This window comes from Psammomys obesus, unplaced genomic scaffold, assembly GCF_907164565.1.
Source record: "Psammomys obesus unplaced genomic scaffold, mPsaObe1.curated_primary_1811, whole genome shotgun sequence".
NCBI classification, from domain to species: domain Eukaryota; kingdom Metazoa; phylum Chordata; class Mammalia; order Rodentia; family Muridae; genus Psammomys; species Psammomys obesus.
This window is the reverse complement of record NW_026596117.1, coordinates 22,617,717-22,688,698: the sequence shown is the minus strand read 5'-3', so window position 1 is coordinate 22,688,698 and position 70,982 is coordinate 22,617,717. Positions and strand designations below refer to the sequence as shown.

General features: G+C 44.6%; 1 protein-coding gene and 1 long non-coding RNA gene across 3 annotated transcripts in view; one reads left to right on the top strand and one right to left on the bottom strand.

The window, feature by feature from the left end:
• Positions 1–5,229, bottom strand: part of LOC129692908 (uncharacterized) — a 9,764-nt gene extending 4,535 nt beyond the window's left edge. Inside the window, exon 1 of the long non-coding RNA XR_008722784.1 lies at positions 4,819–5,229. This is a non-coding gene — a long non-coding RNA (uncharacterized LOC129692908). The remainder of the gene's footprint in view (positions 1–4,818) is intronic.
• Positions 5,230–25,261: 20,032 nt separating this feature from the next.
• Kif5b (kinesin family member 5B) lies at positions 25,262–68,692 on the top strand. Of its 2 annotated transcripts, none has more exons than XM_055629228.1 (26): positions 25,262–25,772; positions 32,368–32,455; positions 39,646–39,719; positions 40,634–40,738; positions 41,158–41,206; positions 41,754–41,809; positions 41,901–41,988; positions 42,147–42,271; positions 43,753–43,857; positions 44,138–44,283; positions 44,964–45,112; positions 46,763–46,956; positions 48,120–48,188; positions 50,950–51,156; positions 53,707–53,850; positions 55,820–56,005; positions 56,411–56,528; positions 57,038–57,099; positions 57,195–57,304; positions 58,094–58,195; positions 59,398–59,458; positions 59,552–59,623; positions 59,792–59,896; positions 61,156–61,372; positions 61,920–62,066; positions 66,214–68,692. In XM_055629228.1, the coding sequence occupies exons 1-25, from the start codon at positions 25,647–25,649 to the stop codon at positions 62,048–62,050; spliced, it is 2,889 nt and encodes a 962-aa protein (XP_055485203.1). In that variant the 5' UTR covers positions 25,262–25,646; the 3' UTR covers positions 62,051–62,066; positions 66,214–68,692. The 2 variants fall into 2 exon arrangements, with proteins under 2 accessions (XP_055485203.1, XP_055485202.1); XM_055629227.1 differs by having other exon boundaries at positions 55,817–56,005.
• The last annotated feature ends 2,290 nt before the right edge of the window (positions 68,693–70,982 follow it).

The window sequence follows — 70,982 nt, the reverse complement described above, 5'->3', positions numbered from 1 at the left end:
CAACATCTACTGTGTCTTTTTTTAATCCACCTGGTACAATCACCGCTGTCCGTGTGTGCACAGGCTCTGCACGGGAACATGTGGGGTCTGTGGGGGACCACACCCCTAAAGAAAGTGGACTCTCTTCTCCCACCTACCGACTGTGGATAGCACCTCGCGCAGGGGTAGGCCTTGGCACGTCCCTCTCCCGGGCATGCTTGGGCTCTGACTGGCTTGACCTTGTGCAGGCCTCATGCTCACACAGGAAATGTGCACAACCACAGGGACTGTGAATCCATGTGTGCAGCAGTCACGTCACGTCCAAAAAAACAGAATGTTTCTTAATTCGACTTATTCCGTTTTTGTTTGAGTTTCCGGGGCAAGGGCCAAATTATTGCCTTCCTACCAAGTAGGATGCCTACCAAGGTAAGGCATTCCCGCCTCCGCAGGGAGCCCAGAGCTTCCCACAGTGGCCATCCGCCAGCAGGTTTTCCCCGTTACCCAAGACAGTGTGTCAAATATGATCAAAGAGGAAAAGAAGTAGAGATCACAGTTTATCAGTGACTAATGGGATAAAATAATGGTACTGAGTCAGGACAGAGTCCCAGCTCAGCCCGGCTAACCTAGGAGAGGGCACTTGTCTGGGCACTGTGCGCCTCTGCAGCCCTGGGAGAGACCATGGGGCTATGTTGAGAAGACCTGGAGCCAGGACCTGCACGCTCCCCAGCAGTGTGGCTGTCCTGCTTCCGGCTTCCTTCCGCCCTGTCCTTCCTCAACCCGCCAGTCATTCCCCAAGCCAAAGGAGGACCATGTGTTTGTGTCCTCCAAAGATGTGGCAAGGCAGGCAGGGCACTAAGTGCACACTCTCAGGCCTGTGCTCTTCAGGGTCGCTCTGCTTCCCCTCCAGGACACCCTGGCTCTGCCCAGGCCCCAGAAGAATCCAGCTCAGCTTCGGCCCGCTGGGTCCTGTGCTACTCAGGGTCCAGCGGGGCCTTCCAGGAATCCTGCTCCGTGTTGTTATTCTCCTCTCTGTGTGGCACTTTACCTTCACTGCTAAGCACGCTGGGAAGCACATTCCAGATGGGATCCAAGCAGCGCTGTTTCCCCTAGCAAGCCTCACCCAAATTATGTCAACACTGCCGGGCTAGGGGCTGAGAGAGCCTGTGTCTGCATTGTTCAAGTCAGACAAGAAGCCAGCTGTTTCAACATGCACATCTGCCGCTCTAGACAGAGAATGAGTTGAATCAATGACTCAGAGGACAGTAAGAAGACCAGCAGTGTCCACCGCCCTGGTTGCTTCTCGCTTGGGTTGCCCTGAGCCCAGCCCTCGCCTGTCCTGCCGCTTCAAGGCTGCCCGGTCCTACCATGATAAGGAGCTTCCTCCTTTCCTGGGCTTCCAAGAGGAGGAGAAAAATGCCTTTTTTGTCTTCGCAAAACTTCCCCCTTTGAATTTGGTTCTTCTCTGGTGTCTGAAGTACCCGGGGAGGAACGATGCTGAAGATTAGACAATCCGACTTCAGAAACTGCTATCAAAGCCTCTGGTCACTCACTATCTGCAGCTTGTGCCTCACTCCCGACAGGCCCTGCCAGCCTCCATCCCCTTCTCTGCATGTGTTCCTATGCTGCCTGCAGGGTCAGACTCTGCCCACCCCACCCCATCCCCACCCTCATCCCCATCTCCATTCCCCCCATTTTCTCCTCCCCCTACCGGAAAGATTACCAAGGCGCAGGCACCCTCCCTTGTTGGGAGGCAGCAGCGTCACTCTCCCTGGCAAGGCCTCCCCTGGGCATGCTACTGTTCCCTCCGGGGAGCTCCTCCGTCACTGCTGTTGCCTCAGCTGGAGCTGGAGTTTCCCCACCCACAGTCACCGTGCCGGGAGAACCCGCTCTCCCTCACTGCTGGTGCCTCTCGGAGCACTGACATCACGGAGCACAAGGCCCCCTTTGCCTGTGCACACCCTCCCGCTCTGTCTCTGTGACTGACAACTTGGGTTGCGTTTTGGTCTCCTAAACAGCATGTTCAGCCTAAGCCTGGTGGATATTAAATAAGGCGGTGTGGAGCAGGGACCCTTCTCTCAGGATTTTGTCTTTGCTTCTCTGATTGGATCACAGTCCTTGGCTATTTGAGAGAGAGGACACTTTCTTACGATAGCTGATAACATGCAGGCCTCCATTCTCCTCCCCCTAAGTGTGTGGGATCCAGAGTAAAAGCCCACAGACAAACAAACAAACAAACAAACAAAAACACAGGCTTCAGTAGGGAAAGGGTTCACTCAGAAGACACAGGGGCAGACTCCAGTTTTAAGGCCACCCAAGGAAGTCTGCCGTAGTTTTATTCTTTGCTTTTGTTTTGTTTGGAAAAACAGCAGTCTGGTTGCTCTTTAGAACATGAACTTGGAGCCGTTATTAATTGGACTTTGTATTCTCATTCACATCGATAAGCAATTCAGCTTCTCTGCACTTATGACTTATTCATACAGATGGCGTTCTCTGGGGCAAAGCTTGGCTTGCCCAGCATAGTTGGAGAGTGTACTATATTTCTAGAATTATCTTCCTTCTAAGACCTACCTACAAGTACAGCATCTTTCAAGGTCCTTAATATGGCTCATTACCTCAGCCGGAAATAAGATCATGGTGACAGTTGAGGAAAGGGAAAGGACTTTCTATTAAAGGGGTCATTCCAGAGTCTTGATTTAAATTCCCTTATTTCAAAAGTTACAGGGCTTGTTTGTTGGTTTGTTTGGGGTGTAGTACTGGGGTTGATCTGAGTGCTGTAGACATGCAACTCTCATTTTATTTCTAAAGGTACACGGATCTATTAATTTCGTGTGTCGGCCACAGCTCCCTTACGGAGGTCAGAGGAGAGCATGTGGGAGTTACTTCTCTCTGTCCACCGTGGTCCAGGGATCACCCTCGGGTGGTCAGGCTCGGGGTGAGTGCCTTTACCTGTTGAGCCATCTCACCAGGCCTATACATGACAAATTTGCACTCTGCTAGTGAGCCAAGCCCCCAGAAGTTAAATCTCATGGGAACATGGGATTGTGTGTGTATGTATACGTGTGTATGTGTGTATGCATGTGTATGCTATGGCCAGTCTTTCTGTGAACTGGAGTCATATACCTGGGCCGGATCCAATAACACCCTCCTTTGACTTTCCTGAGGAGGCCCTGGGGACACCTTTGTGACAGACATCCTAATGCACCATCACCTCTGTCCTGGCTTGCATGGCCACAGCCCCGTCTCCTAAAGGCTTACCAACTCCAGCAACATGATAGACCCTTAGATGGGCGTCTGGGGACAGTCAACACTTAAATAGCGGGTCCCACACTACCTGGAAGACTCTTTTATCTTTGGGGCAGCAACTCTAACAAGTACTATTTTATTTGATTTTCCTGGCCTGGGCATCGAACTCTCGGCCTTGCGAATGCTAGGCAAGTGCTCTATTTTAAGTTTTATTTACTGTTTGGGTCTCAACTTCCATTGCACTTATCATTATGGCTGACAAGTTGAAAAGGAAAAAGAACCAGGCACAGTGGCTCATAGCTTTAATTCTAGCACTCAGGAGGCAGAGACATGCTGATCTTAGTCTGAGGCCATCCTGGTCTCACGATGGAGAGCCAGCTAGAGCCTACATTAATAGTTGTAAATTTAACTGATTTGAATGTCTCCATCTTGTATTTCATGGGCCTGATGAGGCCATCGGGGCTTGTGACTTTTAGGCTTATATTAATTTTAAACTTATTTTATGTGACTTTAATTATATAATCAATGTATACATATTAAAAAAAAATTACAAGTACAGAGAAGTGAAGTTAGAATTCCCTATCAGCCGACTCTGAATGTGGGACAATGTGGCATAGGTTTTTCATCTAGAAATAGAGAGTTTTGTTTGCTTTCTTTCTTGAGTCAAGGTGTCAGGTAACCTCTGAGCAAGAGATGGAAATTTACCCTCACACAGGTCTTTGTTCCGTGACTGTTGCTTCAGTCACCGTTCAGAGAGGCCTCTTGGCCCTGGATACTCAGCTGACAGATTGCTTCTTTGGTTGCACAAAGCTGACCTTCCCTCCCAAGCCCTTTCCACTGACAGTAGTGAGTACATGTTTGGGGAAGCCCGGCTCTGGACGCTGTAGGAAAGCCCAATGTGCCCCAATACATCTACTTTGTGAAGCAAAGCCAGTCCAGAATGCTGAGTCATAGGTCCAGTGTGCATACAGCTGGGGCTCAGCTGTGCATCCAGGCTGCATACAGCTGTCTCTGAAGGACCAACAGGGTTATCCCTACAGTGGCAGAAGAACATTTTCTTCAGAACTGTGATAAGCCAGAGTGAGAGAGAGTGTGTGTGTGTGTGTGTGTGTGTGTGTGTGTTGTGACAAAACACCATGACCAAAAAGTCCGTTGGGGAGCAAAGGGTTTATTCAGCTCACACTTCCACAGCACTGTTCATCACTGAAGGAAGTCAGGACTGGAACTCAAAGGGGGCAGGATCCTGGAGCAGGAGCTGATGCAGAGGCCATGGAGGCCAGTATTAAGCCACACTTTTCTTATTTGTCTCCAAATTCTTTTCTAATTTGTCTCACATTAACAGCATAACTTTAAAACTCCCACAGTCTTTAGAAAGTCAAACACATTAAAATTTCAGTCTCCTTGAATAAATAAATATCCAACCTCTCCAAAAATCCAAACTCTCTTTTAGAAGTTCGGGGTTTTTTTCCGCTATAGGCTCCCTCCAATATCAAAATTAAAATAAATACCTTCTTCAAGAGGGAAGAACCAGGGCACAGTCATAATGTGAACCCAGCGAAATAAAACTCCAGCAGTGTAAATAACTCAGGGTCTCACCTGGGATTTCCTCACGCTCTCTGGGCTCCTCTGGGGAGCTTGAGTCATGTCTCCGGCTCTGCTCTCTGCAGCACACAGCTTGCCTTCCACGCTCCTGCTGCCTCCACGCCACTGCTGCTGCTCTTGGAGGTCAGCCCACGGTGCTGGCATCTCCAAAAGGCTGAGGCCTTCCACTACCACTGCATTTCAGGTTCACTGGTGGCCTCTCACAGGCTCTCTTCCTGGTGCCTAATTAAAGGTTTAAAAATGGTAAAAATAGCCCTATGTAGAACCAAGAGCGTTCTGAATGATCAAGAAAAATACAGTAGAAGAAATTAAGGGCCGTTAAAACGGCTCAGTGGGTGAAGACACTTGCTGCCAAGCCTGATGATGTAGGTTTGATCCCCAGGGCTCATGAGGTAGAAGCAGAGACTTGACTTCTGAACACTGTCCTCTGACCTCTACATGCGTGCCTTGGCATGCGCACACCCACCACACCCCACCCTACAAATCAATGATTGAACAAATACAATAAACATTTTAAAGAATTAAAAAAATATGCATTCAGTGAAAGAAAAATTTAAAGAAACAAAGTTTTCAGACATTTCCTAAATACTCATTTACATTTTAAAATTATCTATTTAACAAATAGTATAAGAACTAAATATACTGAAAAAAAATATATAAAAGGGATCTGCTTCTAGTTATTTTTGCCTAAGTGTATTATAAAATGAGCCTGGGACCGACCTCATCAGAGGTCAAGCTTTTGCAAAGATATACAAACTGAACTAGTGCTGGCAGGGCCATATGTGGAGAAGTCGGAAACACTCGTAGCTGTGAGTCAGTGCCTCTGGCATGCTGGGGAAGACAGAATGGCAACAGTCAACCCGGGCACCCAAAGGCATGCGCTTGGAGAGCTGGTCCAGGCCTATTTTAGCAAGTGCACATGTCTCCAAAACGAAAGATATTCTCCAAATGCTCAAATGGCATCTGGACCTCACAGGGTTATGGCTCTTATTCACAAGTATTTAAAAAGTATTCAAACATTAATAGACTCCCAGGATCTTCAAAATGATAGAATAGATGTCAAATGTTTTAAAAGCTTGTGCTTTGACCTACAGTCATTGCAGGCTTTAGCATTAAGCGACACAGGTACCTATCCCAACAGAACGTACCTTAGCACTGAAACTCGGAAAGGGGCACAGGAGCTTTTTGTTTTTTATGTTTTGTGCATTTATTTTTCTTGTTCTGTGATGAGGACAGCACGCAAGACTCACTGTCAGGCTACTAAACTCATGGCTGTCCTTGGCGTGGAAAAGGATTATGAGCTAGAACGGCGAGTGAGCAGAGGCCCATCTGGGACACTGACAAGCTTCCCGAGGAAGGCCACACGGCCTTCTAACATTTGTAGAACAGCTCTGAAGAAAGCCTGTTTGAGTCTCAGTATCTGCAGCCTTTACCGATGCTGGCTCTCCGAGGGGTCTCTACATAACCACCAATGATCCCGCTGGATATCACCGTGCTTGACATTTGTGCAAACACTGTGGTAAGCATGATCCATCACTTCCACTGTATAGGGCAAAACTGTCAGCTGCTGGCATAGGAGTATTTCAGAGAGCACAGTGCCAGGTGTCGTCTGAGGGCCACTCAGGGTGTCACGGAGACAAGGAGTGAACATACAAATCTTTAAAAGCAAGCAAACAAGCACCCAAATCCTCTTTGCCATCAATGTTCTAGAATAGACACAAGGATCCAGCACTGGAGAGCCCGTTACTCCTGAGAGTGAGCATCCCCGGTATGCCCCTCTACCTACATAGTCTGCAGGAGCCAAGACAAAACTGAAAACGCCAGACACCTGGTTTAAACACGGCACATTCAAGACAGCGCCAGAGTTAGCTCACAGGTGAACACCTTCCCGGCACTGGGCCCTGCCCGCCTACTCAGTAGACAGAACCCTAGTGCTGGCTTCAGGTGCAATTCCTGTTTTCCCTCCAGAAAGTTACTGAGAAAAGGGTTGAGCAGGAGCCTGAAGGTGGTCGTGGTGGGCAGGGAAGTGCTAAGCTGTAAGAAGGAAAACTTGGTTCAGACTGACCTCATCAATCTGGATCAAGACATCTGGGAGTCTGAGGCCAGTTTCTTCCCAACAAATCTAAATATGGTAGAGTTTGGAGGGAAAGTTTCCCAGTGTACAAGGACGTGTAATTACATTGACACTCGGGCTGCATGTCATTTCTTCCAAGGACATGAGTTCCAGAGGTAGACCGTCTGGACTAGTTTAAAGGCCTACAGAAGGGTCTGGCCTGGTCTCTGGCACTCAGAGAGCACGGAGGCCATTTGGGCTTTTAGTTGTGCTGGTTGTGGGAGCTTTCGGGAAGCCCTGGCTGTACAGGTAACGTAAGGGTCAGGAAGGTATCTCTGGTCCTGTTGGTGGGGCTTCATAACGGCCCGGTCCTACAGGTAATGCACACCACCAGGCTATCAATCACTTCCAGTTCTCAGCTTTCTAGAGAGAAGAAGGTTTCATATCTTTGCCCTTGGAGAGACAATCTCGGGCACTTCGCATTCTTGATTTCCCTGGAGATCTGTGGGCGCAAGGACCTTTGTGCTGTGCTCCCAACAAAGGGTAACTTGATGAGCCTGGACTTGGAGGAAGGGGAAGAGGCCCTGCTGAGAGGCCCCTGTGTCCACCAACTCAGTGTGCTGGGCTTCCCACTGGGCGTGTGCTAGACTGCCAGGGGGAGGGGAAAGCACACTGGCTCAGTGCTCTCCTCTCACTGACACAGTGACCTTGGACCTCAGGAAGTCACTTCCCCTCCTTGGCTGCATTTCCTCCTCAATAAAACAGGGGTGATAACGCTGCGGCCTTTCCTGGCAGTTGCGGTGCTGGAGGAGATAGCATGTAGGAGTGTTCAGGGAGTTACCACCTGTGCAGAAGTTGGCTTCTCTCCGGGGACAGCAGACACGAGGCTGTTCTCTCCTTCCCTCTGGGCAGCACTGGAGGCACAATAACAGATACCTTCAAGTCTCCCATCCCCCCAACCCCGACATCGCCACTTCTGTAATTTGAGTACAGCTTTGCACCACAACCCCATGTTATAATGTGGGGGGAAAAGGTCACAAATCACGATACAGCTGGAGTTCCGGAGGGTTCTTAGGCGTGTCTTCTTGCCTGGGGAGCCCCTACGAAAGAGAATGATCTTCTCCTGTCGTGGTTCATTCCAACCACCTCTAATTTCAGAGACAATTGCTTTGACGGCCTGCTCCTGAGCTCTGAGTCTCTCACTCGCTAGTCTGGAGGTGACAGAAGGCAAAGAAACAAACAGCTGCTGTCGTCTCTCTGCAAGTATGTTTTACTCTTGGTAGGCCCTGCGTTTCTTTGCTGTTGATAACTATGTATAAAGATCTTGATACATGTTCCTTAGACGTGTGAATTAGTAAATGAGCAAATGGAAGCTAGGGTCCTAGCTGGAAATACCAAAGGAATAACTGCTAACGTGGCTTACCAAGGTCAAGCATAATTTCCTTCATGTTAGCAATATTAATCTTGCTAGTGGCCACCTAAAGAATTCAAGCTCAGAGTAGCACACGTTAATCCCACTGGTCGAGACTAAGACCGCTACCACAATTAAAGCCAAAACTGAAGCAAGCATTAATTAAATACTGGCCAGGAGGATGGGCCTTGGCCCTCCCTGGTCCATCCATGGGTTCCCAGGAAAATGGCCACAAGGCATGTTTTGCAGCGGCTTAAAAAGCGAAACCATGGGGGGCCCATATTTCCCATGATGTCAGAGGCCAGCATACATCCTGACATACTTCCTGCCTGTATAACTCCCTGGGACGTCCAATCAGGACAAGCGTATATCCTGGTGCGTTTCCTGCCTATGTAACACCCCCATGCCCTCCATCCAAGCGTGCACATTCTATGCAAACCAACTTGTTTAGGGGAGCAAAATCATGTGGTTTGTTATCTCCACAAACTATAGCTTCCAGCGTCTTCTCAGGAAGTCTCTGTCCTTGGGCAAGAGGTGTTTGCCTCATGGATCAATTAGGACAGTAACTAAAACTTAAAATATAATTTGTGCTCTCACACATACACCAGGTCAGCCCTGGCTTCAGGAAAGGCAGAGACCGAGGGCAGCTGGGTAGAAATGAAAACAGAATGGAGCAAGGCTAGCCAATGGTGAGTGCACATCCATTGTAATCCCTGGGTAGGAACAGAACTTCAGCCCTGGGCCTCTGGTCTACTTCAGGGTGATCAAAGGTGCCATCTCGAGGCCATCCTGAGTGTGTAAGACTACTTGTGGAAGCGAAGTCTGGAGTACTGAGTCTCCTCTTTACAACTCTCCCTCCTCATCCCTTCACGGTTTAACCACCAGGATCGCCGACCACCCTAGACCAGCTCACATACCCTCCTTCCTCTTATTGACGTCATTCCTGTAGAACCCTGCAGAAGTCTGAATGAGAGCTGTTCCCACAGTCCCTGGCACCTGAGCGCTTGCTCTCTGTTCGGTGGCACTGTTTGGGAGCGTCAGGGTGGTGCAGCTTTGCCGGAAGAAGGGCATCACCGGGGGCTGCCGCTCCGGATGCCGGCGCTCAGCTTCCCCCGTTCCTTCCACTGTGTCTGCTGCTTGCTTCCATATTTCCGCTCCACCATCATGGAGTCTCTTGGTTTTTTTGTTTGTTTGTTTGATCATTTGTCTTTTTTTGGGGAGGGTGCAGATGGCTCTTTGTAGCCCTGGCTGTCTTGGACACACTTTGTAGACCAGACTGGCCTCGAACTCACAGAGATCCTCCTGCCTCTGCCTCCAGAGTGCTGGGATTATAGGTGTGTGCCACCTTGCCCAGCTCATCGTGAATTCTTAACCTTTTAGAATTCTGAGCCCATAGGAACTCTTCCTTTTAAAAGTTGCCTCAGTCACAATATTTTATAAAAAAAAATGGTGATGTTTTAGCTAATACGGACCCAGGTGGCTAAATTGTATCTCTTGTCTCCCTGGTCCTGAAAAGCCAAGGGAGTTCTGGGAGGCGGCTGAAAGGGAAGAAACAGTTTTCACTCTAAACTTTGTAATGTACCGTCAGGTGTGTCTCACTCATGGACACTCACTGACAATCTGGGAAAAGCCGAGAACATGAACCCTCATCGCCCAGAGCGGACGCTCTCACAGAACAGAACATGGTAACCTCTCGGCCTCCACAGCTGGAACCCACCCAAGAAACTCCATGAAAGTCAATCACTTAGTCTAAAAGCAGAGGTATTCTGTTTATAATTCTAGGAAAGAACTGAATGACTCAGGGCATTCAGTGTTATAATTATTATGCGATCTAAGATTATTGTGACACAGCCCTTCTGGATGAGACCCGAGAGTCCTCTGTGAAATCTCTGAGCAAGTTAACCTTTGTATTCCTGCATCGGAGGGTCCTTAGGTAGGGGACCCTGAACCCCGGCTAAGCAGCTCTGATGGCATCTGAGAACCCTGAGCTGATCTTCGGCCCTGAGGAGCTGCGTCCTGCTCTGGGGCTTGCAGTGACACAGCCACACACCGCTCTGACTAACAGAGCTCTGTTAGTCAGAGCAACACGGCACAGGTGTCACCCCGGGGAAGCTCCTTCTTCGGGAGGTTTGGTTCAGTGACTTGTGTGGCATCTAGAATGATATTTTCCTTCCTATTGGGGACAATGGCTTTTCTTGGTTTGACAATGATAAAACTACCACAGGGCAGGAAGAATGTTGCCATTATGTGCTAAAAGGGGGAAAGTCCGGTGGATTTTTGGCTTTTAAAAAGTTACATGTTGTCGGGCGGTGGTGGCCCACGGGTGGTGTTTAATCTCAGCACTTCCCTTCTGCTCACGTACGTATTAGGAGCAGCACAGGCAGTAGGTGAAGGGCCATGTGGACCTGTGGGGAAGGGTGTGAGGGAACAGCTTGGAGCATCCATGACCTCTTTGGGTAAACCATCCTCCAGACCATTACGTGCTCTGCTGTGCCCTCTGACACCCTTGTCCTTTGTGGATTTTAGGAACGCTTCGTTCTTCGGGTGGGACGGACTGCAGCTTTTACCCCTGGTGACCAAGTCATCCGACATCACGGGTGGGTCAGTTCCACAGGCACCTGCACCCGTGAACAGGATCTACCCAGCACTTTGGTGACCCTGGCCATCTTGATGGGCTGCGTGTGACTTGTGTCTGGGATGACAATGATACAGCCATGAGCACAGGCTTGACTCGTAATCACGCCTTGGTCTTCCTGGGTGCCCTCAGTCACAGACAGCTTATGAAGCAGTGCAGCCAACGGCTCCGGCGGCTCCAAGGTTTTAGGTGTTGCATGCCAGGGAATGAAGATAAGGACGAAAGGGATGTTTTAACACTATTTTGCTGTTGTTCTATAATTCTAAAATGTCAAGGTTTGCTTTAAAAGAACAAGAAGCATTTACATAAAATCAAGACATTTCAGTGAGAGAAATCTGCTCGGTATTTGGTCAGAGACAGCACGAGGAGAAATGATGGGTTGAGGGGCGGATGGAGAAGGTGAGGAAGGCCACTCCACACCTGGGTGGTTACACCATTGTGCAGTTAGCAATGCTGATCAAACTCTTTGCCTTGTGAGGATTTTATTGTGTAAGTAACGCCTTCCTAAGGGGCTTAGGGCATCTCAGGGAGGCACTGAAAGTCTTTTATGCTGTTGTTCAAGCAGATGCTGCAAATTACCGAAGTGGGGCTGGAGAGCTGGCTCAGTGGCTAAGGGCACTGTCTGCTCTTCCAGAGGGCCTGAGTTCAATTCCCAGCACCCATATGGTGGCTCACAACCGTCTATACTGGGATGTGGTGGCCTCCTCTGGCGTGTATGTGACCTGCAGGTAGAGCATTCATATAGGTAAAGTAAATAAATAAATCTTTAGAAACGATTATCTAAGTAGCGGGACAGAGACGGTTCTGAAGATGAGATCAGCGAGGAGGCGACTGCAGGATCTCAGGGCTGCGGTGGCAGTGAGTGCTGAGCTCCAGGCACGGTGCAGCAGGCACATGGCCACTGCCAGGTCCCACCCTTGTTTCACACTCCAACCACAGGAGGCAGAGGGCGGAATCCTGCCTCACAGGCAAGAACTGACGCTCGAACTTGATGGCCTGCTGCTGAAGGGAGGTGATGGCGCTCGGACCTCCGGCCCTTCCTACCTGAGCTCATTCTACAGTTGTCAGACCTCGAGAGCACCCTTGACCGTATTTGCTTACCCTGTGCTATGTCTGCATCCCACAGGGTATTTTTGGATTTGCAGTGTGTGCCCTAAATTTCAGAGATTAATAGCAAACTGATCACCGTCTTCCCGTTGTGTGCCACGTCTAACCCCCGCATGTAGGGGAAACAAAACCTACAGCTCCCCAGGCTGCACACTAATCATCGTTATTCTTTTCAGTCTGATAAGCTGAGGTCCGGGCGGGTTGCAGGCTTCCCTGTCTCCCAGAGTGCGCAGCACGGTTCGATGTTCCTAGCTGAAGTGAAGCGATTATGTCTTGACTTACTGGCCTTGGTGTGGTTTTATTTGTGTGATTTTATTTATTTGTTTATGGCCATTTCTCCAGGAGAAGCAGATTCTTTTTTTAAAACCACAAGGTTGTTAATTTAGAGATTTCCCCGTGAGAACGGGACACCTCAGGGGAAGTGGAGCCTAGCAACCTCGTTCGCATCTGTTGACGAATAATAAACATATCCAGGCACACAGGATTGAGGGCTACTTCCGCACCCCATCTGCTGGACTCTTATTTCAGTGCTCCTTGTCTAATCCCGAAGGCAATGCTACAGGGGCCTCATTAAAGCCAGCCCCCAGGTGAGACGAAACTGTCCCTGAAAGAGGTGACACTTTAAACAGTTTGTAGTGTGTATTTGACTGTGATTATGCCTAAAATCCCGAGGAGAGATTTGAGACATTGAATGAGGATGGGAGGGGAAGCTGGGAGCTGGGATCCTGAGTTCTCCCATGTTCCCACAATCCTTTCTGATTCCTGCATCTCCCGCATCTCCCAGTGTTCTCATTTGGTCATCTGTCTGCTGACCTCTCAGGCAGAGCCTATGACAGGAGTTTCCAATCAGTTAGCATCCGTATTTCTGGAAAATTAGCCACACTAAGCAAAAGGTCCAAGTAATGTTCTGTAGGAGTGTGTGACTCAGACGTGCCTGATGTCTCTACCTTCGCCTCCTGTCACACTGCAGTGTGCTCAGTCAGACCTTCCGGTGTCTGTGAGCAGCAGACGAGAGCAGGATTTTTATTGCAAATAATGTTTAACTTTTATTGGGTACCTATTTTGTGCCAACTACTTTGATCGTAGTTTAAATAGAAATAGACAGATGCACGTATACATTTGCTAGAACAATAAATCATTTTCAAAGACAGGACAGAGCAGAACCACATTTGAGAGAGAAATGCTATCCTCAAGAAATCTCAATCCTCGGAGTTTCCAACAATGTCGAGAAGCATTTAAAATATTATGCAGAAAGTATAGCTTACCATGTTCCTAAAGGTTTCAATTATAAAGTATGTGTTTGTGTGTGTGCACGCACACGTGTGTTTTTTCCCATGAAAGTCTGTTAGTGTGTCTTTCAAAACTGGGAAACAAGGGAACATTATGCCCTCACAGGTAAATTCAGGCCCTGAGTTTGGCAACAGGCACTGAGTTCAGAATCTAAGCTTCCCTGAGTTTAGAGCATCCCAGGCCAGCTGAGCTGAGAGCCCAGCAGATGACCAAATGGAAGGGCCAAAGGCACAACACTCTCCACAAACAAGCCATCCAGTCCCAGCACTGGCAAACTTTCATAGTCATGAAGGGAATTACTTTAAATGCCAAATTTTCTGTAACTTATAACTAAAAAATCCAGGTGTGATGACTGTGTAACTATAAACTTACCATGAAACTATAATTCTAAAAGTAATATATTGTATCTCAGGAAAAGTGTAGTGGTGTCTGCAGTTTAACTGGAGGGCAGGGCCAGGAGGAGATGAGGGATGGGGCTACAATCACGATGTAAAGTGAATAAATAATAAAAACTAAATTAAAGAAAGAAAATACCAAATCCCTTGGTAAACCTAAAGGAAAATACGAAGAATTTTATAAATAGAACTCAACAGTCATGTGTGTGTTTCACTACCAATAAAAGTTTCCTGTTCCACTAAAAAAAAATAGTTTAATTGAAAACACTTCAAAAAAAAGGTATTCAACAGAAGAATGGGAGGATGGATGAATGGGTGGATAGGTGGGTGGGTGGGGGGAGTGGATGGATGGGTGGCTGGGTAGCTGGGTGTAGCTGGGTAGATGTGTGGATGGGTAGATTCACAGAAAAGAAAGAGAGTGAAATAGTGGAGGTTATTAGAAAATTCTTGTGATTTTGCTGTAAGCTTGACAATTGACAAAGTGGGAGAGTGTGTAGTTGGAGCAACAGAATCTTTAGTGAGCATGTGATTGTGTGTTTGTTTGGGGTAAGGTCTGGTTGATCTAGAACTGGCTGATCTGAATGAAACGGTGTCTTCCTTCTAGTAGTTTCCTAATTCACCAATAAATCAGTGCATTCACAGTGGGAACTTAATATCGGCCAGTTGTAGATGTACAAAGCGCTTTCAGAAACGTCAGTCATGTCCATCTAAATGCTGTGAATAAAACATCTGACGCCTAATAGATCCCCCTAGTAAACAAGCTATTGCAATACCATCTTTCTGCCAGCACTGCTCAGTTTTCAGCCATAAATGATATCTTTATAATTTGATGATCTTGAAAAATACAAGCGCCTTATACATTTTCAGTTTAGACATTTGCTACCCCCTTCAATTATCCTTCGGCCAGCTGAAAATCTTGCATGGAAAATTCAGGTAATAAAAATTCATATGTTTGGAATTGCAGGCCATTCTGAGCAGCATGATGAACTCTTCTGCCCTTCTCCTGACTCCCCAGATTATGAGTCACCCCTTTGTCCAGGGCATCCATAGAGCACCACACACATGTACAGGAAAAGCCGGGTGTCGCTAAGGGTAGCACCCTCTGCAATTGGCGGGTCCACTGGAGAGACTAGATCATGCTTCTCTCAGACAGGGAGACTGCGAGCAGCAATCGCTTAGCTTTGTGCGTTTTGTACCTAGCATGAGTGGAGTGGTTCGACTAAGCCTAACTGAGCAGACGCTCCCGTGTGACTACGCTGGGATCAGGGAGGCCCTCCCCTCTTGACTCCTCTTTGGAGTCTATCATTAAGATGTATGTGGTTAAAACATTAGGCTATACTTTTACACACATACCGCAGAGCTCCGTGAGCCACACATCCCATGGCCTTCTGAACAGATTTGTCTCCAATCCTTATCTTGTGGAGCGACAATGACTACTAGAACGGACAGGGAAGTGGGTTCTGGTGACCACACAGCCTTCAAGGTACCAGACAGCCGTTGACATTCAGAAGCACATTCTGAGGCTGTAGAGATGGCCGCTGAGCCAAGGACAGGTACCGCTCTTCCAGAGAACCCAAGTTCCATTTTCGGTACCCGTGCTAGACAGCTCGCAACTGCCTAGCCCAGCTCTCGGGGAATCGGGGCCTCAGGTATCTGACTTGCATGGATATGCTGACATGCACACATACTTGGTTAGAAACAAAATAAATATTAAAAAACAAAAAAAGAGGAAAACCTTGGAGAGAGTCATGACTGTCGCTTGGACGCTCAATGGTCCCTCACTGCAAGCAGTCACAGGAGATGAGGTTCGTGTTCGCTGCCTGTTAGTGGAGCCCACTTGACCCCTCAGTTCGTTTCCAGTTCTTGGTAAAGAAGAGAACGCTGATGGAACAGCACCAGCTGTGTCTTTCCTTTGTGAGGAATCGGATCTTTGCAGAAATGAACACTCAGGGTCTTTCAGTGTTAGTGTGGACAGCGCTGGGATGAGCAGTACACATTCGCACACGTGACGGGAGGAAAGAACTGACTGTCCAAGCACAGCCTATATTTCCGCACACACATCTGAACTGCTCTGCAGTGATGGACTCCTGACCAGGAAAGGTGGCAGTGTGGCATTCACAGGACAAGCAAGAGCTAGGTTGCTGGAATTCCTTGGCAGGAATTTCACCTTGGCATTTTGCTGCTCTGTTTCCTGAAATAACTTGGGAGGTGCTCAGGATCTATCCTTCTGCCTTGCTTCCCTGAAACCCACCTATTCTGTCAGTGGAGAAAAGCAGATCACGCTTGTAAAAGCCCCTATGGTTTGCAGCTGCCCTCTTGTAAGCGTCACGCTTCTCAGATAAAGCAATTTTCCAAAGCCAACAAAACCAAAGCAACAACAGAAATTGTCTTGGACCTGCACACGTGTTCCGTGGTAAGCACCGCGCCCCTTCTCAAATACAGACATTCAAAAATAAAAGGAGGCGGCGCTGAAGTGTTCGGGACCAGTGAGGTGGCAAGGCGGGAAAGGGCCTTGCAGTCTGGGTTCTAGGGGGTCCAGGTGGTAGAAGGGGAAAACAAGCAAGTGTGACTCCACAGAGGGACTGCAGTAAGGAGCAGAGCGCACGCTCTGCACATATGAAAATAGCCGGTTCCCTCAATGTCCACTTCTGTGCTGTGGAGTCATCACTCCTACAGAGCTGGCCCTGGTGGCTTATGGTTAGAATGACGGCACCCTAAAACAGGACTTCCTGAGGAGGGAGCTGTGCGTAGTTCAATACAGATGATTTATTAGCCCATGAGAGAGCGCAGGTATTGAGCTAAAGAAGTATTTTTGGAGAATGAGCAGCATTTTTCAGAAAGGTTATATTCTTCGGGTGATAACTAGAAACTCAGGCATAAACTACAGCAAGTTAAATACAGCAAGTTGGGGATGGAGACACAGCTTAGAGTGGTAGGGAGCTTTCCTGACAGGGGTCTTGAGTTCAGTCCCCAGTACTGCAAAAACGAAAAGAAAGCAGACCGAATAATCACATTTATCTTCAGTCTTCTGACTTTCCATACAAAATACACACAAAACTTTGTACGTAAATACATACAAAAGTCCTAACCCACAAATGTAAAGAACTGGGAAGGGAATCATAACCAACAAGACAGCACCGTCATTTTGGAGATGTCCTCTTCCCAAATGTAAAGAATGTCAGGTTGTACGCTGGCAGAGTTGAAAGCCAAGAATGCCATCCGTGTTCCACACACAGCACCCGAAAGCCTAAGGGATTGTAGGAACCAGGAGAAACGGGGCAGGGCAGAGCAGAAATAGGAAAGCTTAGTTGAAGTTTCTATACAGACCTTCTGATACATTCTCCCTCACACAGAGATGCCAAAAGTTTGCACAATTGAAGGAAGGAAGCTTCTTGTCTGGGTTTGCTGAGCCAGAGAGGCGAGGGCGGCGGACACAGCAGCAGAGAAGGTCGGTGGGCCGCCCTGAACACCAGAAAACAAAGCACAAAGCACCCAGCCCAGCTCAATCAAAACAAAACAAGGAGAAAAGAACATTAAAAACCCGGCAGCGGGCTGTAGATTAACCTAACGATAAATGAGAGCTCATCTCTGTGGAACTGAAGAATGTCATTGTGACATTTAGATCAGCACAATCGACAGACTCAGGGCAGTCCAGCGAAATACTAGTTAGTTCACAAAATAGACAGTTGGAAAGTCCTTACATGAGCATGAAGCTCAAAAGGCCTTCAACGGTGTGGCGTTCTTGAGCAGACGGAGCACACACAGCTGGGGAGCAGACACCTGCACAACAATACAGAGTCCAGAGCACCATGGCACAAGGATCAATGGGCCAACAGGTGACCCCCAAATAAGCCCACATATCCAACTGATTTTTCACGATGCCAGGAACACACAACTGATAATAGGAAAAACTGAATATTAACATGCAGAAGAATGAAATGAAATCTTATAACATATACAAAAATAAAATAAAAATGGAACAAACACTTAAATGTCAAACTCAAACTGTGAACCTGTCGGAAAACATAGAAGAAAGGTAGGAGGCAGTGAGGGTGCACGCCTTTAATCCCAGCAGAGGCAGAGGCAGGTGGACCTCTGAGGTCAAGGTCATCCTGGTGTCCAGGGCAGTCAGGGATACACAGAGAAACCCTGTCTCAAAACAACTAATAATAATAATAATAATAATAATAATAATAATAATAATAATAATACATAAGGAATCAAAGAAGTACTCCATAATAGTGACCAGGACCAGGATGTTTGTGGATGTAATCCTGGAAGCATGGGAACAAAGCCAGAACTGACTAATGAGTTTACATCAAGCTAAGAGGCTTATGCATAGCAAAAGGGACAATTAACAGAGAAAACAAAAGCCTATAGAAGGAATGGGAGAACTCATCTGCAAAGTATGTATCTAATGGGGGCAGTGAATATCCAAATGATAAACACCTCAATCACAAAAAAAAAAAAAAAAACAAGTTGAACAATTTTAAATGAGTGAAGGACTTAAGTAGACATACAGTGGCCAACAGCTAGACTGAAAAAATGCCCGGCATTACCAATCATTAGAAAACATGCAAGTCAAAGCCAACATCAGATATCACACCATACATGATAAAATAGCTATTAAAAACACAAAAGATTATAAGTGCTGGTGAGGATGTGGGGAAAGAACCCTCACCCACTGCTGGTATGAACAAACAGCACAGTCATTGAGGAACAAACGCAGTTTCCTTAGAAAGTAAACAATGGGACCACTCTCCCGTCCAGCTATCGCAAGGAAACGCAGTCAGCGTGTCAAAGAGGCATCTGTGCTCCCATGTTGTTACATCATTACTCAACAGCTAAGCCACAGACACAGTGCATGCGTCCAACAGCAAATGGAAGGAGAAAGAGAACATGACGCACTCACCGTGGATACTCTTCAGCTGAGCAAAGGAAATCTCGCCATCTGTGTGACCCGGATGGACGTGGAGGACGCTGTGTGGAGTGAAATGAGCATCCTGAGGATGCTGCTTCATTGGTCTAGTCCTGGCCCGGCCTGGCCTGGTTTTGACTTCCGCGATGGTGCACACCTGTGATCCCAGCACTGCTGTGGTGAGACGGGAGGCAGAGACAGGGGGATTGCCTGTCGGGTGGCTAGCCTGCTCAGCAGCAAGACAGAGCTAGCCTCGACAAGGCGGGAGGGCACTGGCCCCTGAAAGTGTCCTTTGTCCTCCACACATGAACCCACGCTCCTACCATCCTAAACAACAACAACAACAACGATACTTTTGAAACGTTTAAAGCTCATCATCAGCTGCATCGCAAGTCAAAACCAGTCTGGGCTACGTGATACTCCAGCTTTAAAAAAAAAGTAAAATATAAAACTTGTACTGAAATAAAATATCTCATGTTCTCAGCCACACGTGAAATCTAAAACACTGATTGACCAGGGTAGAGAATGACGGCCATGGGGAGCTGAGAGAGAGAGACTGGCCAAGACAGAAAGATTTCACTGACATGGGAAGAATAATTTGAAGACCTGTGTTGTGAACATGGTAGTTTAACTGAGTGGCGTACTCTCGAGCTGTTTTAAGAGAGTCCACGTAGAGTGTCCTACTGCAAAATGGCAATTATGTGTGGCAATGCCTACGTTAATTAGCCAGATATAATCATTCCACAACACATACACACACTTCAAAGCCTCATGCTGTAGGCTTTAAACACAACCTTACTTGTTATGTTTAATTAAATAAATAATTTTAAAGATTTATTTTTATGTATGTGTGTATCTGTCTATGCCACGTGTGATCAGGTGTTCTCTGAGTCCTAGGAGGTGGTAGCAGAGCCACCTGGCATGGGTCCTGGGAACCAAGCTCTGTCCTCTGCAGGAGCAGCCAGTGTTCCTAACCACTGAGCCATCTCTCCAGGCTCTAAAAATAGACATTAAAAAAAAAAAATAGCTGCTAGGGTTCTGGGTTGGTGGCACACACCCTTAATCCTAGCATTCAGGAGGCAGAGGTATGTGGATCTCTGTGAGCTCAAGGCTACCCTGGTCTACCCAGTGAGTTCCAGGACAGCCAGGGTTATTTAGAGACCCTGTTTATAATAATAATAATAAAATAATAATAATAATAATAATAATAATAATGCTTTTAAGGATTGAAAAGATGGCTATTAACTTAAAAGCCATTTCACATGAAATATAAAACACATTTTTTAGAGTAATACTATTCTATGTAATGATGTTAGCTCCTCTCCAGCTTTCTCATGGTGTTTTGCCTGCATGTATATCTGTGCACTGTGTGCAAGCAGTGTTTGGGGAGGCCAGAAGAGGGTGTTGGATTCCCTAGAGCAAGAGTTGTAGATGGGGCTGGAGAGATGGCTTGGTGGTTAAGAGCACTGGCTGTTCTTCCATAGACCCGGGTACAATATCCAGCACCCACATAGTTACAACTGTCTGTAACTCCAGTTCCAGGGGATCTGACGTCCTCACACAGACCTGAATGCAAACAAAACACCAATGCTCATAAAATAAACTACAAGAGTTGCAGATGGCCGGGAAACTCCATGTTGGTGGCAGGAATCAAACCTGGGTCCTCTGGAGGAACTCCAGGTCTCTTAACCACTAAGCTATTTCTCCAACTTTGAAATTTATAATCTAGAAAAAAGTCCAATTTAAGTGCATTCATTACACATAAGTTATGTTTTGCAAACTTATTTCTGGGAGACAAAATTAAGTTCCAAGTTGCAGGAGCAGTTTGAAACAATAAGTGTATTATTGTATTTCGTGATTTTACGTGCCAAGAATTTAGGCAGGCCTCAGCTGGTTGACTTTTCTGCGCTGAAAGTGTTGACTGAGACTACTTACAGGTAGGTATTCACCTAGTGGGTCCCTCTGGCCTGTGTGTCCAAAAGGGCTTCCCTAACAAGTCTGGTCCCTAGGAAGGCAGAGCTGGAAGGCTGGGATCGTCTGAGACCACTGCCTGGATAGCCTACACAGAACCTTGCTAGCATGGTGCTTTCAGGGGGGCTGGACTTGCTGTGCCATCCAGAGCCACAACAGGAGCATTCCAAGAGATGAGAGCTGATGGCGTGAGCCTTCTTCACAGGCATCTTCAGACGTCATGAAATGTGACGCGCCCTCCGTGCTGAACAAGGGCCGCAGGTGCAGCTTTGATCCTCGGAACGAGATCACACAGAGCCTGGCTTGTTGGAGGGCCAGCCATGAAGACTAAGTTAATCTGTGTAGAGAAAGGCTCCACTCACGTATTCTTCAGGATGTTATGTTGACAAATCACGAACTCAAAGAAACCCATTGTTTCACTTCAGACGCTGTGTTAGGGGAGCAGAGCGAGCCCTCAGTGAGTGTTTAGGCAGGGACGAAGTCCTGAGTGAATGGATACTGACAAGGGCACCCATGTCTCACACCCACAGGGACTGGCCAAGCCTTCCCTGGGTCGGGCTCCTGTGGTCTGTGTGCAAATGTTTACAGGGCTTTCCTCCCCTAGCGTTAACAGCTTGAAACTGTTCCCACACAGAGATCTCCCACAGAGTCCAGCTGACCCCCTTCTCCTGCTGTACACGATAAGGGCATTGTCAGAGAGACACAGCCCAATCACTTCCAGCTTTTCTGTGCATCCTTTCTTCATTCACTACACACCCTAGTCAGGTTTCCAGGACCAAGACACAGGGCTTGGCAACTGTGTAATTGTCATATTTATCTATGGAAGAAGAACGGATTAGAAAGTTTTAAAAGCCAATCTTTTGAGAACTGGAAAGATGTTTCCATGACCAGGAGCATCTGCCACCATTCCAGAGGATGCCGGTTTGGTCCCAGCACCCATGTCAGTTGGCTCACAATCACTTGCAACTCCAACTCCAGGGAATCCTCTGCCCTCAACTCAAATATGCCACGACTTTACTAGCATAATTGTTAATTATCACAAAAGGTTGAGAGAGATCATGGTTTTTTGGTTTTGTTTTGTTTGTTTTTGTTTTTCCAAGACAGGGTTTCTCTGTATAACCACACAGGCTGTCCTGGAACGCACTCTGTAGACAGGCTAGCCTAGAATGCACAGAGATCCGCCTGCCTCGGCATCACTGCTTCTGGCCCCTGACCCCAAACCAGAGGGACAGAGCATTCTTCTCCTTGATTCTGTAAATGACAGGATGTGTCATTTACAGAAAGCAGGCTCCTGCAGGACATTTCCCTTTATGCCTCCTGTGTGTATGAAGCCTGAACTTCCAAAATCTGCTATCCAGGAAGAAGCAGCAAAGTGGGCTGGCTAGTTTCATGTCAACTTGACACGAAAAGTAGAGTTATCTGAAAGGAGGGAAATTTAATCGAGAAAAATGCCTCTGTAAGATCCAAGAGCATTTGGCCCTGCCACAGTGAGTGGAGCCATCTCTGGGTTGGTGGTCCCGGGTTCTGTAAGAAAACAGGCTGGGTAAGCCATGGGAAGCAAGGCAGGAAGCAGCACCCTCCATGGTCTCTGCATCAGCTCCTGCCTCCAGGAACCTGCCCTGACTTCCCAAATAAACTCTTCCGTCCCCAACTTGCTTTCTAGTCATAGTGCCTCATTGCAGCAACAGCAGCCATAACTAAGAACAAGGGTTGACAGGCCAAGGACAGCCTGAGGTCCTTTGCTCCGAGCAGTTCCCCAGAACGTTCCCCCAGGCCCACATCTACCATCTTTGATTCCCACGAAGCCTTCTGAGTCGCTTCGTGGGAATGCTCTTCTGTTTTTTCCTAAAAACACCCTATTACCTTAGTGTAAACCAGAGTTCAGTTCAATGTGGCGTCTTTCCCAACTGTAGCGGCATATGGCTGCTGAAACTCTGCTCAGCACTTTAGGGCTCGGCTTTGCTTACCTGTGATGGAAGGCTAACAGTCAAAGAAACCAATGACGGTATTAGATTTACTCTTGACTTTCTCTTTTGTTTGGTTTATAGCTTGTTTGTTTGTATGTTTAGGATGGGGCATCCCTAGCTGTCTTAGGTGTCCTGGAACTCATCATGTATGACAGGCTGGCCTTGAACTTGCAATCCTTCTAGTACAGCTTTTAAAGCTCTGGATTACAGAAGGGCACACATTTATCTCCTTTTTTTCCTTCAGGGAAGCTGAAAAAAAAGGAGGAGGAGGAAGAGACAATGATACAATGATATATGGTAGGAACCAGGTACTGGAGAATTTGGAATGTAAATAAAAAACTCCCCTTTCATAAGGAGAATTAGGGTGGCTGAAGAGATGGCTCAGAGGTTAAGAGCACTGTCTGCTTTTCCAAAGGTCCTAAGTTCAGTATCCAGTAACCACGCGATGGCTCACAACCATCTATAATGAGATCTGGTGCCCCCTTCTGGTGTGCAGGTGTACCTGCAGATAAAGCACTCATACATAAAATAAATCCCCCAAAAAAAGTTGTCTCAAAAGGAGAACTAGTTCCTTTTGAAATTAGAGATAAAGATGAATGACAGGATATAGATAAGATGAAGAAATCAGGGGCTAGAGAGATGGCTCAGTGATTAAGAGCACTGCCTGCCCTTTCAAAGGACCCAGGTTCAATTCCCAGCACCCACATGGCAGTTCACAACTGTCTGTAATGCCAATTCCAAGGGATCTGACCCTTCACAGTAAATAAATAAAATAAAAGTAAAAAAAAAAAGATGAAGAAATCAGATGAAAAATAATAGGACTGAAGAGGCAAGAAAGTAAAAATCTTAGTAGGCTGGAAAATAATAGACATACAAACAGAGCAGTAAGGCATCTCTCAAGGACATAAAGTGTATGTCCATATGTCCATGATCCATAAACCATTATGGCAATTCCTGCTTACACTAACTCTCGACTTATTGAAAAGCTTTGCTCTCGAAAATCATAGACCACGGAAACCATGGCTCCAAATATCAGTCAAAAGAACACCTTCCACTCACCGTGAGAGGACGACATAAAGTCCATTTTGTCTGCATTTTAGGACCAGTCCTGACTTTAAAAGAAAAGTCTTCAGGCGCAGGAACTAGGCCATAGGTCACCAATTCCAGGAACAAGACCATAAAATCCCTTACCCAAGGAACAGCTTGGGGATAACCACAGGATTGGGAAAATATCTTGTCTCGGGATGGAGTATCTGTGCCCACAGCCTTACCTCATCCTGTAGTTAAACATTCATGGCACAGGAATGCAGCCCACCGACCACCTGGAAGCAAGCCAATTAGGAATTGACCCTTGTAACTTCCCGCACCCACCAATGAGGTTTTAGATTACCTACCCTTGCTAGAATTCCCCTAGTTTCCTATAAAAAGGCCTGTGTGCCTTTGTCTGGGGTCGACATTTTGTGAAATGGTTTGACCCCTGTATGCAGGTTTTCCTGAGATAAAACACCCTTGCCAAGTGAGTATGTGAGCGGCGCTCTCCGTGCGGTGACTTCGGACTTAACAAGGTCTGGAGGATAGAAACAGCCAGTGTGGAAAACAGAAGAAAGGAGTCTTAACGTCACTGAAGGTTTCCTGTGCAGCACCTCAGAGGCTTTTCCAAGTAGAGTTTTTGCGGTATTCATCTTCTGAAAAGGGAATGCTAAGTCATTTGCTTGTTTTTTTGCAGTGCAAGGAGTGGTCCAAGCCACAGCCCTTCTAAGCAAGCTACAACTCCCGCCCCCGGAGCGGTTTCCTTAAGATACGTAATCCACTCCACTCGTTACACTAGGTCAGTGGTTCTCAACCTTCCTAAAGCTGAAACACTGTAATACAGCACCTCATGTTGTGGTGATCCCCAAGCATAAAAATACTATGCTGCCGCTTCATGACTGTAACGTTGCTACTCCCAAAGAGGTTGTAACCACAGGTCTTCAGCTACAGGTTTCTTTGCGGTAGTGTGGCAGCTGAGTTGTTACCCGGTGGCTGGGGAAGGGGGACCTCAGATTCATCAAATTCCTTTGGGATGCTGCTGCGTCACCTGTCACCTGTGTGACTGCCAAGCCCTGGGCAGCTGAAGGTGGGTGTGTATGGGGGTGGGGAAGGTATCCTTCCATTCTTCCACCCCACCCATCTGTTCCACATCTTCTGGGAAACTTTTTTCATTACTTGAAAGAATCTTCCTCTTATTGTGTCTTTCCAACCAATTCTGAACAAAGCTCGCAAGCGCGGGGCGGGGCGGGGCGGGGCGCTGCTGAACCCCGGCCATGCCCCTCCCTTAATTCAAATCTCCCCCATTTTGGCAAAGCGATCTAAAAAAGAAACCAAATCAAACCAACGGTACATCAGTAATCACTTTTCTTCTAAGGCCAAAACGCAAGCAAACTGTTCCTTTTGGGCACCTGATGTTATACTAAACTGAACACCACCATTACTGGCTCTAACAAACGTCTCCAAAGAAGACCAGCGGGCCTGAGTTCCAGGGAACTCCGCAGGGGCCTGGGCGCTCCCCAACTCGCAAGCAAACTCCGTCTGAGCCCGAAACCGGCAGCGGGGTGGAGCCTGCGGCCCGGCGCGGGCGGTGATTGGCTGCTCGGCGTCGCCCCGCGCCTGCGCATGCCCCTCCCGCCCGCCCATCCCGCCGCCGATCTGGGGACTCCGGCCTTCGGAGCGTTCGCGCGTCGGCGGGTCCGGAGGCCGGCGAGCGGCCGCGGCGGGCGAGTGGCCGGACGGTCGGCCCGGCTGCCCCTCCCGGGAAGGCGCGAAGGAGTCGCTCTCCGGTCCCCGCAGCCCGCGGCGGCCGGTGGGGGAGACGCCGGGGAGCTCCGAGGCGCCGCGGCCGCCATGATGGGGCGGAAGTGACCGCGGGCTGCCGGCGAGAGCGCTTCGGTCTCGCTGCCCGGCGCTGCCCGGGGCGCGCGGCGCGGCGGAGCCCGGCCCGCCCGGCCCTCGCCAGCCCTGCCCGTCGGCCCCCGCCGCTTCCCCCGAGACTGAGCGGCGGGGAGTGGCCCCGGGCCTGCCGTCGCGGCTGCCGGAAAGATGGCGGACCCGGCGGAGTGCAACATCAAAGTGATGTGTCGCTTCAGACCTCTCAACGAGTCCGAGGTGAACCGAGGCGACAAGTACATCGCCAAGTTCCAGGGAGAGGACACGGTGATGATCGCGGTGAGTGGTCACGCGGGCGCGGCCGTTCGCGGGGCAGCGCCTGCTCTTCCGAGCCGGCCCTGCGGGGTCAAAGGCCAGGGAGGACCGAACGCTGTGCGGGCGACTTCCGAAGGTTCGAGGCTCGCCTCCCTCGCCAACCCCGAGCTCCGGCGGCGGGGAGGTGCCTGCTCTGGCCGCCTGGACACTCCCCTACCTGGGGCTCTGGAGGCTTCGTCCCAGGAGCTGGTTCAGTGCGCTGTGTGCGTGTGTGTGTGTGTGTGTGTGTGTGTGTGTGTGTGTGTGTGCGTGCGCGCGCGCGTCTGTCTGTCCGTGTTTATTGTTCCTGATGCAGTTGGTGTCGTGGACTATCTTCAGATTGTGCACAGTTGAGAGTTCATCCAGAACGCTGAGCTGTACAGTACGGGAAATAATGGCTACTTTTTTTAAAGAGGAACATTCTGCTGGAAGTGAATCCCGGGGGAAGAGGAAAAGCAACTACAGTATGCTTGTTCCTCAAGTGTTCACCCTCTTGACTTTTCATGTTAACAGTTATAAGTGGGGAACTAGGGCCCGTAAAAAGAATTACTGGCTTTTCTGTGAAATTAGAGTAATCATGTCTAATGTTGTAGTAGATAGAAGTGGGTTCAGATTGGGCCAAAAAAGTGTCAGAAAGATCGAGAATGTCACCCTCGCTGGGTTTTGATAGTGCAGGAAAGAAAGCTATCAGTGAGACAGGGTGTCGTGGTAAGGACCTTAGGGGAGGATCGCTGTTATTAGGTTCGTATTAATACAGATACAGTCTTTTGAAGAAAATTGATCGTGGTAATCTGAGAGTTAGTAAATACTCCTTTGTACTGTACAGTGTAACTGAGTTGATTGATTGTTAGAGAGACCCAGAGTGAGGATATTTTTATATATATTTAGCCCAACAGGTTCTCAGGAAACAGCATTTTGAGTTCAAGAAGATTAAAAGTGAATAAGATTGCCCTGCAAGCTAAACTGAAAAGTAAACTCTTCATTACCCATGATGCTGTGTGCCTTGCTACTGTGATTTAATGTTTCTTTTTGAGACAGAACTTCACTGTGTAACTGCTCTGGCTGTGCAGCAACCCACTCTGTAGAACAGGCTGGCCTTGCACTCATGAAGATCTGCCTGTCTCTGCCTCCCAAGTTCTGGGACTAAAGGCGTGCACCACCACAGTCAGGCCTAGGATTCCATTTTTATGTCAGCTTTTACTCGAAATTGTTTATTCTTGATTGAAGGTCTATATTTAGTATATTGTTTGGGCTACTTAATTTAGAAATAGGGCAGAGAGGTCATAGGAGACCAGCCATTGATGGTTGAAAGCACTGGCCTGAAGATAGTGGTAAAGTTCTCTGGTGGCTGTGCAAATGTGAAGGTCTCCAAAGTCCAGTTTTGGAGATTGAATATGTTAATACCACATCCTCTTGGTAGGCTTTTGGCAGAAAAGAAAAACAGAAACCCGTCAGGTCACTAACAGATTCCAACAACTGCTGTGTGGAGACTGTGGGGTCGGTTCTTTGTTAGTAAGTCTGCAGGGTGCTCTTGCTATAGATGATGTCATAGGACAGAAGGGAAGTTAGGCAGAGGAAGAGGGTGGGGCGGAGGGGCGGGTTAGTGTTGTGCCTGCAGTCAATAGCAGCTTTACTTCCAGGATTAGTTAGCAAACCTGAGGCTGCAGGTTCCTTAGGAGCTGTGTTGGCAGCTTCAGCAGTGATTTATACAGTAGAGATGTAGTTCATTTTCCACTTGTATTAAGACGGTCTTAATTCTCTTGAGTTTTTTGCGCGTTCAAACAAATCTACAAATATCACAAAGATTATTTTGCTTGGAACACCAAAATTTAGAATTTAAAAATGTATTAAGTTCTGGTGCCTTACACAGCTGTAATCACATACTCGTGTGTGAAACAGGATTGTGGCCAGCTGCATTTTGAGAAACTGGGGATTTTTGTTTAAACTGTTTGCTTTTTTAAAAGCCGTATGTGGTAGCTCACGGCCTTAATCCCAGCACTCTAGAATCTGATGCAGGAGGATCACTAGTTTATCCTAGGCTATAAATCATGACCCGGCTTTTCTCTACCCCCAAAGAAGAGAAAGAGAGAGAAATTAAGTTAGAAAGTGATTTTCTAGTGTAGGACAAATATGACATATATACATGTAACAAAAGATAGCTATCATTACAAAAAAAGATATTCTAGTCTTTCTTTCCTCTGGGAAAAGTTGTTCATAATTTCTGTTTCATAGTTTCTTTACGTAAAACAGATAAGTCTAAGTGATGACTAGAAACCTTGGATAAATGGTGAATAAAAGTATTGGGAAAAGTACACTGTAAAACCAAGGAAACATTAAGGACACAGAGAGGATATTTTAAAATGTTTTATTCATTGTTTAGGAACTGATTTCTTATATAGAGTAACTATGTTAATATGCTGGGGTCTTTGTATTCAATTTCTTAGTGAATTGTATTTTTAAAGCCTATTTGGGAAATCAGTACAGGATTTAAGGAATGAAATGGAGGCCTCTATGCCAAAGAACCAGATTGAAAAATAATTATAAAATATCTTTTATTTCATTCATTTTATTGGCTCCTGAACCTCATAAATTAGAAAAATAGTTTAGGAGAGAACTGTAGTAGCATGACATGTAAAACTAAATTATTTAAAATAGGCTGTTTAAGTATTTTGTTCTGTCTTAAATCAAAATCTAAAACCTAAATGTGTTCATTTATAATGTCAACTGATGGTAATCATAATCACTATTCATATAGGAAATAATTAAGAATTCTGCTTTCTTTTAAGCTTAACTTTTAATATTTGATCCAAAATTTTTCTTGTTATCTTCAGAATCAATAATTTTAATATGACATTTTAAACTCACACACAAGTATGTGATTACAGCAGTGTAAGGCACTAGAACTTAATACATTTTTAAATTCTAAATTTTGGTATTCCAAGCAAAACAATCTTTGTGATATTTGTAGATTTGTTTGAGTGTGCACAAAAACTCAAGCAACCCTTTTGATTTTATAGTGTTGTATATGGTTTGTGTAGCTTTTAGTTTTGTTACATAAATGCTTGGTAAAGCGCCATAAATACCACACTGAGTGAAACAAATTATTCCCTGAAAATCTTTAAACAATACAAAATAGCCTATTTGAGTTAGCTTACAAAAGAGAGAGAGAGAGAGAGAGAGAGAGAGATCCATTTGTTCCACTGCACTTGCTGAAAACCCCAAAGCTAAAAAACCTGTAGAAGTTATATCTTCATCTGGGTGTGCAGGGTTGAATGTCTCTAATCGTAACTCCTTATATGGTATATTGTTCAGGCTGCCAGAATCTCAGCCAGCCTGCTGTAATTCATTGACATCAGAAGAGAATTAAAACTAATTAGATTATCTCTCCTGTTTCCTTGCCTCAAGCAAAACACAACGTGCACTTACAAGTCAATACTGGTTTGATGTACTTGATTGCTTTGAATGAAAGTTGAAAGAGAGGAAGGAGCCACCCTCCCCTCAGTGTCTAAGGAAAATCCAGTGCACCCTGCAGTCTGAAAGATCTCTGCTCAGAATTCCTGTCAGTAGCCTATCCCTGCCTCATGACCAAATTTGGTTTGATCTGTGTAATTGCATATGGCAGTCATTCAAGAACTCTAAGGTACAATGTAGTTCAGTTACAATCATTCCTTGGATTTATCCCCTTAAAGGCTAAGTCAGTTATGGATGCAGCTTATGACTTAGAATTTGTAAAATAGAGTAATTTGAAAAACAACATAAAATAATAGGTTGTGTAATGAATATTTGAAGTCAAAGCAGTGAATTGAAAAACAATTAAGACCAGAGGTATAAGTTTCCTTTGTTTATATATTCATAAGATTGGGATGTATCTTAATTACAAATTGTTCACTTGCAAGGTCTTGATTTCCAAGGAAGGCAGATTCCGTTAGTGACTTGAGACGGTATCTTTAATGGCAACATTTGCCTTACATAGTAAAATTGATGGTTTATTATTTTACTGTGTGTGTGTGCATGTATGCAGGTACCCACTGAGGCCAGGAGAGGGCATCAGTTCCCCAGGAGTTAGAGTCTGACGTGGGTGTTAGGAACAGAACTTAGGTCCTCTAGAAGAACAGTGGGAGTTCTTAACTCCTGATTGATCTCTCCAGTCCCAGAACTAACGCCGTTGAGCTGCAATCCAAAAAGAATGTTTTGTCAAACGAGTGAAATAACAAATGGTCTTTTAAAAAACCTGCACCTATGGGATTGAATTAAGTGCCAGTAGCATCTTAGCAAAGGATACTTTCAGAATAAAAGTGTACCAGTTTCAAAATTGACAACCTTTTGAAATTGATGTCCAGGGGAAGTCATTCTTGCTACACTTCTAGCTGCTGAGGGAAAACAACTGGGGCTTAAGTAAAGAAAGGGTTATTTTTCTCATAACATAGAGACTTTAGAAACAGGCTTGTATTGCTGCTGCTTCCAAGACCCCGACTGTTACAGTCTGTCATGCTTAGTTACTTACCATTGATTATAATACATTTGCAAGATGGATGCTACAGGTCCAGATTTTATTCCAAGAAGAAGAAAGCAGATCCAACTGGGTGCTCCTTATCAGTGAAGTGCGACCTTCCCAGAGGCCTACCACCTGATAACCACTTGGTATGGTGCAGAACTAGCTCATCTGCCCCCCACAGTGGCAAGGGCACTAGACTTGAAGGAAGGAGCAGGAAAGAGAAGGTTTGGGATAGTAGCCCTAAGAACAGGGCTTCTTCAACTTTAACACTTGCCTAAGAGAGTCTTACACTACTTATGGTATGCTGGTTTATAAAACAGAGGAAATATTGGACATTTACTGATAATCATAAAGTGATTGTAAGATATTCCCTTGATACCACTTATTAAAAATGATGACAGTTTTACATGTTAGGAGACGGGTGTGCTTGTTTACTTTTAGTAAGGAATTAAGTCAGGCGACTACTTGACACTGAAGAGTTAGAGCATCTTCAGTGGTTGGAAGACTCAGCTCCTTCACGTTGGCCTGATTGTGTGTGTGTGTGTGTGTGTGTGTGTGTGTGTGTGTGTATGCACAGATAAAAAATGTAATTTAATTTTTTAATCAAAAGAATCAGAATATAAAATGTATGTACCTCAAGGAAAGGTAGCTATGAACTGAAAAATAGCCAGTTAACAAAGGTCAGGTTAGTGTCAGGGGTGTGGGTCAGTGATAGAGCATCGGCTTCAAAGGTTGGGTTGTAATAGGTTGAAAAGAATGAGAAGCAGTCAAGTCGAGCACAAAGCTTGTCAGTGGGTCTAAGAAGATTTGGTTTTTAAGATGGCTTGAACACTGTAGAAGCAGTGTAGAGGTCCTCTAAAGACCAGGAAAAGAGGAGCGGAACATCTGACCATACGTCTGCCTGCGCCTCTTTCTCTAAAGGACAATGTTGGATGCCAAAATGTACAGTGCTCACGACTCTAGGGGAAAATGATCTTAACATTCTAGAGTGCTCACTAGGCCTCCTACCTCACGTGAGTACCAGGGGTTGGACTTGTGTCACCAGGCTTAGCGGCTTTTACTCACTGAGCCATCTCACTAGCCCCCATATTCCAAGCTTTAAAATCTTCTGTGCCTCTGGCTCTTAGACTGTCAAGTGTTTTTCCAGGTTTAGTTTCTGTGGTCTCTATGTTCTCTAAGGAATCCATAGAGTTCAAAGGACTGTCAAAATACAATGCCATTTTCACTGTATTAGCATTGCTCCCGCCCATTGGACCTGACTTCTTTTGTTTCTTGACTGGTCAAGCTTTTTTGACCGCAAGCTCTAGCATCTTGTTATCAGTGCCTGCAGCCCTTTCCTCAGCCCAACCCCAATGGCTTTGTGGCCGGTACTGAAGAGTCAGGTACTTTCTTGGACTGTCTGAAGGTCTTCTCCTTTCTATACTCTTTCAGGGCTCAGTTAAGCTGTAGTCACTAAATTATGTCATGTGTTATTTAAGCTCCACTAAAACAGAATCTGTCTTGGTCAACACAGCATCTGCATTCCATAAATATTTATTAAATGACTGAATGGAGTTATTGAAAGAGGACCGAATTTTAATTGACAGAAGTGCCTGTTTTAATTTTGTCATTAACAACAGTTTTTGTGCCTGTCATTATATTTTTCTTATTTATAAAGTAATATTAGTATTGAAAGTGGACGCTGGTCCTGGTGGCAAAGGCCTGAAATCCAAGCTACTTTGGGAGTTGGAGCCAAAAGAATCTCATGTTCAGGGACAACTTGGACAATTTAGTGAAACCCAAAACAAAAATGCTTTTAAAAAAGTTGAGGAAGGCTGGGCTAGAAAAGGTTGAGCGATATGGACAGCAGGTGAGGTTGAAGGGATAGAGAAAGAAAACAATCTCAGCTTGTCAGAATAGACCTGGGGGTACAACAGGAGCAAGAGCAGAAGTCCTTCTTTTCCTGGAGCTGGTGTTCGGAGGTCTCCTACCCTCAAGACGCACAGAAGCTGTACTGGTTTAACGTTAAAGAAGGCCATGCTATTTTTCAGTGTCAAAATGTCCACTCATCTCTGATTTGTGTAACACTTTGTTTTCATTTTCCAGTCCAAGCCTTATGCATTTGATCGTGTGTTCCAGTCAAGCACATCTCAAGAACAAGTATACAATGATTGTGCAAAAAAGATTGTTAAAGGTAAATATACTTAACTTGTAAACTCAGTTTGCTTTCTGTCTCAGCAATAAGTGAGATTTGGTTTGTGGTCTTTCTCAGTTAGCCAGCATTGTTTTTTTTTCTTTTTAATGCCCCCTCTCTCTTACGTTAATGAGAAGAAAGTTAAAGGAACAAAAATATGAGTATAAATAGTGAACATTTTTCAGTTACCATGATCTTATAGATTGTGCCTAGTGAAGGCTGTTACCGGGAATATATTACAAGCATGTTCTTGAAAAGTGAGCTTCTGTCCACTGTTCATGGGAGAGTTTCCAAGGTAGTATTGTAGAAGTGGAATGGTGTGAGAATGGAGTGACTAGATACATTTCTAAAAGTAGAAAATGTCTCCCCCTCCCCCCCACTCCATTGTTCCTTCCTCAGAGGCTTAACTTACATTAGAAAAGCCCTGGAGGAATTAGGGATTGCCAAGGAATAAAAAAACGTGACACTTGCTGGAATATTTTTTAGTTTTATATTTTCTAAAACCTTACTCTGATAGCAGAGAGGGTGCTAAATGGTTAGCTGGAATTCATGTTTACTGGAAAAATGCCTTTTAATCAAAGGGCTCTTATAGTTCAGTAGCTGTTTGTGATTATTATATTTGCTGACAGTTCTAAAAATGCTCCTTAGTTTGAAGCACAAATCTTAGGATATTTACTAGACATGTTGGGCTTCACTATGAAAATGACTGAGTAAGGGCAGGCATGGTGGCGCAGGTCCTTAAACCCAGGACTTGGAAAGCAGAGGCAGGCCAATCTCTGTGAGCTCAAGGCTGGCCTGGTCTACATAGTAAGTTCCAGTCCAGACCACGTCTACACAGTGAGACCCTGTCTCAAAAAAAGCAGATGAGTCAGAATTAAGGAGCAGAGGTAGTACATTTTAATGACAAGATAAAAGCAGGTATATACATGTGAGGGGGAGGACTGTAGACACTGCACACTAATTACATCTTGTGAGTTGAGTGTGAGACATCACTGAGTGAGGAATGGGGAGGTGGTTCTAGCAGTGGGTGTGAAATGGGTAGACGGGGCACATGGAAGCATTGCTAGGCAGCGTGAAGGGCTTAGTTGAAGTTAGCTTCCCAGACCTCCCATTTGGAGTTTCACCAGCAGGTACAAAAGACTGATTAAGGACAAGAGAAATGATGGTATTGTCGATGAGATATTTATAGTGGTGAACCATGGTACCTGCAGGAAGTTAGAGCGTACGAGACCTTGGAAGCCAGTAAAAAAGATGTAGGGTTAGTGGGCCAACTGGATAGGGCTGTAATCTCAGCTCTCCAAAGGAAGAGGCAGGTAGATTACCACAAGTGTGAGGGCAGCCCGGGCTACTGAAGGAGTTCCAGGCCAGCCAGGGCTACATATTAAGACCCTGTCTCTAAAACCAAAACAAACTGATAAAAAGGTTAGTAGTTGATTTCCAGAAGACAAAAAATTCCTGAAGTAATAGTCAGAAGTAATAGAAGGTGGAGATTTTAAGTTAAGATCATGAAGACAGTGTGTAAAGTTAAGATCATGGAGGCGGTGTGGTTAGCTAATAGTGAACACTAAGGGTTACACTGTGGAAGTGGCAGTCACATGAAGTACCTGAGAGGGAAGTCAGGTCTCAGTCAGGCCAGATACTACAGGACTTTCAATCTGCCAGGAGTAGAGCAGGAGCAGTGTTGGTGAGGGACAGTGTTCATTAAATGAGGGAGAGTTAACTTGTCACTCCCTGACTGAAATAGAGAGGAACAGTGGTGTAATTCTGTTAGAAGCGTCAATTATTTGTCCTTAAAGATTCTGTTATGGAGTATGATTATATTACATTCCCGGTGACGACTTGTGTGAGTATGTCTGTCTGTGGAGGTCAGAGGTTAACCTCAGATAGCTTCTCAGTTGCTTTTAAAAGTTTACGTGCATGTTTGTGTCTGTGTCTGTTTGAATATATGCTATGTACAGTGCTCACAGAGGCTGGAAGGGACAGTTAGGTTCTGTAGTGAAGCTTTGCGTTCTTTGTAAACTCAGAGATGTCATGTAAATATGCTTTTGCTTTCAAACCCCAAGCGAGGGCTTTTAGTTGGGCTGTAGTTTGTCCACAGCTGTTAACTGTCACGTTCCTGGGGGTGGTCTTTTCCAGCTGGGAGAGGGGCGTCGTCTAGGACTCAGAGGGTGTAACTCTGAGGCCTAGAAGGAGAAGGGTGGCCTTTGGTGTTGGCATGCGGCGTGAAGCAGTTTGGAGAGACCAGAGAGACAGATGCTGTGGTGGTTTGAGCAGACAAACGGAGAGAAACACTTTGGGGCAGAGCAGCATGGAGGAGCCCGTTGGCTTTGTCTGCGGTTGATGGAGATTGGTACAGAGCCCTCAAAGAACTCCGTGACCATAAACAGCCCGGAGAAGTAAAGGGGTCTGGCCCCTCTCCCCACTAACCTTTTCTCTCTCTTACTTAAGGTTGGGGGATTTGAAGGGAGGTAGCTTCCCCAACACCCTGAATAAAGTAGAGTTTTTAAAAAGAGCGCTATGGGTTCCTTGGAACTGGAGTTACAGGCAGTTGTGAGGCACTGCGCACGGGTGCTGGGGCAAACCTGGTCCTCTGCCCCAGCAAGTGCCCTCACTGAGCCGTCTCCAGCCTCCTGCTTCTTTGAGACGAACTCTCAGAACCTAGAGTATCCCTGGTTAGGCTAGGCTGTCTTGCTTCCTGCTCCCCAGAACTGGCATTATGGGCACAAACACCCTGCCTGCGACAGCATGCCTTTCCCATTGAGCCCTGTCTCCACCCCTACTTAAAAATGAGTGCAGTGTAATATTATGTAGCTTGTTTCCTAAGTGCTGGAGGTGAAGCCCGAGTGCTGTCCACATGATAGGCAACTGCTCCACCATTGACATTCCTGCCTTTTAAATGAGATTGAGCCCATGAACTCATGGTCGGTTTAAATGGACAAGTCTTTTAACATGTGCTAGGCTATGGTTCAGTCGTGTTCATACTTGCACATCAGAGAAAAAAACCTTTTAAGTGCTGATTTCAATTCAGGTCTTAGTCATATTTTAGTTTTGATTTTGTTGGTACCTTTTTAGGGATCTGAGTTGTTTAGGCTGGTTTGAAACTTACTCAGTGGCCCAGGACACACCTTACATTGTACCATCTTGCCTCAGCTTCCATTGTATCTGGGTTTACAGACCTGTCCAATTAAATCTGATAAAAGAAATACTTTCTGTAGCTGTCTTCCTGTTTCTCACAAAACAAGATTACATTATAAAAGGGAAGGGAAACATTTCAGAAAGATGCTGTGTATTAGTAATGGTCATAGTCATTGACCAAGATTGAGTCCTGCACTGTTACTCATAGGAATTACGAGGCTGATGAGAAAATGTACAGTAGAACCCAGTGACGAGTATGAGTGAATGCATACACTGTGAGCATGGGACTTAACCTGGACTTGCTTGCAGTGGTCTGCAACCTACAGTCTTTTACAGGGAGGAGAAGAGCAGGGGTGTCTTTGGGGCAGAGAGCTCACGCCTACCCTTAGGCAAATCCATATGGAAACAGCGCTGCTCATGTGGGAAACTCAATGATGTATTGTGGGCTTGATGGATTTGACTGTTTTCACCAGAGCAGCAAAGTGAGGGAAGGCTGGTAGGGAGGTAAGACAAATAAGAACCAGGGCAGGTCAAATCTCATGTGATTTATACCCAGTTTATGTGATTGCTGGGGTGTGTTTTCCAAGATTTTAAAGCACAGTGTAAGAGATTTGCATTTTACTTACACACCAGCTTTTACCTTAAAAGGAAAATGAAAATGACTGAATTCTAGTTACTATACATCCTGATGATGTTAGGTAGAAAAGCCCTGAAGTGTGTAGACACCTGCAGTTTATCTTGAAATGCATGTGGAGGTAGAGTGAGCAGGTGCGTGACAAACAGTGAAATCATGTTAGTGACAGGATCTTGGTCATAGGAGTATTCACCACAGAGCTCATTGAAGTGTATTGAAAAATGTGAAGAGTGTATTGAAAAATGGTGCCAGTGAAATTATAAAAAGCAAAGTCTTAGATTTGAAGGTAAGAAAAGATTACAGTTAACTATAAGCCTGCCAACCTCAGGTAAAAGTCTTTGAAAAATAAAATTATGTCATATCAAACATATACCCCCCGTGCGCCCACCAAGTCACAGTTCACTAAACAACATGGTGTAATAGGTTGTTACAGCACTGGCCTTGCTTTTGAAGGGAATTGAGAGATGATTTAAGGATTGCAGAGACTGTGTGCAGACATACCATTTTATGTAAGATATTTGAGTGCCTATGCATTTTGGAAGCTGAGGGGTCCTCGTGATACTGCTTCTAGCTGTTAAAAATGCCATATTTACTTTAATACAATTTTAGCATTTGTTGTCTTTTCCTCACCCCAGACAACATGGATGATAGTGGGTGCTTAGTAAATATTTCCACATTGTGTAGTTCAGTCTCTGTAATTATATAAAACTTTAACAGTTATGCTTTGAGTTTCAGGTGTGTTATATGTGTGCATTTATTGCTCCAGTATTAGACAACTGTATGTAGTCTGGCAAATGTACTATACAGACAACTACTTACAAATAGTTAATTAGTACCGATTGTCAAAATTCTATTTTTATTACTTAAAAATGTTTAATGTGTTTGGGTGTATTGCTTGCGTGTATGACTGAACCCTTGTGCGCCAGAAGGCATTGGATCCTCTGTAACTGCAATTAAAATTGTGAGCCACTATGTAGGTGCTGGGAATTGAACTCTAGGTCCTGGAAGAGCAGCCAGTACTCTAACTGCTGAGCCACTTCTCCAGCCCCAGAAAGGACCTTTTTGAAAGATTTCTCAGAACATTGAATTGTATGCTTAGGTCTGTGTGATTGGTTGAAAGCTCTTGAGCAAGGGAGTTTGACATAGACTACTGAGAATGGTTATGTATATGAAGAGAGGTGGCTCCGTCAGGCCCTGTTTGCCTGCTTCTTTAGAATTGCTAGCAATTCTAAAGTTGATGTGATCTCGTGTATTGTAAATGTGACTCAGATTATTTTGTCCCCCTTAAAAACAAAAGATTTTTACAGCCCAGAGTGGCCTTGAACTTGTGGTTCTCTGTGCTGAGATAGATGGATGGGGAGAACAGGAGCTAGGAGCCATCACAGCAGGCTGTAGTGTCTTCTTTCAGTTAATGGTGTTTCTGTGTGCACACTCTTGGTACTTCATTTCCTTTCCAAAGATCAATAGGAATAGCTAGGGGCTCCCAGCATCTCTGTAGCAGAGTGCTTATCTAGCCTGGGCAAGGCCTTGTTTCAGCCCCGTGCCCCCTGCTTTTATTGTCCATTTCCAGAAGACTTTTTTTTTTTTTTTTTTTTTGAAACAGGGTCTCTTCCTCCCCCTCCCCTCTCCCTCCACCTCCTTCTCCCTACTCCTTCCTCCTTTCCCTCCCTCACCTCTCTCTCCTAGACCTGGCTGACCTGGAACTTAGAAGCTAGTCTCAGATTCACAAAGCTCTGCCTTCCTCTGTTCCCTAAGGGGCAGGGTTAAAGATGTGCACTACCTTGCTGGTCAGAGTCTTTTTTATCTTGACTTCTAACGGAACATAATTTTATATTGTCTTTTTTTTTTTTTTTTTTTTTTTGGCACCAAAAATCAACTTAAAATTCATGAAAATTGGATGTCAAAAGGTGACTCTGATAATAAGATTTATTTATTTATTTTAAGTGTATGAATGCTCTATCTGCATGTACACCTGCATACCAGAAGAGGGCACCAGATCTCATTATAGGTGGTTGTGAGCCACCATGTGGTTGCTGGGAATTGAACTCAGGACCTCTTAACCGATGAGCCATCTCTGCAGCCCCATCCCTGATAATTCTTTTTTCCCCTTTAACCCCTCCATCTTTTTTAAGACTCTTGCATATTAACGATCCTGGTGTACCCAAGGACTAGAAGAGGTGCTTTAATAATTACTTAGCAAAACTGAATTTGGGGTAGTATCCTGGTCACTGTTGTATGATACACCACGACCATGGCAACTCATATAAAGCAAGCATTCGATTGGAGGCTTGCTTACAGTGCAGAGGTTAGTCCCTTATCCTTGTGGCTGGGAACATAGCTGCACACAAAGATGGCCTGGTCTGGGAAAGGAGCCGAGAGGTCATTACATCCTGATCTGCAGGCACACGCTGGGCCTGGCTTCAACTTTTGAAACTTCAAAGCCTACCCCTAGTGACAAACCTCCTGCAAGGTCACATGTCCTTCTGATTCTTACCAAGCGACTCAGAAACTGGAGACTAAGCATGCAGATATATGAGCCTATAGGGCCCAGTCTAATTCAAACCATGATTGAGTGTGTAATACTCATGGGTGGGTGGGTGAGATTAGGCAGCATTGATTATACCTTGTTACATGTATATCAATTGACAAGGTTTTTGTATTTTAAGACAAAAACTTTAAAGTATACATTTAATGAAATGTTGAAATTTGTGTGGGTAAGTTGGTAACTTAAAATTTGTTTCTTAATTGACAGCAGGAAGTAATCTAGTCCTGAAAACAATTGCTTTGATGGCTCTTTACTAAGAAAGCTACTACTGACTATGTCTTTTAATTGAAAAAGATTTATGTTATTATTTTAAAGTGTATGTGCAAGTGTGTGCCTGTGCTGTGTGCTGGCGTGCACACACCTGGGAGTGCAGTGGCCCTTGGAGGCCAGAGGCGTTGGATTGTTGGACCTGGAATTACATGTTGCTCTGAGCTGCCCTGTGTGGATGCTGGGAACTAAATTTGGGTCCTAGGAAGAACAGGAAGCAGGCTTAACACTGAGCCATCTCTCTTAGTCATGGTCACTGTTGTTGTGATGAAAACACCATAACCAAAAGCAGCGTGCTGCTCCTCATGGCTTGCTCAGTCAGGACCACCAGCTCAGAGGTGGCCTGGGCCCTCCCATATCAGTCACTAATTAAGAAAAAACTGCCCCACAGGCTTGCCTGTGGCATTTTCTTAATTGAGGTTCCCTCTTTTCTGAGCCTCTAGCTTGTGTCAAAGTGACATAAAACTAAAGTATACCTTTCTGTTCCTTCTTTTGATGACCTTATAAACTCATTACATATTAAACCTGGATCACTTTTACGTACCTTATAGTGAGAGCATTTCTCAAGAAAGTAAGTTCTGGAAGTGTAAGATCTTTGTTTTCTCGCAGATGTTCTTGAGGGCTATAATGGAACAATATTTGCGTATGGGCAGACATCATCTGGGAAGACCCACACGATGGAGGTAACATTCATACTCTGTTCTTGAACATGAGCGAGTCATCCACTCAGTGATGTAGGTGTGGGATTCTGAGTTCCTGAGCTTGATTAGTAAGCTGGGCCTGTGTTTCATAGTATGAAGTCTTCCAACTCAGTATAATGTAAAGGAAGGAACAGTCTAGGATTAAATGGCAGTTTTCTACCACTCTGTGACGTGAGAAAACTTAGATGACATTAAAGGTGTTGTCTCTAGAATATCTTCTGCACTTCTCCGATAAGGTCTGCCCTTCCCTTCTCTTGCTCCTCTAGAATGCCAGACGTGGCTGGCCTCTTTTAACTCTGCCCTTAAAGGCAGCTTGTGTTGGCCCTATCACGGCCATCTGTGTTTACCGTTCACCGGGATGTGCTGTGTAAAGTAACTGACAGCCTGTTCTTTTCAGGAAGTAATAGAAATATAGACATTCCTAGCTTTTGCAGGAATTTGTTTTGGTATAGAAAACAATGTATATTTATATGGAAATGAATTAAATCATATTTTTAATGCAGATTATCTAAATTTAGTACTTAAAAGAATTTAGTTGGTGGCCAGGCTGTGGTGGTGCACGCCTTTAGTTCTAGCACTCGGGAGGCAGAGGTAGGCAGATCTCTGAGTTTGAGGCCAGCCTGATCTACAGAGTGAGATTCAGGACAGCCAGGGCTACATAGAGAAACCCTGTCATGAAAAACCACAAAAAGAAATAACTTAATTGGTATATGCTTATACAATATTACAAGTAATGGTTAAAATTTTTTAATTATTTGTAGAGCTATTTCTAAAAAAAAAAAAAAAGCTACTCCTATTAGTGCTTATCCTATTATATTTTATTAAAGAGTTAAAGTTCTTTGCTTTAATTCATCTTTTGAAATTTGTTAAAAAATTCTGCTTTATTTTCTATGCAGGGTAAACTTCATGATCCAGAAGGCATGGGAATTATTCCAAGAATAGTGCAAGATATTTTTAATTATATTTACTCAATGGATGAAAATTTGGAATTTCATATTAAGGTAAATTCCTGAAAACGTTATATTTGATTTGCCTTAGGATAATTCTTTTCCAAAATAGCTGGTTCCTGAAAGTCAGTTTTAAAAAGTTGTTACAGGTAGATAAGGTCGAAGGACCGTTAGAGGTAGGAACCGATCCTAGTTCATACGCCATTAGATGCTGGGTGAACTAGATTTGTTCTTGCCGCTTAGCACAGAGCTCTAAGGGTCCCACCACACTTAACTTCTTGTCCATTGTGTGTGCTGTTTAACAGAGACTTTTTGTTATTTAAGCAACTTAGTAACTCAGGCTTTCCTCTTGGGGTATGAGTTATGGCTGGTGTAATGTCCTCGTCTGGACATCTGGCATTTCGGCTGCATTGCTTCCCAAGAGAACATGCTGTTGTGATTTAATGGGCTGAGCTCTTTTCTTTGTGCTTCAGGTGTCCTATTTTGAGATATATTTGGATAAGATACGGGACCTCTTAGATGGTAAGTTGATCCTTCCTCTGGTAGTGTCGGTGGCGCCTGTTGCTCACCTGTCATAGATGTTCTCAGTAACATAGACGGGACTGCATGCAGCGGCGTGTCGTACACGGGGTAGCCTATAGCATATGGGTACTTCTGTTTTTAATTTTTCTTAAAGTCAGTTAACAAGTAAAGGAGGAGCACCTTGCCTGGGAGGGGCGTGACCATGAGCTGTAGCACACAGGCACTTCTGAACAGTGATGAGAGCTTTACGCCGAGGACTGCAGAGCCTGAGCAGACTGTTAGTCTCTGCTGGTGGAGGCCTAATGTTCTTATCTGTGAAACGTGTGTGCTACAAGTTTGACGTTCATACTGTCACATTAGTTTCTAGCTTACTCTCCTAGTAGATTTACAAGGCCTTGTGTGTTTTTTATAGTAATACATAGCTTATATATAATATAGATTTTTAATTTACTTCCTGTTGTTGGGCTGCTAAGGTAAGCCTCCCACTTGTATTAGTTATTTCATAGCTGATATCAGATCTGTTGCTAATACAGCTTTTCTTTTTCAGTTTCAAAGACCAACCTTTCAGTCCATGAAGACAAAAACCGTGTTCCCTATGTGAAGGTACTTACAATACGAGAGCACAATTACTGCAGAAAGCCCCGTGAGAGACTTTTTAAAGGATGGTAACAATGCTTTTAAAACTATTCCATAGGGGTGCACAGAGCGTTTTGTATGCAGTCCAGATGAAGTTATGGATACCATAGATGAAGGGAAATCCAACAGGCATGTAGCAGTTACAAGTAAGTAGAGTATTCACTAGTACTGCCTAGGGCATGTCAGCCTTACATCCTGCGGCAGTCTGTTCATCTTGAGATGTTTCTAGTATCAAAAATAATGCTTTAGGGGAGATTATTAGTGAAGGAACTGTATTGATAGTTGCTTACTAATTTCGTTGCAGATATGAATGAACATAGCTCTAGGAGTCACAGTATATTTCTTATTAATGTAAAACAAGAGAATACACAAACGGAACAGAAACTGAGTGGGAAGCTGTATCTGGTTGATTTAGCTGGCAGTGAAAAGGTAAACCTTCTCTTGAAATTCTCGTAGATAAGGCATTTCTGTAAATTTTACCTTAAATTGAAGCTTACACACTACGTATTGTTGCATCTTGAGAACTTGCGCAGTTGGATTTGGTAACCTGAGAATTATAATTGTTGGCCAATGCTATGTGATACGGCAATAACCTGCTCCCAAGTGACTCTCAGTTAGCTCTATTCAATTTAGTCAGTAGACACAGTGTTTGAATTAGGATGTGTGTTCCTTCACAGCTTGTTAGCATGTGCTCTCACAACTTTATTCTCAGTCCCTCTCTTATGTTATCAGTATTAATTGTCACTTTCTCCACCTTTCTTGCTTGGGTCTCCTGTTGTCCCTTGATATCGTGGGGTTGTTTGAGGACCCTCACAGCGTCCGTCATGAATATACAGCATCCGTAGATGCTCCAGTCTCTATAGAGTGATGTAGTGTTTGCAGAGACCCTACACACATTCTTCTGTATGTACGAGCCTGTAGACAGCTGCTAACGCCTACTGTAGTGAGTGGACGCTAAACTATATTGTTCAGAGGCTCAGCAGAGACACTCCGCGTATGTTGGGGACACGTGCAGTTTATTCTGGAGTGTTTCTCCTCCTTGGCTACTGAGTCTGTCAGCATAAGAGAGTCAGCTGTACTAGTTTGGAGGTTTTTGTTTTATTATCAGTCTTACATAATTCTAATGTTAGTCTATAAAAAGGGAATATTTAAGTGTTTTAATATGGACTTCTGTGACCGTTAACGCTGTTTTGTTTTACATAGTCTTGTTTACCAGAAGTCTTATCCACATCTTACCTATCAGTGTGACTACACCTGGTCTGAATTCTAGGAGCCATTTAGGCAGTGTGCTTGCGTTTTAAGTCATGGTTTAGCTTATGTAATACTTTAGAACTCTTATTTTTAGCAGTTATGGTATCTGCATTATGGTTTAGGCTATTTTCAGGTTTTTTTTAACGTGGCAAAGAAATGAACAATGTTAACTACAAATTAACATATAAATTTGTTACTGTCAAAAGCTCACTAAAAATAAAATTTAATGGTTCTTTAACCACATTCTTGAACAACTAGTTGTCTAACCTGGTTCTTAGAAGAATAGTAGGTGTGCAGAGTCTTAGTTTGTCAGTGTGAATACCCTTCACCTTTGTCATTTTATTACTATTCATTGGTGACTGTTTGGAGAGCCGAAAGAAAATGATCTTTTTTTTTTTTTTTTTTTTTTTTTTTTAATAAACTGAGATTTCTTTTTTTTTTAAAGATTTTATTTAATGTTCTATCTGTATGTACACCTGCATGCTAGAAGACAGCAATAGAAGGTATAGATGGTTGTGAGCCACCATGTGGTTGCTGGGAATTGAACTCAGGACCTCTGAAAGAGCAATCAGAGCTCTTAACCACTGAGCCATCTCTCCAGCCCAGAAAATGATCTTAAACTTGAAATTTTGCTTGATTATTGTGTGATCTTATTACAGGTTAGTAAAACTGGAGCTGAAGGTGCAGTGCTGGATGAAGCCAAAAACATCAACAAGTCCCTCTCTGCACTCGGAAATGTCATCTCGGCTTTGGCAGAGGGCAGTGTGAGTACACACATCTGTTGCCTCCCTGTCTACCATTAGCATGTGTGCGGCAATGTGAGACTTGACGGTTAACAGGATGAGTGTGTATTCTGAGTTTAGCGCTAGTCTGTGTAGCCTAGTTCTCATTATGAACTCAAGTAGTTAAAATAAAGGAAACAAGCCAGGCCTGGGAAGGCGCATCTGATCACAGTGCCTGAGGCGGAAACAGGATGACCGAGAGTTAGAGAAGGAACTTTACTGTGTAAAACCCACTGGGTTTGTCTGTGTGTGTTTGTTGTAGACCTATGTTCCATATCGAGATAGTAAGATGACCAGAATCCTCCAGGACTCACTGGGCGGCAACTGCAGGACCACTATTGTCATCTGCTGCTCTCCCTCATCGTACAACGAGTCTGAAACGAAGTCCACACTTCTCTTCGGTCAGAGGTCTGTTGTTGAACACAGGGTCTGAGACATTGTGCACTAAAATTACTCATGTCAGACAGGCGCCACTGCAGTCCAGTGTTGTCAGAGCTAGACCCTGGACTTTTGATCAGGGCATAGGTAATACAATTTTACACTGACGAGCTTTAACTTTTCATAGACATTCAAATTAATTTTGAAATTTAGTCAAATTTTTGTTGGAGTTTAATTTCCCATTGATGAAAGTAACCATTTGAGTCAGAGAATAATAAAGCTGTCAGAAATATGAGCCTGTGTTAAACTCACTGAATACTTAACAGGCTCAAGTAATGTCCGTGAAACAGCTACTGTAGGAAAATCAGTTACAGCCTTGTCTTACACCTGCAGTGATAACTCGCGTTACTAAGTCAACCTTGTCAGTGAGTTGGGAGAATAAATACATTTTCTTAGTTTTGAGGTTTTTTTAATGTTACCAAAGAGTTAAGCCTGACAATTTTATTTGTATTGTGAGTAGACACTAGTATATGTTATATTTTTTAGTGTTTGTTCTAAGAAAAAACTAGATAATCTTAGAGAATTTGTTACTTAGCTAAATCGACATATATTAAATAGGGATGTTAATTAAAAGTACTTTCAGTCATATCCTTTTTTCTGTAATTATTACTCTTTCTTAATTATGTCTTTTCCATAATTGCATCACTTAGGGCCAAAACAATTAAGAACACAGTCTGTGTCAATGTAGAGTTAACTGCAGAGCAGTGGAAAAAGAAGTATGAAAAAGAAAAGGAAAAAAATAAGACTCTACGAAACACCATTCAGTGGCTTGAAAATGAACTCAACCGATGGCGTAATGGTAATAATTTAAGAATTTGCCATTTAATTTTCCGACTTAGGGCTGTCTGTTATAGATATTTGAGATTTTTATAGGAATGTTAAATAAAAATAAAGCCTGTTTTCAGTTTGTAAGCATGTAGGGGTCTTCAAATAGAGATTGAGATCTGTCGTTCAGTTTTTATGTCACCTGAAACAGTAAGAGCGAAGGTGCTGCCCGGTAGTCAGGTGCCTGGAATGGGAAGGAGTCAGTAGAGGCCCAAGTGGGTGGATTTCAGCGAAGCGGGTGAGATCAAGGGAAGTTCAGGTGTCCAGATCCATTGCATACCTGTAATCCCAGCCCTGGGGAGTTACCGCCCCAGTGATTTTTAAGTTTGGCCCTGCATGGCCTGTGTGACGATGCCTTTTATAAAATGCATGTATACATTTATATGTACTTATATGTAAACCTAGCTGGGAGTGGCAGCATACGCCTGTAATGCCAGCACTGAGAAGGCAGAGCATGATGTATACGGCAAGAGTATGCCAACCTGAAAACTAACAAAAACTTGGGAACAGACCAGAAAGAAAGTTGGTTTGAATTGTTGACATTGAGGAACAGAGACGAAGGATGGTGAAATGGGACTTGATACCCATCACTTTTTTTTTTTTAATTTTAAGATTTATTTTATAATGTATACAGTGTTCTGTCTGCATGTGGTCCTGAATGCCAGAAGAGGGCAGCAGATCTCGTCACAGATGGTTGTGAGCCACCATGTGGTTGCTGGGAATTGAACTCAGGACCTCTGGAAGAGCAAGCAGTGCTCTTACCCTCTGAGCCGTCTTTCCAACCCTGACACCCATCAGTATTTACAGAAACATTTTAATTCAGTAATAACTGACAAGTAGAACTTGAGGTAGTTCAGTAAGAAGTGGAGTTCAGGGTTCAGGAAGGACGCTTGGATGACTCATGTCTCCCTGTTTCTTACTCACGGTCTGGAGGAAGAAAAGGAAAAAAGTGTGCCTTGGGTCCAGAGGCTAGGCAGATTGCCTCTGCTCTGTACCTCACAACAGACGCCTACCGCCGTCCTGCCTCCCTGCCAAGGGGGAACCCACAGTCTCAGGCTTTAAGCCTGCTAAGTGGACTTTGTCTCCACCGTCAGCAATCCCAGGATGTGCACAGCCCTCACCAGCAGGCAGGCCTCAGTGGAACACGGCTTAGAAGGCCTGAGCTTAAGGACCACGCTTGCTGTTTGTCTGACATCTTCACATGGGCTGGCTATTGGTGGGCTTTCCTGAACAAACGTAATCTGCAAAGACTAGATTAAAAAGGTAGTTCTTCAAATGTTGATGTAAAGAACACGATAAAGATGATTCAGATGTAAGGAGCTGCGGTTGACCCTAAAGAGACTGAGATGAGCAAGTCACAGGGCAGTTCAGAGTAGCTGGTGTAAGTGCCCACGCTCAGAGGTCTGCAGAGTGTGTGGAGACAGTGGAGGAAACAATAACAGTGACCGACCAGAGTGAGAAATGGACAGACACTGGAGAACTTTTTAAAGCACAAACAAATCTGCTAAAAGTGGCAGTAGGGAACACCAGCACACACCTGGTCAAAGCAGAAGGAATGTGTGGACATGCAGAGGGACGGACGCCAGTTACTACGTTTGTAGTAACCATCTCATTGTCGTTTCAGGGGAGACAGTGCCTGTGGACGAGCAGTTTGACAAGGAGAAAGCCAACTTGGAAGCTTTCGCAGCAGATAAAGATATTGCTATTGCCAATGATAAGCCAGCGGCTGCGATCGGAGTGTCCGGCAGCTTTACAGATGCAGAAAGAAGAACGTGTGAGGAAGAAATTGCTAAGTTGTATAAACAGCTGGACGACAAGGTAGCTTTCCTTTTACCTGTTTTATATTTGTCCATTTGTTGTAGAGTGCTATTGACACCAGTCTTTTTAATCTCGGTATTAAGGTTCCGTGTGGTCTACACCTTTATTTCTGTCAGCTTTTAGAAAGCCAAGGTAGTGCTGGGGTTAGTGGGCCATGCTGAAGTTGCAGCACTTAGGAGGCAGAGGCAGAAGGAAGGAGTGTAAGGCTAGCCTTGAATACATGGTGGCTTTGAAGACAGCCTGGGACATATGAGACCAAGGTGATGTAGGGCTGGGAGAATCACAGCCACGCAAAATTTAAGTGCTGACTTGATGGTGTGGCATGTGTCTAAGTGCCAGCATGCTGGTGTCACGTGGGGCTTTGGCTTCCATTACAGCACCAGGGAGAGAATAAACTTCAGTTCTCTGTGGAAACTGGGCCTCAGAACAAAGTGCTCCGTGTGCTGGGCGTATAGGAAGGTGAGGCAGGAGAGTCTCCAGTTTGAGGCCAGCTGGAGATACTGTACCTAAAAACAACATGGCTCTTTGGTAGGGTACTTGCCACTTGCCTCGAATGCAGTCCTGTGTTCTACCCGTTAGCCAGCGAACAAAACTTAACTAGAAAATTTTGTCATTGGGTTTGTGAAGAATTATAGTGAAACAACCATTTAGAGATCTGAGGTCCCTCATGAGAGTTCATGGGAAGAGGAAAGGACAGGAAAAACTCCTAAAGCATGCTTTTCTCACTAGAACCCAGGTATGCAAATATGCAAGACTGGTGTCTTAGGGTTTCTGTTGCCATGCTAAGTACCTTGTCCAAAAGCACCTTGTCCAAGTCGGGGAGGAGAGGATTCATTTTGCCTCATAGCTTATTTTTCCTGTGAGCATGGGCACAATAGAAATATTTTTGGGCTTTGAGGTGAATATATAATCACTAGTTTCTGTAATAGTTTTAAATAAACTAGGGGGATTTTTAGCCTTTAAAGTGACTTCACAGACTTTGATCTTTTCTTGGTTATATGGCCTATGGCACTATTATTAATGAAGAAAAACCTTCTCTTCAAGTTTCCTTAGGAAACTTAAATTCTATTGACTATTTTGGAGGGGTAGTAATTCAGAGTTGGTGTTGGGAAACAAGCCAGGTTATAGTATGCTTTGATAATTGGATACTTTACAATTTTTAGGATGAAGAGATTAACCAACAAAGCCAACTGGTGGAGAAGTTGAAGACACAAATGTTGGACCAGGAAGAGGTGAGTTAAAATGCTTGGAGAAAAGCTTTAGTGTTTATCATGGAGAGGGAGAGGACTCTGGAGCGCAGGTTGTGTTAAACACTGTAGCTTTAAAATGACTGAGTGTGCATATGCTGAAGGATCAGTGTGCTGTGAGTTAACCCTTGCATGTATTGAATGATGCTTTTTATTCTTGAGTTTCCTCTCAGGTATGGAAGGCAGAAGACGGTTTCTCTGAAATGTTAGTTTTTACCAGGTTAATGGCATGTAGTTTATGTGTATCTGTAATCCTGGAATCAGGAAGGGCATGTCAAGTTCGCAGCCAGCAAGGACACTGTACTGAGATCCTTTCTCAGAAACTACAGTAGGGAATTCTGGACCACATGACTGTGGCGTCTCTAACTCTTCTACTTTATTTAGATGATCACAGTATCTATCATCCTACTATTCCCACCTTAAATATTTCCTACAGATGTGGGAACAGAATTGCCTGGAGTGATTGTTAAATACTCTCACTTAGGGAAAAATATTTACATATAGATGAGAGGGAGGAAGACAACTGTATACATAATAGTTTTTATATTCACTTCCTCACTTGTGTTATGTATCTAACGCAGGCTTTTTCTCACTAGTAATCTAGATATACCAATATGTGAGACTGGGATTCTGTTGCCATGCTAACCATGACCAAAAGCAACTTGGGGAGGACAGGATTCATTTTGCCTCATAGCTTATTAGTTTATGACTGAGGGAAACCAGGGGAGGAACCTGAAGGCAGGAAACAGAGCTGAAGCCATGGAGGAGTGCTGCTTGCTGACTTCTCATGGCTCATTAGCCTGCTTCCGTACAGTGCCCAGGACCACCAGCCCAAGGATGCCACCATCCCTGTGGGACAGCCCTGCCCATATCAGATATCTGTCAACAAAATGCACCACGGCCCTGCTCATAGGCCGGTCTGGTGGAAACATTTTCTCAGTTGAGGTACTCTCTTCCAAAATGATCCTAACTTCATCACATTAACATAAAACAAGCCAGCATGGCACTGTAGGGGAGGACACTTTCAATCCCAGCACTTGGGAGGCAGAGGTAGGTGGTTCACTGTGAGTTCTAGGCCAGCCTGGTCTGCAGAGTGAGTCCGGGACAGCCAGGGCTACACAGAGAAACCCTTGTCTTGAAAAACCAAAAACTAGCCAGCATAATAAATATATGACCCAAACATTTTACTGATGATAAATCATGAAGTTTATTTTAGAGCAGTTATTTGATAAGCATTTATTCTTGCTCTTAAACATGAAAGGTTTGAATCCTAATGGGTGCTTCAGTGTTTTTATATAAAGAACTATATCCTTGCCGCACATTTGATATTGCCGAACACAGCATCTTCCACACTTAGTTCTTCAATATCTTGATTTTATAAAAGTTGATGCTGAAAATGCCACTTGCCATAAATGCATAAGACAAAATGACAGAAGTGTGTTGAAAGGCTAGCTCATAATTTTGAAAATCTGTCCTAATCCCAAACCAGAGTTCAGTGAATAATTTTTCATGATAGTTAAGTCAGAAACGTGGCGGGTTTTTTAAATCTAATATTCTAGCCCAGTGGTGCTAGTACACACCTGTAATCCCCAGCACTCAGGAGGCAGAGATGGGCAGATTCTGAGTTCGAGACCAGCCGAGTTCCAGGGTAGCCAGGGCTACACAGAGAAACCCTGTCTCAGCCCCTCTCCCACCCCTCCAAACAAAAAATTTCCTCCCGTGTACCCAGGCATTTGGGTTTTAGTTAATTACAGCTGTAGTCAGGTTGGCAACTAAGAATAGCCATCATAGATGTTAGTAATTGTATGATTTTCTGGAAAGATGAGTGCCACATGAATAAACATACTTACTCCTTCATGTTGTCTTCCTAACCCAGTCAGTCTGTGTCGCCTTTCATTTCATTTCTCCTACATTTCTTACGATTTAGTTTAGATCCGCATTTTATTTTACCCAGTGTACTGGGGATAATTGACAAAATAACCCCTATTTAAGGTGTTTTTGAGAGCCTAAAGAAATGGCTGTCATCAGAAAAGTCTGACTTCATCAGTGTACCTTTTTGGATTGTTGAGACAAGGTGTTTCTTTTTAGTTGGCTTGGATCTTGACATTGCACCCAAGCTAGCCTAGCATTGTTCCCGCCTCAGCCCCTGCTATGTGCCTCTATGCCTGGTGTCTCTGTTGTGTGCTTCTGCTGAGACTGTTCTTGGAGGCAGTCTGTTAGGAGTGGGGGCTTGGGAGTGTCTGTACTATTCTGAACCATGCACTACAGGACCTTTAGCACTCAGGATTCTCTTCCCTGTTGTTATTACCAACAGTTACTAATATTAATAATCCCATGCATTTCCAAATGTCTCTGGTGAAAAGTCACTGTTGTGGATGGTCCTCTATCTTCTCTCCAGTTCAAACATAATGTGTTGACAAATTTCTCCGAGGCGTGACTCAGAGGCCACCCTTAGTTTTCTAAAGCAAATCTCCGTGCTTTAAAGATGCCTTACTTTGATTTTATGTGTATACGTGAGTACCTGCGTGTGTGCATTTGTACCATGTGGGTTATTTCTCTTCCTTTCTTGTGTTGTACAAAGTGTTAGCACATCCCCTGTCCATAACTCCATGTTCAGTGCACGTGTTAAAGAATAAAGTATCAGCACCTTTAATAGTGTGACTTTTCATTTCTTGTTTGTGAAATCTTGACGCAAATGAGTGTTTTCTTTCAAGTTTGTTAAAATTCTATGTATTCTTTCATACAGCTTCTGGCATCAACCAGAAGGGATCAAGATAATATGCAAACTGAACTGAATCGCCTCCAAGCAGAAAATGATGCTTCTAAAGAAGAAGTCAAGGAAGTTTTACAGGCCTTAGAGGAACTGGCTGTTAATTATGACCAGAAGTCTCAGGAAGTTGAAGACAAAACTAAGGAATATGAATTGCTTAGTGATGAATTGAATCAAAAATCTGTAAGACATATTTTGTTTTCTTAAAACTTAAAAGTAATGTTAACTGAAAGGTTATTTAAATAAGTTATTCCTGTATATTGATAAGATACAGATATAAGATATTGCTAACATCAGTTCTCAGGACACCCAGGTCGCACCCTCACTTGTCCTTACATACCAAGCCCAGGAGCCACAGCAGTCCTGTTATAATTTTGGTTCCTAAAAGTATATTGATACGAAATTTAATTGTTACTTTAAATGACTTGACATACTTTACTAAAGCTGTCAGGTGATCAAACTCAAGAAATACTCACATAAAGAAATAGATGTAGGTGTGGCATGGTATGGTGTGTAGCTTGCCTTAGGGCAGGAGAGATGGGAAGACTGCCTGGGCTGTGTTGTGATGCCCTGTCTCAACAACCCGAAAGGGAGTGGAGGGAAGAGATGCTGGGTATCTTCTTGAGTTACTCCCGAGTAGTCAAGGCATGTTAGTTTGAGTGGTCACTGTTTTGCTCACTGGAATCCTGAATGGAGCCAAGACGTTCCAGTGCTGGGAATAGGACCTCCTGGTCTGTAGCGACGGACACGTATGTCAGCTGCCAGCAGCACATAGCTGTGATTCTTCAACTCTGGTTCGAGTTGTTAACCCTTTCTATTAGAAACCAGTTCCTGGTTGTGTTTAGATTGGTGCCTGCCATCTCTTTCTGTCTGTGCTCACATGTGTTACACTTATTTTTATACAACTGTGTTTCTTTCTCAGCTTCTCACTTAACCTGGCTGTCACACAAATAATTGAGAAGCCTGTTTAAAAATAAGCTTCACAGCACAAAAACTGAGCAGTTACTACTCTATTCTTAACCCTCTAAGCTAATTTGGTTTCCTCCAGCCCGTATCCCAGAAATACTTGCTTTTTGCAGCTTTCCTGCTCCCGCATTCCTGTCCTCATCTTTCCTGGACCTCTCCCATGGCCGAATCCCCAGGCTCAATCCCCTACTTCTCTCCCAACTCCTCCCCTGGCTGGTAGGATGTCCAGCCCTATTTCCTCTTCTGCTCAGCGATTGGCTGTAAGCTGCTTTATTGACGTGTCAGGGGACCATTGGGGAGCAGATTTTCTCAGAGCAAGGTTTGCAACCCCGTATAGGGGTACAGAAATCAGCATTTGAGTTACACAATAACCTTATGCCTATACACATGTCTAAACGAAAGCCGTCAGTACCATGAACTAGCGCCTTTAAAAGATACGCCTCTTTCTGAGACACTTTAAGGCCAAAGTGTGGCTCAGTAGTTAAGGGTGTTTGTTGCTCTTAAAGAACCAGGTTTGATTCCCGGCGCCCACATGTCAGTTTACAAACCTCCTATAACTAACTCCAGTCGCCCGGTGCTTCTTCTGACCTCCTCTGGCACGCCCCAGGCCTGTAGTGTTGTACACATACGTAACATACAAGCAAATACTCACATAAAATATTTAAATAATCTAAAAAGAAATAGAACTCAATAAAATAAAGCTTGCTGCCCCGATTACTTTGTTTTCTGTTCTTGCTCTCCAAACAACAGGTAGGTTTGTCATACTCAGTTGCCAAGGATAGCTAAGAATGTTGTAACTCTACCCAAGTGGAATTATTGTAGGAAACCTAGTTACTGTTTGGTAAAACAGTGAATCTTAGAGTTGGGAAGTTGGTCTTTGTCCATTGATTTTGGTATTTAAGACAGTTGTGGAGTTGAAATCACCAGATTTTGTTGGTTCTAAATGTAAACAATGTTATTATTTAGATATTAAAGAAAATGCCTGCCAGTGTAGTAAATCTTATGCTAGAAGCATGCTGACCTATGAAATCTAGAGGAGAGCTAGTAGTATATTGTAAACTGGGAGAATATATGTTCTACTGATAACCAGAAACTAAACCAACCATAACCCCCCCCCCACACACACACACAAAAGCAATCGAAATGATGGCACCTGTGTTCAAATATTGGCTAAAAGTCAGTAAATTGCATTAAAAATTCTACGTTTGATACTGATACATCACTTTAACATGGTCCAAATTGTACTTTTCAAAATTACGACTTTGTAGATGATAACCAGCTATTATTTTAAATGTACAGTTAGAATAATTAAACTCAATGGCATTCATCATTATGGCCTAAGTAATTACCTATGTTGAAGTAGTGAAAATAGTAGTAATTAAGACTGCATGGATTGTCTTTCGTGAGCATGTAGAAAATGAATAAAGGAAGCATACCAACTGAATGGAAAGTAGTTGTCCAAAGCCAGGGAATAGCATTCCAAACATTAGTTTGCTCAGACTAATTTCAGAAATTAAACAGTAGTAGTGGATGATAGTAATACCCGAGTCATGCCGAAGTTCCGGATGTCCGTGCAGAGAACCTCCAATCTGAAGAACTCCTGCTTTTACTGGGACATAGGAACACAACATGCCTGCCTTACACAGGCTGAAGACTTATTTCTACCTCACAATTCATTATGATCCAGGATCTCAAAACAAGAACCAAGTGGTCTGGGGCAGACTGTGCTGCCTATTTGAAGAGCCTTATTTTCTTTTCTCCTGTCAGGCAACTCTAGCAAGCATTGATGCTGAGCTTCAGAAACTGAAAGAAATGACCAACCACCAGAAGAAGCGAGCCGCCGAGATGATGGCGTCGTTATTAAAGGACCTTGCAGAAATTGGGATCGCCGTGGGAAACAATGATGTGAAGGTAATTCACAGGTGTGGTTTTCTGTTTGCGCGCACTGTTATGTGTGTGCCCGCTCTGTGGCACGGATGCAGCCACACATGTGTGTGAAGCTCAGCGATCAGTCCCCTTGGGCTCTTTGCTTCTTACCTTGTTTTTTGAAGGTATCCTGGCGGGACCTGGGCTTGGCCTACGGGAGCCTCCTGTGCCCGCCTCTTAAGCGTTGGCAGTGCAGTAGCCCACACACCTGGCTGCTTTTTGTTTTCAGTCTTTGTGTTTTTAGTGTGGGTTAAAAACCCCCTGGGCTTTTGTGGCAGACCTTTTAATGACTAAACTATGTCTTCAGTCCTGCCATTAGTTCTGTTCATACATGCCATCCTCACAGCCACGTGTGGTAGTGTGTGTTAACTACTCTTTAGACTTTTATATCTGTGTCTGTGTGTGCATATGTGTACGGGTGGCTCAGGAGGACAGAAAAGGCTGTTGGATCCTTGGAGCTGGAGTTACAGGTTGCTGTAACGCCCCTTGTCGGTGCTGGAGCACAGTTGAGCTCCTCTGGAAGAGCAGCACCCTCTTTGAACACACAGCCATCTCTCTAGCTGCTGTGATTTAAACAGATGAGAAAAGAGGGAAGAAACCAGGAGCACAGAAGGAGAAGAACACTGAGCACCCTTCTTGGGCCGTGTTGGAGTATTCCTCAGCTGTGCGAAGGTTCTCTCTTCACAGTAGCCTTGCTGGGCTAATGAGGTGGCTTAGTAAAGGTGCTTACCACGTAACCCTGATGACCTGAGTGTGACCCCTGGAACCCGTGCTGGACGGGAGAGCCAACCTTGTACACTGTGTCACTCGCACATTGGCATCACACACAGTGCGTGCTGACACTGGTGGGAAATAGCTATTTAAAAGTCTTAACTTTATTCCCTTGTGTTCGTGTTAGATTTGGGCAGTAGTGAATCTGCTCCGGGGGAAGCGCATAAATGACATGACGTATTGTTACCGTTTGCTTTCTAAAAAATAACCTTGTATGTGTTTGCGTGTGTGTGGAGGCCAGGGTCAGCACCCATGTCTGCCAGACTCTGTCCCTTCAGTTTTTGAGACTGGCCTTTGACTGAACCTGCAGCTCAGTGAGCAGCTCCTTTGCCACAGTGATCCCACCTGCCCCCGGGCTGCCTCTGAGCTTGATGTTCTGAAACTCAGCACTGCGGTCCTCACACTTGACACACGTTACCTTTGCCATCTGCCCGGCCATGCGTGTTAGATTCTGGAACAAGGCTCTCCCTGAGCTGGAATCTCAGTGACTTGCCCACACTGGCTGGCCAGTGAGCCTCAGAGAGCTGTCTGTCTCTGCCTCCATCATTTCTGGGATCACAAGTGCGCGCTACCATGCCCAGCATTTTCTGTGAGTGCTGGGGAATTCCCATCCTCAGTGGTCTTGGCACATACTTCACTGCTTATTCTGTAGCCCTGCCTGGGGTGATGTTAAACAGAGGCTACTTGAACTTTAAAGGTGACTGAAGTTCATGGCCAAAGTTACAGAGTAGGGCCCTGTCTCAAAAGCAAGCAAACAGAAGAAGGCGACATGACTCCCTGGTAGAGGGGGCTTACCATCAAACCCAATGTACCGAGAGTCAACTTGGGATTCACATAAGTGGGAGGGAAGGACTGCAGGCTGCCCCTGCCCTCCACCTGCACACCATGGCTCATACACATCTTGGCTTCCTGTGGCTTCTGTAATAGTGCACCCCGAAGTTAGCCAGGTTTTCTAGCCCAGCCTGGGGAAATGCACATTGAACATGGTTGGCTCTAACTTTTTTGTTCCCCTGTGTGTGAGGGGCGGGGCTTGAGACAGGGTCTTACTCAGTTCACCTTGTAGATCAGGCTTTTTTTGAACCTACAGAGATCTGACTGCCTCTGCCTCCCAAGTACTGGCGTGAAAGGTGTGTGCCGCCTCATGACCCTGTCTTTAACTTCCTCCTGGCTTTTCTCACAGCAGCCGGAGGGAACTGGCATGATAGATGAAGAGTTCACTGTCGCAAGGCTCTACATTAGCAAAATGAAGTCAGAAGTGAAAACCATGGTGAAGCGCTGCAAACAGCTAGAAAGCACACAGACAGAGAGCAACAAAAAAATGGAAGAGAATGAGAAGGAGTTAGCAGCGTGCCAGCTTCGGATCTCCCAGGTAAGTGTTTCAGAGTAGTTTCTCATTGTTCTGAAAAGTCTAAAAGTCATTTATTATTTATTATAAAAGTTTTCAGAATCATAAGCTTCTGTGTATTTCAGTAATAAAGTAGGTGTTTTTTTAGTGTAGCTGCAGTATAACAAGGTAGATGATTTCTTGTGGACATACTAAGTATGGAAATTAGCTAGAGCCGTGTGACTGACGGAATGGGGGAGCGAGACGGCAGGGAGCAGTGGCTTCTGTCTTCAGCTGGGAGCAGTGGGGAGCTCTCGAGGACCTGGTCAGGGGGCTTAGTAATAGGTCTTGTAAGCTGTGTAGTCACACAAGCTCTAATCTCTCACATCTGGACTGTAAAATGCGCGTGAGATAGTTCTCCACTTCATGTCACTATTTTCTCCCTGAAAGCACGAAGCCAAAATCAAGTCCCTGACAGAGTACCTTCAGAATGTGGAGCAGAAGAAGAGGCAGCTGGAGGAGTCTGTCGACTCCCTGGGTGAGGAGCTCGTCCAGCTGCGGGCACAAGGTACGGGCTTCGGTTGCTCCGTCCACCTTCCTACTATAATGGAACTGCGGTACACACACACGCCCTGAAAAGCAGGAAGAACGTAGAGAATCTGGAATAGTGAAGAATGATCCACTTCAGTGTGCCTTTGAAATATTTTTTACAATTAAAGAGTGATAGAGGATGCATGGAAGCCCCTGGTCTCCAGACACGCACACACAAGTGAACACTCCCTTGTGAACATGCGTAGTCCAAATACACGTTACAAAATAAGAAACTATGTTGAGATAAATGGCAATTCAAGATATTCCCACACATTTAGACATGTATGTGTTTGTTTAAATGCTAATACAATGCTTAGAAATATATCATTTTCCTTTTGTGATGTCAGTACAGTGGTTACAAGGTAGCCTAGTGTTCCTGAGCTTGCAGAGTTTCGCCAAGTCCTTATCACACTTATTTGCCCTGTTTATGTGAGGAATCTTAAGGCTCACTTTGACCTTGGTTTTTTACTCTCCTGTACCAAACAGAGAAAGTCCATGAAATGGAAAAGGAACACTTAAACAAGGTTCAGACTGCAAATGAAGTCAAGGCAAGTTTGGCACGCTACCGCACCGTAAAGTTTTAATCCATCATTGTAGAAACTGAGTCTAACTCTAACATCTTTTCCCTTCCAATGGATTTCAGCAAGCTGTTGAGCAACAGATCCAGAGTCACAGAGAAACCCATCAGAAACAAATCAGCAGTTTGAGAGATGAAGTTGAGGCCAAGGAAAAACTAATCACTGATCTCCAAGAGTAAGTGTGCTTTTCTCCGAGCTGCTGGAGACTGATTCAGAAAGGTTCCCTGTTGAGACAGGAGGCACTAACAGACATACATCCTCCCTAGAAACCTGCTGTTGTCAGTGATGTTAGAGTCTTTCTTTACATTTTCAGTAAATATTCCAAGTTGTAGATGGGCTTTGAAAACACTGTTTTTAGCGCTTCCATCTGAATATTTTGTAAAGGAAAAAGGGAGGAAGGGCTTCCAGCTTGACGGTGAGTGCTAATAACTGCCAGCTTCCACGGGGTCTGAGACTGTGGGGACGGTGTTCTGTTCTCAGTAGTCATTGTCTTAGTTATCTAGAAGCCATTTCTTCCTTTCTAAGTTGTCTGTCTTCACACATAAAGACTAAGTCAGAGAAATCTGTGATGATTTGAGTAAACAAGAGTGAGAGCAAACTAAATGCTGACAAATTTTGGGAGATGGTTCTTGCTGTATTAATACCTAATGGAAGTGAATATCAAGCTGTGGGAGCAGAGAAATGATTTCAAATGGTCATGTGAAAGATACTGTATAACTGAAAGTACCCACGTCCCTTCCTTTCCCAACCTCATGAGAACAGTGTAATGGTACCCTGGCCAGCTGGCAAACAGATTGGGCATTTTAGAGTTTCGTTGAAGCCCAGCGTAGTTCCAGGCTGAGCCAGGAGGATTTCAAGTTCCCGAGCTCTTGTTTTAAAAAGCAAGCCCCCTCTAAAGAGCGAAATTTTGATGATGACCTTCAGGAAACTTTGAGGCAGAGTTTATATTCTGTTGTTTTGTCAGTCAAAACCAGAAGATGGTGCTGGAGCAGGAGCGGCTGCGGGTGGAGCACGAGAGGCTGAAGGCCGCAGACCAGGAGAAGAGCAGGAAGCTGCATGAGCTCACGTGAGTACCCGGGGCCGCAGCCTAAACCTGTGGGCAGCTGGAGGCGCTTCTGGGAGTGGCTGTCTTCTGCCTTGCTTTGTGACATGTGCATGCGAAGTCTCAGGAGACCACAGCCCTGTTTCTCAGACTGCCTGCTGGCCTGGGTCTGCAGCACCTCAGAGCCTGCCATAGAAACTGTCTGAATATCTGAAAAACAGTTTAAAAAGTTTCAGGGTATGCTTCTAATACTTGATTTTGTCAGATTTGCTTTTTTGTAGAAAAGACGTTGTTTTGGCCTTTTTAAAATGAAGTTTTGGTGTCTTTTTTTTTGTTTTGTTTTCCCTCTCTTCATGTGTATGAGGGGCCTTCCAGATTCATGCACATTGACCATGACCATGTATGTGCCTGGTGCCCCCAGGGATCAGAAGAGGGTGATAGACCCCCCTCTCAGTGGAGCCACAGACTCGGTCAAGTCATCACGCAGGTGCTAGGGCTCAAACTGGGGTCCTCCGCAAGAGTAGCAGTGTTCTCAGCTGCCAGACCATCCTCCTGCCTACTAACCATAACTTTTTGAGCAGACGGTTTCCCTCATTGCTTCATTCACTGTGCGTCACTGGCTTTCCAGACTGTGTGAGCAGGCGCACAGCTCATGGTGATAGTCTCTCATGGGCCTAACTACACAGTAGGATGGTTGTTCTGGAGGGCAGTGCAAAGAGGCTTATGGGAAGGTTCTGCTGAGGGTGTGGAATGTTTGCAGGGCGTAGGGAAGGTACCAGGCACGCACGAGGCCCTGGATTCAGGCCCAGCTCTTCAGGGATAGCCAATGAAGGTGGAATTCTACCGGATTGCAGATAGAGTTCTGTGTGCTGTAAAATACTCCAGTCTCAGACAAATATTAGTATCAACAGTCTCTTTAAGGAATATTATTTTGGATAACTAGCAGCTCACTCTTTGTACCATATTTTAAGGTAAACTTTGAGTCATTCCGTATACGAACTGTCACATGGCGACTGATCTGTGCATCCCTAGTAAAATATAAAATGTAAAAGACTGAAATTGTACATACAGATTCAAAAGCTGTGGCATGGGCAGACTGTTGTTTAACTCTAAGTACATTTCTATTTGAATTCATAAAGTTTGGTTTCATTTTTGCTAAATAAAACTGGAATTTATGGACTCAGTTAAAGACCTGTAACCGTTTTGTAACTGTTGCTTCAATTTAGGGTCATGCAAGACAGACGGGAGCAGGCGAGGCAAGACCTGAAGGGTCTGGAGGAGACAGTGGTGAGGACATAAGGGGCACAGGAGGACTGGGGTGCGGTGTGGGTTTCTGTGTCTTCGTCACTGTGAATGTAACCGAATGTCTATTCACTCCAGGCGAAGGAGCTGCAGACTCTGCACAGCCTGCGCAAGCTCTTCGTGCAGGACCTGGCCACCCGGGTGAAGAAGGTGACGCAGCGCGTGCGCGTAGCCTTGTGCTGGCTTTGTGTGGTGCTCTTTCCTTAAGTCTTTGTATTGGTCGTGCCTGCGTGCGTCTTGTTCTGTCCGTGTGTGTGGAGGAAGCTCGGGTGCTTTGGTTGTTACACTTTCTCACTGCTTTTCCGCCGTCCTCCTCAGAGCGCCGAGGTTGACTCGGACGACACAGGCGGCAGTGCGGCACAGAAGCAGAAAATCTCCTTCCTTGAGAACAATCTCGAACAGCTCACCAAAGTGCACAAACAGGTACTGAGAGAGCACGCGCGGTGTGGCGGCAGTGCTAGATGGCGTGAGGGTGTAGGAAGCTCGTGCCCGTCCAGAGCCTGGAGCCCTGTGCCCTGTGGCTCTCCCGGCAGTTACGCAGAGGTGGGCGCTGTCGGGGAAGCTGACATTGTAGTTTTTGGTTTCTGTGCCTGGGTCTTGCTCTTCCTCAGCAGTCCTGCCTCTGCTTCCTGAGTGCTGTCATTACGGTATGAGCTACCATGCCCAGGTGGGGAGCCAGTGCTTTTATCAAAGCTGTTAGGAAACAAAGCCTAAGAAAAGTATGAAAAATGATTTGCTGTGGAATTGAAGGTGAAATTTGTTACTTTGCTAGGCAACCTCTTGTAGTTAAGGCACAGTCTTTTCCTTTGTTGATCTTTTTGCCCATAATCTGAAATACATAATGTAATATACTAAGCAGTTCATATTTTTAAAGGAACACATCTATCTTGCTAATTTTTAAACATAGACCTTTGTTACTGCCAACTGAGGGCTCTCACCAGTGTGAAGTTAAGACTTTCAGCTTTACTAGTGTGTTTCCTCAGGCTGTTGGTCCTGCAGAGCAGCTGGAGACTTGGCGCAGTAGAGAGTTTGCCTAGGATGCACGAAACCCTGGGTTCAGTGGCCAGCACCCCATAAAAACTGCTCACGTATACATGCAATTCCCTGGGGCATAGAGACCGGAGAATCAACCTTCGCTACCTGAGTTGGAGGCCATCTGGGAGACACAAAACCCTGTCTCGGGAATGTACCCAGGGGGGAGGTTGCGTTACCATCTAAGTGTGTAACTGCAGGAAACTCTGTGTACCGGCGCCATGTTCTACTCCATCGTTCACCTAGGTGCAGAGGGATTGCGGTCCAGTCCAGTGCATAAAAACGAACAGGGCTGGGATGGTCTGTTGGGAGAGTGCTGGCTTGGCCTGCAGGACACCCTGGCCTCTGCCCTCAGCGTCACAGAAGCCTCGTGTGCTGACATGGCTCTAATCCCAGCGCTCAGGAGGCAGAGGCAGTGCCAGCACTCTCATAGAGTTGGTGTGAGGCTATTGTAGGCGGCTGTCTCAGAAGGTAGCTGCACCAGCTTTGTGGGAGGTGTGTCTGACAGGTGTACATTCCTGCACAGTGCTGCCCACGTGGGAAAGCTCAACAGAAAATGTAGTTTTCCTTTGCTAAACTGCAGTCATAAAATACTCAGTTTCTTAAATCATCTCATTAAAAGCTGTTCATATTTTCTTGGTAAACTTCAGTTAGTACGTGACAATGCAGATCTTCGCTGTGAGCTTCCCAAGCTGGAGAAACGGCTGAGAGCAACTGCCGAGAGAGTGAAAGCTTTGGAGTCAGCCCTGAAAGAAGCCAAAGAAAATGCATCTCGAGACCGCAAACGCTATCAGCAGGAAGTAGACCGGATAAAGGAGGCGGTCAGGTCAAAGAACATGGCCAGAAGGGGCCACTCAGCGCAGATTGGTGAGTAGAACACACACTCCCAGGGAGCTTGGCAACACCTGTCTCCTCTGTCGAGCTGTCAGGGCGGGCAATTCCTGTCTAAATTACTAAAGAGTGATGCTATTGGGAAAGAAGGTAGAAACTGAGAGATAGCCATTCACTGTCAGGTAACTAACTAAAAAAAAACCTAGATAGACAGAGGCCAGGAGAGACTGTCTAGGTAAAACCACCCAAGCAAAAGAGAGTTTCCGGAAAGGCCAGATGGCAGCGGCAGTTAGTTGCTCATGCCTCAGAATAGTTATTGGTGCAGAAGAAAGACGAAGAGCTTGTAGGTGGCAGCACTCCCGCGCGAGCTGATGGCTGTAGTTTGATCTCTCAATCCCACAGTGGGAAGAGAACTGACTTTGGAAAATTGCCCAGCTGTGAGTTGCAGGCCAGCCTAGTCCGTGCAGAGTTGTTCTAGGGAAACCAGGGCTCCGGAACAGAACTCGGGAACGGGGAGTGGCTAGAGAAGCCTGAGACAGCAGTGCTGTCGCTGCAGCCTTCTAACCCCCTCTTTGTCTCACAGCAAAGCCCATCCGGCCTGGACAGCACCCCGCAGCCTCTCCGACGCACCCAGGTGCTGTCCGTGGAGGAGGAACCCTTGTGCAGAACAACCAGCCAGTGGCGCTTCGAGGTGGCGGAGGCAAGCAGGCGTGAACGTGGCACAGCGCAGGTGCGGGTGCACGCCGGCTTTTGAGTTGTAGCTGTGTGTGGAAATGCTGAGCTCCCGCTTGGGATTTGAGTTTCACGTTAGGATCGAGAGTCTGCTTTCAATGTGTGGTTTTAGGAATGCAACTTGGCGTGGTTTCTTACAGATTCAGATAATCTAGATTTTCAGTTTTATGTTTTCAAAACTCACATTGGGTCATTTATAATAGTTCTTTTTATCCTACCCAATGGGTGTGTCCTAGTTCATCATCCTCCCTTTACTAGAAATTTAATAAAACACTTTAACTTTGTTCTGAAATTGAAACTTCTTTAAATGAAATTTAAAATGTCTTTATACTACCTCATTCTCCAAACTGGAATACCAAGGCATGAACATTTTTAAGGCTCTTACAATTTGTTCCTAGAAAGACAGCCTAAATTGCATCTTCATAAAAATTAGCATTTGTTGCATCCTTGCCAGCACTGACTATTAATAGTTCATAAGCTTCTAATTTGATGGGCCCAAAATAGTATCTGATTGGTTTCTTAAATGAAGGTGGACTTTATCTGTGTAGGCACAAGTATGCAGAATGGAGGATAACTGGGAAAGCCGTTCTCCTTCCACCATATGGGTCCTGGGATCAAGTTCAGGCTTGTCTGCTTCTGGCAAGAAGATAGAATGGCATTTGAGGACTTTCTTTAGTCTATGCTGCAACTTCAAATTTAAAAGTTCCAGAGATAACAGACACCATGGGATACTTGATAGGGTTTTAATTAGTGATCCGCTCCACACTTTGCCTGATAGTTGATGACACATTGCCACAAGTCTGACTGTACTGCAGAGGTGCCAGAGGAAATGCTGGAGCTTTAACATACCAGGTAACGGAGATGGCTAACCCCTCCTGCTTCTGGGAAATGCCAGGCCTCATGTATTTTAATTCTGCTTGATCTTGTTTGACACTTTGCATAGCGCTGCCTCTAACTCTTGGGTAGAGATTAAAGCAATAATCTGTAGAGGTTAAAAAGTAACACTGTGTGTTTCCTCTTAAAGTCGGAAGTTCCAAGTGTCAGCCTGGCTTTGTCGCATTGGAGAGCCTGAACAAAGTAAAGGGCTAAAGTCAGCTCTTTCTGGGCTGGGGACTTGGTTCAGTCAGTTTGCCAAGTGAGTGCTGCCACTGAGGCGTGAGGGCCCACGTAAGAGCTAGACACGGAAATACACATCTGTAAACCCAGCTTCCGGGAGCAGGAATCCCTGGAGCTCACTGGACAGCCAGCTAGTAAACCAGAAAGTTCCAGGTTCAGTAGGAGACGTGTGTCAAAAACATACAGCAGTGAAGTAAATGACCTCTCTCTGGCCTCTCTACACACAAACTACATACATATAACACACACATACACACACACAGGAAAAGTTAACCCATTCTTCGAGTCCATTTAAAATTCAATATAAAAATAAGTTGTGGATCCACAAAAAAATAGCTTTATTGTGCACCTATAATAAGTCATTCATACCTAACAAATTTAATATGTATAAATACTAATTCATACCCAAACTTGGGTCTCTCTTGTGCCTCTCTCGGGGTACTGGGGCTTTGCCTTACTAGTTAAGTGTTGTGCCACCCAGCTGTCCCCCAAAACCCTTCTCTATTTCTTGTTAACATCCTGTGTAGCTACTTTTTCTAAACCAGGGCATGATCTAGGACTTTTTAGTTTTTTCGCTGTAAATTTCTTTTTTTTGTTGTTGGGCTTTTTGTTTGTTTGGTTTGTTGTTTTTTGTTTTGTTTTGTTTTTTGTTTTTGAGACAGGGTTTCTCTGTATAGCCTTGGCTGTCGTAGACTCACTTTGTAGACCAGGCTGGCCTTGAACTCACAGAGATCCACCTGCCTCTCCTTCCCTGAGTGCTGGGATTAAAGGCGTGTGCCACCGCACCCGGTCTTAAATTTCTTTTAATCTAGACCATACCTTTCTCTACGCTTTTAGTGACAGTGACTTAGCAAGGACATCTCATATCATGACTGTATGCTGCCTCCTTCTGGATGTGTGTAGTTATGTGTTTAGTTACTTGTTCCTTTATCCATTGTGTATTTGTTTGTTTTGAGTCAGGGCCTCCTTGTGTATTTTGGTTTGCCTGGAGCTTGCTATGTAGACCTGGTGCTGGGAAAAAGGTGTGCCACCATGCGCATAGTGCAAACATTTTTGGTGAGCCATATTATCATGACAAAGGAGATAGTGAGAGGTGCTCCCAAACACTCCATGTCCTCTCTCTGCCCACTTTGGACTAATAACTGACTTCAGCCCCTTTTATTAGGAAGATGGAAACAGTTCCTGAGAATTCCAGGAGTCAGGAAATCATCCTGCAGCACAGTCTTTAACTACACGGAAACTGCTCCTTCTGCCTCCCAAGAGGTGGGCGTTGTGGAGCTGAGCTTATCTGTGGATGTTGCTTTCATGTTAAAATTCACACATAAACTTTGAACTCACATGCATAGAGTAGACCATGAGCTCACTAAATGCATAGAGCTCATGTATGTAGCAGTGGTGTTTCACATACAGGGGAGATAAGCTAGCTCAGGTGAGCAAAAGATTTATTTAAGAAGTATAATTGTTTCTGGTTTGTTGCATTGGTGGATCAAAGGACAGTCATTTGTTTAAACTTTTTTTCTTTTAAAATTATGTATGTATGTATGTATGTATGTATGTATAGTGCCCAAGAGGCCAGAGAAATCAGTCACTCAGGAACTGGAATTACAGACAGCTGTGGACCACTGAGAGGGTGCTGGGTGTGACCTGGGGTTCTCTGCAAGAACAGCAAACACTGTGACACACTGATCATCTCAGCCTTTTCATTTCTTCACCAGTGTGTCTTAACTGTTTGGGGAATAAACTGTTGAAAAGTAAATACCCTGAACATAGTTTTTTAATTACTTTTTAAATGTTAAGAAAAACATGGATTTAGAGAAATGATGACAGTTATTAATAGTGTTTAATACCTTTTATTTCTAGTTTTACATAGCCAAGCTTCTGTCACAGATTTTTTTTAAGATTTATTATGTATGCAATGATCTGCCTGCGTGTGTGCTCGTACACCAAAAGAGGGCACCAGAGCTCATTACAGATGGCTGTGAGCCACCATGAGGGTGCTGGGGATTGAATTCAGGACCTCTGGAAGAGCAGCCAGTGCTCTTACCCTTAGAGCTATCTCTCCAGCCCTGTCAGGTAGGTTTTTAAGGAGCACAACTTAAAGATAGTTGGTATGTGTGTCGAGGGTATGTCTGTAGACCCGCAAGTGCCGGGCGTGTTTGTGGAGACCAGAGGTCAATAGTGGGGTCGGTTTTTGCCTCCCACCTTGTTTGAGACAGGGTTCTTCTGCACATCCGACTAACTGTCCTGACAGCCCCAGACATTCTCTTGCAGATCTAAGAGCATAGATTAAAGGTTTGCACTTGTGCAGTGCTTCCTGTGGGTTCTGGGGTCCCACAGTCAAGTGAGTGCTTTCACCCAGTGGCGTGCCTCCCAGCTCCTCCTTCCTTTCAGTTAGGTCGTCTGTATTTTCAACTAACCGCTGCTAGTTAATGCTCCTTGATTTAAGACTCTCATATGTTTACTGCTTAGAGATTGACACACCTGCTCCTCCCCCCTTCTCCATGCTACCTGTACTCCTCCCCGAAAACTCATGGCAAACCTCCTGCCTCATACCTCCGACTCCAAAGTTACAAGTTTGAGCCACCATGGCCAGCCGTGTTTTCTTCATTAAACAGAGTTAGTCTGTATCCCTCCACCCACAGCTTTATTGCAGAGATGAAAAGTGGTGGCCGACCTTGTAGGCACTGCCCTGCTCAAGAACAGGTAGAAGATAGTAAAAGACAGATCAGGAGCTGGAGAGATGAGAGTGTTTAAGAGCCGGGCTGCTCCTGCAGAGGACCCAACTTTGGTCCCTGTTACCCACACAGTGGTTTACAATCACCTGTAACTCCAGTCCCCGGGAATCCCTCTTCCAAACGCCATGGACGCCAGGCAGTTGTGTGCTGCATGTATATCATGCAGACGAGACGGTTATGCACATAAGATTAATCTAATTAAAAGGATTTTTAAAAGAAATTATTTGTTTCATTATTATATCAAACATGAGTTTTATAAAAACTAAGAGTTTTCTCTGCTTTCTCCTATTTCAGGTGTTGAAAAGTAACTGAAGTTTGAAGAGGACATAAAATCAGTCTTTCAATAACTATAACCTCTACCCCCCTGGGATTGTAGAAATTTACATTGTTGATGTGTAAATTACTCCTAGCCTGTACAGCTCTTTCCTCCCCACTCCTGTAAGCCCTGCTGCTTCCCAGCACTGGAGCGCCCTGCTGATATCCTGGCAGGGGATGACGGTTCAGCCTGTTCGTTACTCCTCGTCTTTGGTGTCTTCACTGTGCCGACTGACCATTTATAGGACCTCGCTCCTTGAGGTTGCCTTCTCTGTGTGTTTGGATCTTGTTTACATTACCTAGCTGCTATTGCTCTTCATTGTCCTTTTCTACTAAAACATCTTCCTTTTTTTTTTTTTTTTTCTTTAAGGAAATATGGAAGCTTTAGATTAAATGTCTTAAATTTTACCACTTTCAGCACTACATGCCACAGAATATGTCAGGTCAGTCAGTACTGTATTTTTTAAAGCCCTTAAGCAGGGTGTGGTGGCATACATCTTTAATCCAGGCAGAGGCAGGTGGGTGTCTGTCAGTTCAAAGTCAGCCTGCTCTACATGGTGAGTTCCAGGACAGCCAGGGCTACGTAGGGAGACCCTGTCTCAGAAACAGAAGTAAAAAGTTAATTAACTGAAACATGACGAGAATCCCTTGGAGTGAAATCAGGGCTTGTGTCCCTGGTGTGGTGTCTTGGGTAGGCCTCTGGCTGTTTGCTCCTGAATGCCTGTTGCACATTACTGTGACTAGAAACACTTCATACATGAGAGGAAGTCTCACGGTAAGGCTGTCTGGAAATGACGGTGTCCCCTCTAGTTCTGCACTTCAGCATAGCCTCGTGGGCCAGCAGGGCCCTGCTTCGCTGTTACACCTGCCTGCTAAAGGAGGAATTGGAAGATGCTAGTGTCATCTTTAATATTAGGAAAGAAATGGATTAAGACATTGTAGAATTAAACATTTTTAACTGTTAAATAACTATAGGCTGGCATAAATTTATAGCCTTTGAAAATTGAGACAATTGTCAACAGGACAGAAACTAAACTTAAAACTACATGGTTTGATTTTTCTCTGAAGTCTTGAAGGCAGTTTCCACCTACACTGTGTCATACACTATAATTTGCGTAGTTAGGAATAGTAAATTGTTTGCAAGTCACTGATTCAAAAAAAAAAAATTATATTCTTGGCCATAGTGCATAAATTTTAAATTAGAACTAAGTGTGTACCTATTTTGCCACTTATTTTTCAGATGATTAAACTCAATCAAGTACATTTTAAGGATCTATGAAAGTAGCAGGGAAAGATTTCACCATCTGCTTCCTCAGTGCTGGGGTAGCTGAAGCCCTGTTAGCAGAAATCACAGGAAATGGGCTGACTGAGGTTATTCGGTTAGGAGAGAAGCTGTGGAGGTTCTGGGTTAGAATCTGGCTGGCAGAACCTTTGGAAAGTTTTATATACAGATATTTGTATTATTAAATTTGGAGCCATAGTCAGAAGACTCAGATCTTAATTGGCTTATTTTTCTATTTCCTTAACTATTGTAATTTCCACTTTTATAATAATTTTGGTTTGAAAAATAAATTTATTTATTTTTTTAACAGTCAAAATCTTTGCTGTTGTAGTATGCAGCCTTTATGATTGTGTTGCTTCTATGACTGACTGAAACACTCCACAAGCCGAAGTGAAACCTTGATGCAGCGAGGTGGGAGTCGTGGTCAGTGAGAGGCCCAGCCCTGTGGGCATCGCGGTCTCTGTGACAGGCAGGGCTGCATTCATAAGGACATTTTTCCAAATGAAAACTCGCTTCTTTGGCAGTTTTCATAATGGAAAAAAAAATTCTCTTTTGTCTGAAGACAGTAATTTCAAGATGTATCATGGGTATTGGTGCTGTGTAACACACAATGAATTGTAACTAGCATGTGGTTAAGAAAACACAGTTAGGTTTTTTAAATTTTAATGTTTCTTTTCTATTTATGATTTCAAACTTTCATAAAGTGTACTAAGAATTACATAAATTTCTTTTCAGTGAACTAAACTGCTCTTTTTGCTATGATAGGTCATTAAATATAGCATTCACTCAAAATGGACATTTTTTATCATCTAGAATATTGAAAATATTTTAATTTGCAGTGTCTTTTTTGTGACTGGATATATTAATGTCCCTCTGAGTGGTATTGGTAATTGGTTCAGAAGAGAAACTCAGTGAAATAAGAGTAGTATTTATTCATGGTGATTCATTAAATTATTTGCCTAACTTAAGGAAACTAACTACTATGCATAACTGAATTTATTTGCAACTCTCAGTTTGATTTGAGGTAACAGAAGAGAGTCTACCTGTGGACTATGTTGCTTTATTTTCAGCACTTAGGGTTACAGTCAACATAAGTGGTTTGGGAAGACATATAATTTTAAGTTAACCTGCATGCTGTAAATGTGTTTCAATAAAGGAAAATCTTTTTGAAGTGTACTGACATTTTTGAGCTGTGTTGTGAAGATTTTTATGTAACTGAGTGGCCTGCCCTGATAGAATAGAGTGTGTCAGTGTGTTTCTTCCAGCATCAGATAGGCTGAAAGTGAGGACCTAGAAAGCCTCAGTCTTATGTTGGTTATGTTCCTATTATTTTGCATCATTCATCTGTGTCTGTCTTAGCAACAAGTAGTTGCTTCTGAATTCAAGTGGGCTTGAATTTTGGTGTGTGTCTTTAGAACTATTGTAGGAAGTTTTAATCCTAGAATAGAATAAACAGTTAGCCTCTAAGTAACTGCCGCTGGGTTTTCAACAGCTCCTACTTCATCATTTTGTCTGTAACCCTAATTGTCCATAGTATTTTAAAGGTGTTTTCAAGGTGATGTTAGTGACTGCTTTTTAATGGTTAAAAACACCTGAAAGCATACTGTACTGCAAAGGTAGGAATGATGGAGCGTGCCCCTGATGTCAGACCCCGGAAGCAGAAGCAAGAGAGGATCTTGGGTTCAAGGCTAGCCTGGGCTATATGCTTGTCTTAAAAAGAACACACACCAAATACTGTTATCACACCAAAACAAATAACTTCTTAAGCAGATTTTTATAGTTTTTGTAAGAAGCTTGTCTGGATCAAGATGCAGTTAAGGACCATATCTCGGAGAACCCTCTTGTGTCTCTTACTTTCCCCTGAAGTTAATTTATGAGGAAAGCAGGCTGCCGTAGTTCCCCACATGCTGCTGGTCACAACCCTTGCATATTTAATGTTGCGCTACGGTGTGTGCTTTCTGTACACTTGGGTTGGGTCCACTGGGATTCAGGTATTTTGTTTCACTACACGGGAGCTTACCTCACTGGTGGTGCTCCTGGTGTTTGGCCAGGTCTCTCGTGTGGGGTAGCGAGCACTTGAGAATGTCACGATGGTCCACTTCTGGAGGAGTCCTGAATGGCAGTGCTGTTCGCAGCTTTTCTTCCTCCTCGGTGACCAGTTGGTGGTTTGCACGTGCGTGTATACACACACACAAGAATGGAGGCGTGAGACCCACCCCCGGCGTCTTCCTCAATCACATTTTTTATTTTATTTTTGGAGGTGGCCAGGGCCTCACTGAACCTGGAGCTCACCAGTTCATCGAGGCAGCAAGCTCCGTCTCCCCAGTTGCCAAGCGCTTTTCCAACTGAGCCAACTTCCCAACCCTGGTTCTGGCTTTTAGGGGCTGCATGAACCATCAGGTTTCCTTTCTGAAGAAATGTGAATGTAAACAAAGTTTCCAGACAAAATCACAACTAGTCTTAAGTCCAGAGTTGGGAGGGGTGGTGTTTGTGCAGGTGTGAGCCTACAGTCAGTAACAAGCTGGGGAGAGGAGATCCTGGGTTAGTAGCTAAGTGATGGGAGGGACCATGGTCATTTCATTCAGGTAGTTGAGCAGGAGGGCCTAATGTTCCCAGAGTGGTGGGCCTAACCGACAAATCCTTAACCTCAGCCATGAGAACCCTTGGCTCCGTTCTGTCTTGGACAATTCTAGAGGTGTACTCAACAAAAATTTGCATTGCATTGTTTTTTGAGAGCTAAGTTTTTTTTTCACTTTGGCTACAGAAAATTAATTTTCTGTTTAGATATTGATGGTGGAAAAAAACTTGGATAAAGCAGGAGCTGGGATTGCTCAGTTGGTGGGGAGGACTGGAGTTCCCAATAACCACATAAGAAGCTGGGGACCTAGGCTTGACGGCACACACTTTTTTTTTTTTTTTTTTAATGTACATTGGTGTTTGATTGCATGTATGTCTGTGTGAGGGTGTCGGATCCCGAGTCTTCTGGAAGAGCAGTCAGTGCTCTTAGCCGCTGAGCCATCTCTCAACCAAGGACTATGCATGGAAATAACCTAAGACACCTACACAGAGGTAGCCCATGGCAGTTCAGTAACCAAGTGGGTTCCATTGTAATAGGAACAGGGACTGTCTCTGACATGAACTGATTGGCTGCACTTTAATTACTTCCCCCTGAGGGGGAAGCAGCATTACCAGGCCACAGAAGACAATGCAGCCACTCCTGATGAGACCTAATTTACTAGGATCAGAAGGAAGGAAAAGAAGACCTCCCCTATCAGTGGACTTGGGGAGGGACATGCATACAGAGGGTAGAGGAAGGGAGGGATTGGGACAGAAGGAGGGAGGGAACCACAGGGGGGATACAAAGTGAATAAAGTATAATTAATAAAGAATTAAAATAAAATATTTTTTAAAAAAAGGTGGGCACCTAAAGAGATGGCTCAGTGGTTAGAGCACTGGCTGCTCTTTC

What these genes read in the sequence shown, in the direction of transcription:
- Kif5b (XM_055629227.1), top strand. Translation starts at nt 25,647, where the DNA reads ATGGCGGACCCGGCGGAGTGCAACATCAAAGTGATGTGTCGCTTCAGA. An exon ending in TGCAAAAAAGATTGTTAAAG is followed by an intron (nt 32,456 to 39,645) that starts GTAAATATACTT and finishes GTTTTCTCGCAG; the next exon opens with ATGTTCTTGAGGGCTATAAT. An exon ending in GATACGGGACCTCTTAGATG is followed by an intron (nt 41,207 to 41,753) that starts GTAAGTTGATCC and finishes TTTCTTTTTCAG; the next exon opens with TTTCAAAGACCAACCTTTCA.